Below are 72,089 nucleotides of genomic sequence, written 5' to 3'. Positions count from 1 at the left end.
TATATGAAGTTAACATGATATAGTCTAAATTCATTTGTTTTTGTTAACAATTTTTCTTGTAATGTAAATATATGTTTCTGAACATCTTTTTTTAAAATTATTAAACTTCTCAAGAGTGAAAATATGTGAATATATATGAATCATTTAAAAATTTATCAATTACAAAATAAATTTTATATTCAGTAATATGAAATAAACATTTTCATTTTGTCCCTACACTAAATTAAAATCTAATAACTATATGAAAAAATAGTAACATTAGTTAAAAGTCATATTTATATATGTAAGTATAAAATTTATTAGAAATACATCTATTGCACATTAATCCTTTAGTTATAACATTATAAATTCTCTTAGTTATTACTAATTATTACAAACGTTATTCACACTCTTTAACATTCTTTAGTTATAATATTATGAATTCTCATAGTTATTACATTAATTATTTCTATCTTTCATCTTTTCTTGTATTAACTTTTGACCAATAAATTTTCATATTATTACACCGCCCCTATATATGTGATAACGCGATGTTGTTATTTTTCCCTAGATAAATCGTGCTTGATTGAATAAATTGAAAATCGTTTACAAGTATATGAACTACATCTTTGTTGGGTGTAAGATAAACAGGTGATTATAAACTCATTGATAATAATATCATGCAATAACCTAAACATATCAATATTCTATTACACTTAATTTCCGTATGACTATATTTTTGAACAACAAACCATACGGGCACAAATTAAATATCAGTAATATAGGAGACTATTTGTGCAAACTTTTAAAAAATTACATTTAGAAAATCTAAATAAGAAATTTGGTCAAACTATAACTTAAACACTAAACTCAAATGATAAAATCACAATTCGCAAAACTTTCTTCCTCTCTCAATAAATATCTTTAGTTGAACAACAACGAAAATAAATTTTCTCTCTATGGATTCTCGAAAGCCTTTTACTGATGTTAACACCCCTCAAATTTCATTAAATCATGGAGAAAACTTTGGTATCTATGTCTTCATTGTTTGTTTTAATTTGTGAAAGATTTAGCTTGTATACATTATTTATATAAATTTTTAAAACTTTATTGCAAAAAAAGGAATTTTTTCTCAGTTAACTATGGATAGTCAAATAACTATCTTCGATTTATGTATACAGTCAATCAGAGCCAACAACAAAAACGTCATCTATTATGTTATAACTTATAAAATAAAAATTATTATACAAAGATTAGTTCTAAAAAATAAAATGTAGGTGTTCTGTTCACATGTTCATATGACATCTACACAGTTTAACGTGGAGTACACGTGCAAAGCACATCTGATTAGATGATAAGAAAAATACACGATAAATATCGTCTATAAAGTAATATTACTGAAATACGACTAATTACATGATTGAACTTCATCAAATTGAAATAAATATATGCATTATTGCATTTAACTAATAAAAATTTTCATTGACCATCTTTATAGATTCGCGTGAATAAGAGATATATATGACGATCCACATTGGACATTCATAAAAGAATCTGCAATATTATTTTGTGCAAAGCTTATTATTCAAATCTTTAGTTCAATAAGCAATACTATTTACTATAACATATATTTTTTAAATTGGTAATCACGTGCAATGCACGTGTCGAAAAACTAGTATTACCTTAAAAGCATGAAATCCCTAGCTTGAATGTTAAATTATAATAGTACCCCATTAGTATATTTTTTATATTTTATATTATATTACATTTATTTAAGTATTTATATTTATATTATAAAAATATTAAAAGCATACACCTTTTCACATTGAAGGGTTGAGACTTTTTCAAAGAGTTGTGACTTTTTCGATGAGTTGTGATCTTTTCAAAGGGTTGTGACTAATCCAAAGGGTTGTAACTTTTCTGAAGAGTTGTGCCTTTTCTGAAGAATTTTGTCTTTTCTGATAAGGTACAATAAACACATGTTCATACTACCTTTTCTGATAAGACACAATAAGCACGTGTCTTTTCTGAAGAATTGTTTCTCCTTTGTGACTTTTCTAAAGAGTTGTGACTTCTTGAATGAGTTGTGACATTTCTGAAGAATTGTGACTTTTCTGAAGAGTTGTGCCTTTTCTGAAGAATTGTGTCTTTTCTGATAAGGTACAATAAACACATGTTCATACTACCTTTTCTAATAAGGCACAATAAGCATATGTCTTTTCTGAAGAATTGTTTCTCCTCCTCCTCCTAAAACACCTAATTTAGTACATATTCTATATTTATTTATATTATAATATAAAATATACTAAAAGGACATTGTTTCACCACGAAGGATTGTGACTTTCCAAAGGGTTGTGAACAAATTTTCTAAGTTTTCTATTATTCTTCTTAACACCCAATTTAATACATATTTTATATTTTATACTATATTTTTTTTAAGAAACTTTATGGATCATGATCTAATTTATTGATTATCTCAAAGAAGCTGGATAAGTACTAATACCAAAAGCCTTAGCCCGAATCCTACAAAATATTTCATACTATATATATTTATATTATAAAGTATATTAAAGGCACGCACCTTTTCGCATCGAAGGATTGTGACTTTTTCGATGAATTGTGACTTTTTCAAAGAGTTGTAACTTTTTGGAGGATTGTGACTTTTCCATATCGGCCAAACTTTACAATATTTTAGAGATATGATTAATACAATTATATTTTAACTCCTAAAAAATATATATTAACAGGTACAAGTACCATATCAAGTTGTAGCATAATTTATTCTCTCTTTGTTGTCTCTTCTTCTATTCTGATTCCATCAAGAATGCTTTAAAAGTTTTCATATTAAAAAAACGCAAAAGTAATTCAATATAAATTCATAAAAGATAAAATTTTATAGATCATTGAATAAAACACAAATGTAAGTTGTCGAACAAACTGATGACAGAAGGGAAAATCACACAAAAAATAGGTACGAACCAAAAAATGATCATGGTTGTGATAAGTTGTTTAAGAATTGAGCAGTTGAAATAGCTTTTCTTTTGACATGTTGAATGGAGGAAAAAATTACAAGGAAATTATAGTTTTTTTTTGTGAAGATCCAAAGTAGACTTCCAAAGAATTGACGAGTTCCACAGAAATTAGGGATGAAATTTGTCACGAAGAAAAAGATACAAGAACATGTATGATTTGCCTAGTTTTTATAGTTAGTTCCTTAAGAGACCCAACTAAAAAGATACAACAGTATGAAGGGACACAAGAGTTGAAGAAGCGGGTTTAAAGGTAAAAATAAAATAGGGGTAAAAACCTAAAAGTACGAAGGAAAACATAAAAATAAACTCCTGAATTCTAAGTATATATTTGATCAGATTGAGATAATTTGGAGGCTGGAAAGAAGGAAAAGGTTGTAATTTGACTTTTTGAACTCTAATTAAGGAAAGTGAAGACTTCTTTGACTCTTTATGAAATGTTAATGAAATATTTGAGTGAGTAAAGGGGGTAATGGATTAATGGGGGTCCCCTATAAATGAGATGACGAACATTCATGCGGGTACAAGTGTCATGTTATGGATTATTTGATTATTTAGGGTTTGTGAGCATGATTTGAAGGATATGTGATTTATATTGATTCATATACATGTTACTTTCTGATAATACAAGTGGGGGAGATTCTGAAAGCTCCTTTATGAGAGATGCTAAAATAGGGAAGAACTAGAAAATAACTAAAGCTTCTTGGAATTTCTTGGTATCTTATTTTTTATTCTCTGCAAAGCTTCCTTTATTGGTTTAACAATTTAACCATACCTCAACATAAAACAACAATACACTTGAGTACTAAAAAGGCTATCTCATAGCATGTGACTATGCTCTAACGTCTTGCTTGAAACTAATTGGAATAGATAGGTGCACAACTCGAGATTGATTGTTGGATTTTTGAGTGTCATTATAATAGCTTCCAGCTATAAAACAACCTCTCTTGAGCGAGGATTTTCTTGGGTGTCCAGTTGCGAGTTTGTCTTTTGGGGGCCAAATACCTCTAATCTCTACCCAGGCAGATATTCAAGGCTTCCTATGACATAATGGGAGAGCCCTTTCCGTTCTCCTCAGATCCTGCAAACGTTCCTTTGTTCTTGGGCTTGCTACGTGTCATCATGTGATCTGCTCTTGTTAGTAGATCCGATTTTTTTCCCTACATTAATCAATTACACAAAAAATACATTTCAATCAAAATAGACTAGTTCCAACTTCTAACTAAGTGGAGTAATTTTTTTGTACTAATACTATTTTATATATCTGATTGTATTAAAATAATAATAATAATATATATAAATTGTATATGTAACTATATAATTCAGTATGATGTTAATATTTTATTTTATAAATATCAAATACCAAAATATTTTTAAATGCATACCAAATATCATAATGACGAATTGATGTATAAAAAAATTCAATTTCATATAGCATTTGGTATCTACCATGACATGCCCACCCCTACTCAAGACCATAATCATCTCTTTTGACAAAGTAGATACTTTATTTGCATTCAGTGAATGCTCCAATTCTAATTTAATTGGTGCATAATGCAATCAAATATTTAGCACTTAAGGGTCGTTTGGTTGAATGTATAAGAAGAGTGTTGAATGAGGTATATTAGTTATGTTGGTATTCATTGAGCTCACATTAATTATGCTAAGATAATTTCTCATGTGGTGTCTGATTTAATATATTAAAAATAACATGCATCACTTTTTTTTTTAAAAGTTTTATACAAAAAATATCCTCCACAAAATAGTGGAAAGGATGTGGAAAAGATGTTGAAGAAAATTGTCTTTACCATGCTAATATGCATTAAAAACCCTTACATTGCTAATATCATGATTTCCCATGTATTAATTTATATACATAGCATAATACCAAATAGAATGTGCATTAGTTAAACATAGAGTAAAAATATATCAAACTAGGTATTTATAATATAAAAAGCTAATGCATGAATTATTTTTTGTAATGCATCCTATCAAACAACCCCTTATTGTATATGTAATTGATAGAGGTTAAAAAAGTTGGAGAAATTGATACAACAAGTTCCTACATTGACACAGCAAGTTCAACAATTACACCCAAAAACAAGATATTAATACATTTCCTATGATGATCTGTTAGCAGCATATAAAACAGAACAAAGAGGAAAAACAAAAACCACTCTTGAGATATTCAGTATCATCAAAAGTAACAATATATATATATATATATATATGATGGCTTGATCATTTTTATCAATCGATTGGTGACCTCCAGTCAAGATTTTCCTCAGGATATCCCTTGATTAGTCCTTGAGGAGGAATGAAGGAGTCAATAGAGAGACCGGGGACGTTGAATGCAACATCATCGATGGTATATGTCTCTTCCATTCTGGTGATTGCAGGCCCAGACTTTAAGTTATCCCCAAATCTTGTGATAATCACACTTGAACAACCTGAATGTGCAATCATCACGCCTTCTACAGGCCGATAGTCCTCCACTTTTGTACCCATTGTTGTTTCCCAATACGTTGGAGGGGAACCGGGAGACTGTATTCTGGTCAAGTATGAGTCTTCTACATAAACTAGCAATCCACTTCTTTGGCTGAAGTAACCAAACACGACATGCTTGATCATCTCAGCTGTATTGTCACTCCTTTCAGTTAAGTCAGGATGATTGGCAGATAACTTTAGCACAAAGGAATCAATACCCAATATATTCTTTTCACCAATGTATTCGGCTGCAGAGAAAACTGCTGCTACAGCGAGTGGATCAAGCCCCTACAGACCAATTCTGTGTTAGGAATAAGAGAGGAAAGGAGTTTTTCCTTTAGCAGGACTAAGTTGTTAGTAGGCACAGAAACGTCTCACCTTTAGATCAAACCCAAATCACATTTATTTGGGTCGAAGTTGATAGTATACTAATCTATGTTGCTCGGACTCTTCAAAAGATGTCTACGGGTGCATGTCAGATACTCCAAGAGTAGTGCATTTTGAAGAATCCGACACGGGTGCGGCAACAATTTTGAAGAGTCCGAGCAACATAAATACTAGAACTACCCATCGACATTTTTGGAGAGTCCGAGCAACACAGGTCACCACAAAACAAGCTTTTTGCCTGATTAATACAAAAGGAAATTGGTTCTTTTCTGAAAAAAACATGTACTTTGCCTTTATAGTATTGTCATAAAGTTGTGAAATAAGTGGTCACATGTAACACCATCACCAAATGTGTAGTGAGGTAGGGAGTAACATGGGAAAGGTAATAGAAAAACAAGATCCATATTCCCATTTACCCTTCACCATAAAGCTAAAAACTTGCCTATTAAGTAACAGTTTAAAAAATTGAGTTAGGAATATGGGGTGATGATGTGACTTGCCTGAAGAGCTCGACGTAGAGGGCGTATAGTGCCTTTGGCAGCATGAGAACCTAGCCAAGGTGTGTGTCTCCAAGCAACATTACCATCACTACCAGCTACAACTTTGTGAGCAGCAACAACTAACTCAATTAACCACTTGTTAGGTACCATTTGCCACAAAACAAAGCATCCCTTTTGTGAAATAGTACTAGCAGGTGAACTAGCATCCACTATAGCCATTGATACTTTTCCACTTACATACATATTCTTTACTACCCCTTGTATCTTCCTACACCCACTTGCTGCTGTGAAGTGTTCAATTATGTATTCAGCTGATGACGATACCTATATTCATTTATTAATAACCAAATACGCATTCAATATTGTACAACAAATTTAATATATTTGTCTATACACAATGAATACATACTAAATTAAACATCTCAATCCCCAATCCAAAGGTAATTTTTGAACAATTCAAAGTATTATACTAGTTTCAAATTGATTTTCTTTTTGCATCGAGCCCCACAATGTGGACTTAACTATAAAAAAAAAAGTGCAAATTGTTGATAGTATACTACTGCCAACAAGGGGGTTGTGGTGAAGTAATAAATACTCTTTCACCAGGTCTAGGTCTCGGGCTAATTCAGATTTAGTCGGGTTCAAATGTGTGGATCCCAAAATATGAGCGAAAAAAATGAAAGAAAAAGGAATGTTTACTTACTTGAGAAATGGGTATTTTAGGATTGGAAGAAACAGGGAAGAGAGGGCATCCAAGAACACTTAGTAGAATCCTGAGGTCAGATTTCTTAGTGATGAAGATCAAAGAGAAGTGAGTTTTAAGCCAATTTCTCCATGAGGAAGAAGAAGAAGAAGGATGAGTTTCTTCATCATTTGTTGGTACTTCTGATAATGGTGCTAGACGAATCATTTCTTCTTCTTCTTCTTCAGTTGAACCAACAATACTCTGATATTTTTACATCACCATACATATAAGCACTTTGGATTTGTAGAAAGGATTTGTTGTTTTAAATACAAATACTATTCTACTCTTTCTCTTTCTTCTTGCTTTTCTTCACGTGCACCCAACCTCGCGTCACACTTACTTGCCAATACCTTTTTACTCACATACTTTCACAATATGTCACATAACATAATAAGTGGTTTTAAATTCTTGTACGAGCATGAGGTTTTTAATAAAAAATTGAGAAAAGTATTATAAAAACATTCTTAAACTTGACAAGAATTTAGGGATATATTTCACTCAAGTGGTGTATTTAAGCTTAATTAGTCAAGTAGATGGGTTTTTTAAGATTATCCATAGTTCAAGGACGAAACTAATAAACTGCACTAAGTTTGAGGGTATTTTCAATACTTGTCTTTTTTTCTAAAAGAAAGAATTATTTAGTTGAGACTTGGAGTGTTGATACGGACAAAAATGTTTTTAATTCTATTTTGATTGGCTAAAATGTTTGAAAAATATTTTCTCTAGTTAAATAAGTATTTTTTTAAATGAGAAAAGTAACTTTCCTAACGAACGTATGAAAAAACAAGTTGCATAAGTGGAATTCTCAATTTATTATCTCATCCCCACCAATTCAATCCCCCAACCGGCTCCACACCTTGACCATCACATCCCGTCTTCAATATATATATCTTTATATATATATATATATATATATATATATATAGGCACTTGAAATAATATTTTTCTACTTACCTACTAAACATGAAAAAAATAAGTACGATGCCAACTTGTTTTCGAAGAAAATCATTTTCCATCGTGGGAAACACACCCTTTGAGGAAAGTGAGAAGGTTAGGTAAGAGTTTCTTAAGTTGAAAACCAACATTCTAACCGGTAGGAGAGGAGTTGTTTTAATTAAGAATAGTATACTAATTAAATGTTGTACATTATTTGTCATTGTTTTATGACACAATTAAGACCTTTTAATTCTTAAGCACTTCTAAAATATTGAAACACAACTAACTCTTAAGCTAAATTCACGGTTTGCCAAATATATATATATATATATATATATATATATATATGAATGCCACGCTGTAATTTCCATTAAGTATTAATTGAACTAATGAAGAAAAAAACTCTAGTTCTAATTTTTCGAAATAGTTTAAAGGTGATTTAAATCTATTTTTTCTTTAAATGAGATCATGCACTACTTTGCACCTAAGGGTGTGACCTAGTGATCAATGAAATGGTTGAAAACCTCAAGATTTCTGATTTAAAACTCAGCGAAGATGAAAAACACTAGGTATTCTTCTAATCTGTCCTAACCTTGGTGGACATTTGTTATTGGTGGGAGGTGACAGGTATCCGTGGAATTAATCGGAGTACGCAAAAGCTAGCCCGGACATTAGGACTATCAAAAAAATATCCCGCACTACTTTGTAGCCAAGGATGTAACCTAGTAGTCAATAAAGTGGTTGAGACTCTGAGGTCTTATTTTCAAAACTCAGCGAAGATAGAGTATAAAAAAATAAAAAACACAAAGTGATTCTTCCTATAACCTTGGTGAATAAAGTTGTCTGTTATTTGTTATTGGTGAAAGGTGACAGTACCCGTGGAATTAAATGAAATATGCAAAAGCTAGCTCAGACACCAAGATCATAAAAAAAAAAATCTGCATTACTTTGCACCCAATGGTGTGGCCTAATGGTCTTAGGTTTCAGATTCAAAACTCAACAAAGATAAATAATAATAATAATAATAATAATAATAAAAGAAAACTAAATGTTTCTTCACATCTGTCTTAGCCTTGGGCGGACAGAGTTAGCACGTATTTGATGACAAATATCCCATAAAATTAATCCGAACACTATGGTCATAAATAAAAATCCTGCACTACTTTATTAAAGCGCCTTCACTTGGGGACCCACTACGGTATTGGGCGTCGCATGGAAATGAGAAAGGTACTTATGCCTATTTATTCTACACAAGATTCCATAACACAAAGTCAAGATCTATTCTACCTTAAATTTTTGAAAAATCCTATTTTGCTTAGTATTTTTTTTAAAAAAAAAGCCTTAATACATAATTAGCTTCTTAAATTAGTTAGAATATTTTAATTATATACTCAAATTAAGTCATTTTTCACTTGAGCAATCGAACCCTTGATAAAATGTTTAAATTAGACATTTTCGATTTATAATTTGGAAAAACTTTTATGTGTGTATATATTCATTCATATATTAAATAGGTAAGTTGATCATATAAATATGTCATCTCCTTAATTATACGCATCAATCTCAAGTAGAAAATATATAAAGCTTTACGACTTATTGAAGTATCAACTTGAAGTTAATAGAAATCAGACAATAATGCAAATGCAATATCATTAATTAGATTCGATCGATTACTTTTTTTAAAAAAAAAGTTGTATTATATTAATTTTTCTATTAATCTATTATTAATATGCATAATAGAAAAGTTATCTGTTAGTCTACTAAAATGAGTGTGACATCCCAAAGTAGAGCAAATATGCTTGCAATAATCACAACTTATCTTAATATATAATATTTTGTAGAGTGAGGGTGACACTCTCAAGCAAAAGCTAAGCCACCGTGTGGTTATACTCAATGATGTTTAATTGCATTATATACTTTACGATTTTCATTGTTTAGTTTACTTCAATTTTTAGTTCAAGCTTGAAATATTCATTTTTAGTTTTTTTTATTTAGAAAAAAGGAAGAAAAGAAGTAAAATATTCATTTATTTTTTTTTGACAAATTACCAAGTTGTACCACAGTGCTGGTTAGATGATTTGCAGAGCAAGTGGTGGATATATTAGTAGGTAGTGGAGTTGAAAATAGTCAGGTACATAAATGATGCAAGATTTAGAATTTTTAATTACATACGATTTTTTTTCTTTTAAGTATTGAAAATATCTTAAACTCGACGTAAATTATTAGTTTCATCATTAAATTATTGACAATCTTAAAAACACATTTTGTTTGACTAACTGAATTTAAATACACCTACAATCTTACAATATGAATTAAATACACCCCTAGATTATTGCAAGTTTAAGAGTATTTTCAACATTTTTCTCGATTTTTTATTAAGAGTTCTATGCTCTTACAAGAGTTTGAAACTACTTGTTATGTCATGTGGCAGATTGAGGGTTTATCTACGTTTAGTTTGTTAAGTAGAAAAGTATTTTTAAGGCTATTAATAATTTAAAAACGACACTAATAATTTACCCCAAATTCAAGATGTTTTCAATACTTTTCATTTTTTAAATTTTTTTTATATACGATCATAGCTATTGGCTTTGGGTCAAAAGAATGCCTCCAACAGAAATTTTATAACTGAATCATATAATTCCAAAATGTTTGTACCAAACCACCAGAAATGCCATCATTACCCACACACACACACACACACACATATATATATATATATATATATATATATATATTGAGATTTGAGGGAGTGAAGATAGAGACCCTTTGCCTGCCTTTGCCTCCCTTAAAAGCTCCAATTTTGTATCTCTATTTCATTTACAATAATACTACTCACTCACGACTGTTTCACCTTTAATCAGTTGTCATCGATTCAAGCTTTAAATATATAGAAAATTTTGTTGAGAGTGTCACCTTCAAATGGGCTCTTTAGTGTGTAATCTAAATTTAATCGGACTTCAATACATGCTTCGAACATTTGGAAAATCAAAAATAAATAAAATAATACTCCCTTTGTCCCTAATTATTACTTGTCCACTTTTGAATTGGCACACGTATTAAGATAATAATTGACATAGTGAGTTTACCATTTTACCCTTATTAACTATGAAGTAGATGAATTAAAATCTTAAGATTTTCAAAAAGTTTTATTTTTTTCAAAGTAATTAATTGAGGGTATAATAGGTAAAAAAAATTGTTTTTTCTTGATTTGTCAAAATTGATAAATAATAGGGACAACTAAATAAGAAAAAGTGGACAAGTTATTAGAGACAGATGGAGTAATAGTCATGTACTCTTAGCATGTCTTCGACGCGCCTTTCCTTTCATTTTCATGTGCGCAAACAACTCTAGAGGAAGGGAACAAAGAATAATAAATATAAATATATATATATACACATAATTCTAGTAATAAAGAATGAATTATTATGAATTAATCAGAAAATTGTCATACAAAAATTACTTTCTTATTAAGATTTAATGACATATTTCTATTCACATCACCCCGCCCCTCAAAAATTATATATAGATTTTTTGGTAAATTAATTTAATATGGTCAATCAAACACTACATTACATTATGTAATGAAATCTTTCATGTCATCATAATCAACTACAGTATTATCTCGTACAAAATTTTATATTTGAGATTAATTATTCCAAGTTATCAACCAAACTAGCTCGAAGTGCATTGCAATCTAGCTATCGAGATTCAAGAGTAGCTTGATTCAACTACTTGTTTGAACCTAGCTATATAAACATATTTTATATACTATTATTAATTTTAAGTAAGAAAAAACATAAAAAATTTGGGAATGGATCTCATCATATTACTTAAATATATATACTCTTATCATTTATTAATTTTTCGTATGTGGTTGAGTAATTTGGTAGTCTTGTTCTGCAAACATTTCTAACACATACACATGTGAAGTGTAAAAGGTTGACATAATTGATCATTTTAGAAAATCATTAAACTCTTACTTTCTACCGCACGTTTTTAAAGAGATGGTATTATTTTTTTTCTTGTTAAAGGATTTTAAATTTATGACTAAGAGTATGACTCATGTTGGAGTGATAGAAGTGACACCAATTACATTCGAAGACAGCTCAAACATATTAGTGATCTAAATCCAAAACTGAACAAAGACCTTAAATTTTAGTTTTTTTTACTGAAGTTTATTATAGCAAATTCATTTAATTTTTCTTAAGACATAATGTTTTAGAATTGTCAAACTGCTATAAAAAAATTTCCTCTTACATGAAAAGTCTATATTTTCTCTCAATAATACTCAATATTTGTCACGATGCAAACCGTCGTGATTGGCACCCACACTAATTCTCCGGTGAAAGAACCACTACTACAATCCAAACCAAGCAACTAAACCAAAAACTTAAACATTTGAGTTACGGAAGCAAGTTAAATAGCTAAAGAATGAAGTTCCCATAAACTTCCAAAATATCTAACAACTAACAATGCGGAAAATATACCTAGAACCTGAAAGTCAATGTATCAAAACATCTAAAGTTCAACAAGTCTAACACAAGAAGGGTTACAACCCAAAACTAATGAACTAATTAACTAATTAGAAAGTCTAAGTCTGAAATGTGGACATAGACAGAAAGAGAAATCATGGCAGCCTGGAAGAACTGGCTCACCCTTGAATTCGAACTATCACTGATCTTCTAAATGAGGTCTATCAATAGCCGCCAAAAGATGCCCTGTACTCAACAAAAATAAGAGCAAGTGTAGTATCAGTACACAACCACAGTGTACTGGTAGAATCACACGGCTATCCCACTAAGTGTAACATACATAAATCAATATAATCACATGCATATATCAAACATATACAATATTATCAACATTTACGAACAATGAACAACTTCACATTTCTCAAGATACACAATTATGACAAGTCATTGGTCCTCTCATGGAACCCAAACCCAAACAGTTAGCATACCGGAACGTGGTACCCGATCCAAGGTTTATGCCGAAACGTGGCAACCGATCCAAGTTAGTGTGTCGAAACACAACACTCGATCCATTCAACAAGTCACAATCACAATCACAATTACATTCTCATAATCATACAATCAAGTCATGATTCAATGACATTTGTCAATCATATATCCTTATTTACAACAAGTGTGATCAATAATGAAACATCCACATACATACATCTATCATAATAAAGCAAGACAAACATACATCACACAATCATAGAATCATAACCATCACCTACCTCGAAACAAGCTTGAAACCCTAAGAAACTTGATCCTTCCCTTTCCGAATTCGTTTCACTTGTTCTTGGTCTACAAATAATCAATATAATACGGGAATCAATAAACAATCGCTAATTACCCAGATTACTAACAAATCTAACAACCCTAGATCATACCCATGATCCCAAGTATCCAATTTAAAGTTTTTTCTACCATAGTTTCTAGATCAAAATCCTCCCCTATCGATAATTACCCATTAGATTACGTTCTACAGATCGAAAAACGGATTCGGGGAGTTAAAACCTTATCTTTAAGCTTAAGAATGGTGGAAAACTGTCAAGAATTTCCTGGGTTAATTCCTTAGCTCTAAAACTCGAAAAGTGCAGAATAAAAACGTTTTGGGGTTTATTTACGACTTTAAATCACGTCTGGCCCGCCACAGCGGCACCCACCCCGCTACAACGGCCCCGCTGCCCTGGCGACCAAAATCACTGCCAAAACGGCTTGCACGAAACAGTGAGCTAATTAAAGAATTCCAAAATTCCCATTTCACAACACGCCTTCAACCAACGACACTCAGAAACTACTCGTTCACGCTAAGATCAATTTCGGGAGTTCTACTCACCCGAATTCAGTTCCATAAAGTCGTACGGATTCCTTAATGACTTATCTAACTACTCATGTAATCAAAATCATAAATAGATCACCCAATTGCTACCAGATTTCTCTAGATTTTAATGAATCCGATTTCGTCCAAATCTGGACTAGGTTGGGAAATTTGAAGTTACTACGAAAAAGTTTTCCTATCCAAAAATGTTCCTCGTTGGCTTTTCTATAACGACGGAATCCGGTCGTTACAATATTGAAAATGAGGCACTCAACTTTGGAGGCCTAAGACTAGGGAATGTGTATTGGTCGGTTCGGCTCGGTTTTAAAGTTTATCGATTTGGCTTATTGGTTATCGGTTTGTAGAGATGTTAAATTGTTATAGAACCATTAAGATATTGGCTTATCGGTTATTGGTTTATCGGTTATTGATCGTTTAGGTTATCAGTTTAACTGTTAAGATTTGACACAAAAAAAATATTGAAAATCACTTAGAAACAAGGTGACAAACCAAATGAACCATGCATATGAGTTCACAAATTACATCTTGCTCAAAAGCAAACACATTTATATTGTAGAATATGTTTGAGACAACCAAAAATAAAAGTAGGAAGTAAAACTCTATGTCAAAGACTTTATATACAAAATGATATAAATATAATTATTTAATACCCTATTGGGTTATTAGTTAACCCGTTAAGAAAAAACTTCAAACCGTTAAAAACCGATAACCCGCTAACAAAAAATATCAAAACTGCTATCAAAACCGCTAAACCAATAACCCATTACTGATAAATTAATAACTTTTTGTTTATTCAAATTATCGATTTCGGTTCGGCTCGTAAAGTCTCCCCTGATTACATGTCACGACAGAGGGGAGCACAAAGCCTAAGTTGTGGTGGGACCATAACCCATGGGTGGCCTATAACTAGTTATTGCACTGTAACCAGTGGCCTAGCTTGTTATATGTGCTAGGAGCAAAAGAGGTCAGACATATAACATATTCCAGAGATTGTATTCCTGCATTATGATCAGAAATTTATGGATCATTGTCATGAGATCTGAAAGTGAACTCCAAATCATAAAGTAGTATTTTAGAAAAAGTTTCAGGAAAGCATGAATTGCTTGAAGTGCATTATTTTGAGAAAGAAAAATATAAGCAGCTTTAAAGAAATCATATCTTAATTTCGAGAAAGTACAATCGACTTTTCATAAAAGCATATTCTTTTAAAGCAAGTTCAACACAATTATAAAGGAGCATTTTGAGTATTAATTCGAGATATAAATTATATATCAATTCCCCCCTAAAGTGGAAATTTTTCCCTTAATAGGACATCATATCGTTATTGAGCATTATTTCATTGTTTTGGGAGTAGTATTGAGCACCGAGTTGGGTAAGGATTCACATAATCCAAACTCCATAATTGCGCGGCTAGCATAGGATAAGATTGTGTTGTTTATTCAGGCGACTCCTCAAAAAGACTCTGGTAAGGCTTCAGAGATTGAACCTATTAGTTATGTTCTTCTTATACTTTGACAAGGTATATGAGGACTTTGACACATAGGCAAGATGTTGTATTCTCATGAGCTCACGTGATGGTTGTCTTAGAGAAAACCCCCAAGAAAAGTGAAGTTATATTATTTTCAATATTTTCTATCATTGCATATAATATTAATTGCTGAAGTACACTTGCATGCTTTGCTATTCAGTTACCTTTATATTAGTTTATACTAGAGTTACTCATTCAACTTAGTGTATGGAGTTGCTCATTCAACTATTTTACATACCGTACATTCCATGTACTAATGTCATTTGGCGTTGCATCTTTAAATTATGAAAATTTAGATGTTCGTAATTGTCAGGAAATGCTTCATATGATCTATTTCATTAGCTTTTGTGAGACCTTCTTGCTTCTAGAGTACTCCAGTTTAGCTAGTTTTGTATTTAATTATTTGTCATTGTTAGTAGAATAGTTAGGTAGTCGTGGGTCTTGTCCCGACACGTATCTTCAGTTCATTAAATGTTTCATAGACGAGTTAGATGTAGGGGTATGCATCGGTTGGTTTGGTTCGATTTTATTTATTATCAGTTCGATTTTTAAATATACTAAATCAATAACCAAATCAATAAGACATTTTTATCGATTTTCAATTTATCAATTTTGGTCCTTGATGGTTCAGCTTTCGGTTTAACCAATAAAAAAAATACTTATAAAACATATATATGCCTTCTCCAACAAATTTGATGTGACAAGCCAATAATGTAACTTTATATAACACTCATAAAATGGAAACAATAATAACTAACTTGAAAGAACTATACAAGTGCAAGACAAAGAGAAATTAAGAGGAATATGATTCTTACTTTAGGTTTTGACGTTTTGTATGATGTGAAGTTTTGAATTCAAAGACATTGTAAAGTGTGAATTGAATGTTAAAGGGCAAAGATAGTAACTGGTAAGGTACTGAGTTAAATAGTTAATATTTATGTAGGATGAAGTTACAAATTACTACTGTTTTAATGGATTATCAGTCTGCCCAATAACCCAATATTAAAAATCAAACCGATTACTCGATAATTTTTTTACAAAACTATTAAAAATATGTTAACCCATTAACCCAACAGTAATAATCCAATAACATTTTTTCGATCTAATTTGTCGATTGGTTTGTTTTTCATACCCCTATTACTTTATTTTTAAGATTACACTAGTTATGTTGTTGTAAACACAATTATACAATGTAGGGGTGTACATCGGTTCAGTTCGGTTTAAAGGAGCAAGCAGGCTAGATTTTGTGCTAAGCAAACTATATGACTAGCTTACCTAGTTTGGTAAGTGTAGATATGCAAAAATTTACGGGATTAAGTCCAAATTTTGTATGAACTAAGTTCTAAATTCAAGATATATTGGCCCAAGTCAACATTTTGGGTTAATAAAGCCGGATTAATTATTTAAGTCAAGATAGCATGACTTAAGTCAAATCCAACTACATTGGACTAGGCTGGGCCTCTACAAAATGGTCCACCCGCATATTTCAAGCTCAAGGGTCCATTAGGATTACTTGGAGGCTACCCTAAAATCCTAATTGTGTATTATCGGTTCAGTTTTCAGTTTTTAAATACGTTAAATTAATAATCAATTCAATAGAGTATTTTTTATTGGTTTTCGGTTAATCGATTTTGCTCCTTAACGGTTCGATTTTCGATTCAACCAATAAGAAAATTTTTATAAAAATAAATATATGACTTCTCCAATAATTTCACACGACAAGAACTTTACTAATGCTCATAAAATAGAAATAGCAATAACTAACATAAAAAGAACTATACAAGTGTAATTACACAAAGAGAAATTAAGACGAATATGGTTCTTACTTTAGGTTTTGAAGTTTTGTATAGTGTGAAGTTGTGAACTCAAAGTCACTGTGAAGTGTATATAGAAGGTTAAAGGGCAAAGACAATAACTAGTAAAGTATTGAGATTATTATTTTAATATTTATGTATGGGTAAAGTAGTAAATTACTACGGTCTTAATGAGTTATCGGTTTACCCAATAATCAATATTTAAAAATTAAAACCGAACCAATAACTCGATAATGCTTTTTATAAAACCATTAAAAATCATTAATCCAATAACCACAAACCAAAAACACTTTTTTCAATTTAGTTTATCGATTGGTTCAATTTTTGTACACCCTTAGTTAGACGAGTTTGTCAACTTTTATATTCAAATGTTCTCAAACACTATCATTATTATTATTTAGATTTTTTTTTCAGACTTTAGATAAAGTTGTTGAGATGGTTTTGTTATGTATAAACTATTTTGATGTTCTTATTTTATAAAGCTTCTACATAAATTTGTTCAGTCCTCCGTACTACTAAGCTAGACCAAAGGTCGCTTGTGACCAACAATGGCTCTGAGTGCCGGCCATGCTCAGGGTGTAGGATCGAAACGTGACAATGAGATACAATGTAAGTATATTTTAGGTATTGTAATGTTTTAGTTGTTTATCATTAACAATGATGTTTTATGAGTATTGCGTATTTAGTTATTTGTAATTAACAATAATGATGTTTTATGAGTATTGACTATGTTGTGTTCGAATGTATATTTATATGAGAAAAATATAAAATAATCATTATAATTTTATAACAAGGAAAAATATAAATTTTCATCTAATTATATTTGTTAAAATTTAACATTAAAAAAGGGAAAATTTGGTCATTAAAGTTGTTATTGTCAAGAATAACATACAATTAACGACCAAATTACTAGTTATTTATGATATTTTTAAAGACCAAAATGGTAGTTAGCGAAGGAAAAAATTGGTCTCTGAAGGGGTATAGAGATCAAATTTGTTGTTGTCGCTAAAGGGTCTTTAACAACGAGATCAAAATCATGTCGTGAATCCATTCTACATTGAAGAAAAAATCGAATATTCATTGATCAAATCATTCACTCCATGGTCTGATAGATCTTTTGAAGAACTTTAGCGACCGAACACGATTAGATTTTTTTCGATCGTAATTGAACTGTAACAACAGGATTTGAACATTTAGCGATCAAATTTTCTCTTGCTAAAAGCCTTTTTTCTTGTAGTAAAGGAAGCTAAAACGAATAAAATATTACCTATTGTAGCGCAACAATTTGAAACAATGAGAAGAGTTTCGTTGGGAAAAACCTAAGAATGAACTTAAAGTTTTTGAACTTTTTTCGAGTAAATATCTCTCGTTTTAGATGAAAATAATATGTCTTTTAGATGTAAATTCAATTATTTTTAGATGAGACATTTGCGCTTACTAATGACCCAAAAGAAGGGTACTTCTAGGGAGATTTTTGAATCGATTTTGGGGGGAAAATGGAATCAGAGAAATTTCAAAATCCTTAATGGTTAAGGATTAAGGTGACTGAAACCACACAATCTCGTACGAATTTGAGTGAAAAAATAAAATGAAAACCTGTAAATTTGAAGAAAAATATTGGATATTAGAGTGAATTGAGATCATAATTTGTCTGGGCCAAAATTGTTGAGTATGAAAATTGGTCTCGAAAGAGGCAGAGGATGTGGTCAATTTTGAAATAAAAGAATGACAAAGGGGTTACAATTTTTGTCAAATTGAATGACCAATTGCATTACAAATTTAGCCAATAAAATTTAAAATGTAATCAAATTGAATTAACTTGACTAAAGTTAAAATGAGACAAATTATTATTGTCAATTAATAAAGTAAAACAATTATTAAATATAAACTAATTACTTCAAAAAATAGAGCTACTAGTTAGTGACTCTTTTAATATAAAACACTATTTTTTGATGGATTTTTAAAAAGTAGTAATTATATAAATCTTTATATCATAAACATATAGAAACATATATACTACTTATTTTATTAGAAAAATGACAAAATAATTAACCCAAAAATGACGTGAAAAATATTTTTGGACTTCATAAAGTTTATTATTTAGAATTGTTTGAAATTAAAGAAATTGGAAGTTAGGGCCCGTTTGGTCATGCGATATGAAATCATGATATGAAATTATGATATGAAGTTGAAGTATTGTTTGGACATGCAATTTGGACCTTTTATGTGATATGTTTTCTCATAAATATAAAAACTCATAAGTTGTAAAACTATTTTAATTGTCCAAATTATTTATACAATCTTACCAAATAAACAAAAAATTATAAAATCACATAATACATTATCACAAAAATATTCTAATTAATACAACATTTATTGATCAAACCTTAATCAATAAAAAAATAAAATTGAACATAAGAGTGTTCAAGTTGTTAGTAACTAAGAAATTTATTTTTTCAATTAGTGTCACAGTGGTTAGTCTTATCCACTCAATACAATGATGAAACTTCTATTATTATTAAACATTGATTTGAATGGAGTAGTAATAAATTTGATAAAAAAATAATGAATTTGGTGAATATAAATGGTAAATTAGGAATTGATTTGAAGTAAAAATAAATTTTATATTGACGAGAATAATCGTTATATATGAGATATAAACGATTTAAAAAGTAATGATATGAATTATTGATTTTAGGGATAATTTCAGAGACCTCCCTCTAGGTTTCGCTCTATAACATTCACCTCCCCTGTGGTTTACGATATTACGTCTACCTCCCTTATTTTCATTTTCTTGTAACCATTCTTTAAACCTATTTAAAATAAATATAAATTAATTTAGATTTGACAATGTTACCCTTCTATATATTAATTTCTTCATATTAATAAATATTATATAAAAAAATAACTCATTTAACAAATACTTTAAAAATAAATCAACACAAATAAATTTTCTTAAGAATTAAAAGTCTTCTTCTCTTCAAACTTCCACTTCATCAGTCATATTCTTCTGCAAATCTCATATCATTGCTAATGCAGATTAAGTATTCTTATTTTGTGGATTTTGATGCTACATCATGTATAAAATACTCCTTTTGTCTTCTGGATAATTATGTTTTTCACCCTAAGTATTTAGTTTAGGTCTTATGGCTTGATGTGATCTAAAAATCGAGTATAGTCACATTTTGTAATTACAATACAAAGAGTAAAATCAGAAGTACAAAAATCTATATTTCCTATTTTTGTGAGATCTAAACACTTAGATCTCAAGTTCGTCCACTTTCAAATAGAGTAATTGTGGTTCTAAGTATGGATGTGAATTATGATGAAGATTTGAAGCACGTGTTCAATATTTATGCAAATCACAGAAGTATACATATTATTCTTTACAATGTTGAGATGGTTCCTTCTCCCCAACAAGTACGTGATGACTCAAATGGAGATTTTGACAATTTGACTCCTAATGAATCAATGAACATGAATAACGCTACAAAGCGGGTTATATCAGGTGAAAAAGATTGTAATGATGATTTACTTTTTAAAGTATTTGTTAAATGAGTTTTTTTAAAATAATATTTATTAATATGAAGAAATTAATATATAGAATGGTAAAATTGTCAAATCTAAATTAATTTATATTTATTTTAAATAGGTTTAAAGAAAGGTTACAAGAAAATGAAAATAAGGGAGGTAGACGTAATATCGTAAACCTCAGGGGAGGTGAATGTTATAGAGCAAAACCTGGAGGGAGGTCTCTGAAATTATCCTTTAATTTTATTTACATTTATGAAACAAATGACTAGTAGATATATATAAATTAAATGTGGATTTTTTTTATACAAAATATAAATTTGTGAATCAATTTTTATATTAGAAAAATCTCATATCATGATTTTTGGAAAATTTGAGATTTAATCTGATGATATGAAATCGCATATCCAAACGATAAGAAATCATATGGCCAAACGTCGTAATTGTAACATTGTGTATGGGCTAGAAAATTGTAAAGCCCAATAGTTATGATGAAAGAAAAAAAAACCTAAGTAGGAGCGGAGCGTCTGTCTGTGTTGCAAAAAACCCTTGTAAAACCCTGTGAAGTTTACCGGCCTATACCTGTCGGAAAAAGGAAAAACAATTCCAAGTCTCGCCGGCGTTTTGTCAAGGAAGATGGCACCCAAATTCCAAAGCAAAAAAATTGCACTTAAAACCTCAATGCCTATGCAGCTTGAAGATGAAGTTCCTGACTTTCCTAGAGGTACTTCTTCTTCTATGACAACAAAATTTGTTCTAGTTTATTTGATTTTCGATTTATTGAAGGAAAATATATACTATTTCCCTATTATGGTTTCTTCAATATAGATGGACCTCCAGACGACATTTTTCCACTAATATTGTTTGTTTGTGCTGTTTTTGGGTTTGTAGGTGGGGCAACTTCTTTAAGCAGGAAAGAGTTGGATGAAGTTCGAGCTGAGGTGGATGCAGAGTTTGAGGCTGAAGAAAGACTATTGAAGAAGAGGAAGAAGCAACACAAGGTGCAAAGGAGTAATACAGAAGATGATTTAGGTTCCCTTTTTGGTGGTGGCATCAATGGAAAATTGCCAAGGTTTGCCAACAGGATCACTTTAAAGGTATGTCTATCAAACATTTTTTCTCTTTTAAAATTACATGTTTACAAGTTCATTTTTATTCACCTGCATTTTGAGTGGTTATCCTAACAACTGGCACCAAACATTTAACAACTTTACTTTCTTATGCATTCAGAATATATCTCCTGGAATGAAGCTCTGGGGAGTAGTTTCTGAAGTAAATCAGAAAGATATTGTTGTCAGTCTCCCAGGAGGCTTGCGGGGGTTAGTTCGAGCATCTGAAGCACTTCCTCCCTTTGTGGACGATGGAGCAAAACTGGTATTGGATCTTCTGACAACTTATTTTCTGATATAGGTTCTGTGAATTGTATTTTTAATAATTCCTGAAATCCTTTATTTATGAAGTTTCCGAACAACACTTCAACTTTTTTTGTTACTTGTCTTAAAAAAACACTTCCAGCTTTTTTGTTCAAAGCTTATTTTATGCCAGAGTTTAACCGTTTGGCAAGCTGGAAGGAATTTGAATTATTATGTAGTGTATGGTGTATCAATATCTTCAATTTATCTATTAAATATAAGGGAGGATAAAAGAAGGTGAGATACGGAAACCAACCCAAAGTGATATTCCAGCACTAGTTCAAGCTTATTGACTAAAATGCTGTTAAAGTCAATAATTGTTCTAACTAATGCTCTCTATGTTTACTTAAAAAAATTTCTAAGTAAATAATCTCTCTTTTATAAGCCCCACTGAATAGTGTCTGAACTAAAAGTCCTGAACCTATGTGATAATTATTCATGTGTATAACATTGAATTTCTGAACCCACACTAGAAATACGTTTTTCCCCTCTATTGAGAAAACGAAAGCAACGAAGAAAACAAGTGAAACTCAAATATTTAGGAGTGAATAAACTTCAGGAACTTTGAGAATTTTAGTTCATACTTTATGATTTTTTGATTTGTTCTCATCCCTCAAATTTTTGGGTTGTTATTTTGCAAAGTTTCTTTTTGCACTTTTGTACTTTTTCTTTGATAACCGAGAAGTCTTCGAGAACTAGTGGTTCAGAGTTATTGCAAGTAGCATAATATCGGTCTTTCTAGCAAAAGTTGCTATGAGTTTGTGGTGGCATTTTAGTCAACAAAGCCAAACTAGTGTTGAAACGTCATGCCATGGTTTGTGAATATTCTCTCATTTGAAGAAATGCACTACAACTTAGAAGCACGTAGAGATGATAAGCTGAAAGATCGGCTGAGATGGTTAGGTTATGTCCTATGTCCATCTATAGATGCATTAGTCGATAGGTCTGAATCCATGGTGCAAGTTGTTAAATGGGGAAGGGGTAGGCCTAAAGTCACATTTACAGAATTTGTCTCAGAAAACCTACAATTTTTTGGAATTCATGCAGATTTGCAAAATATAGGGTAAAATGGAAGAAAAGATTTGTATAGGCAATAACAGTAAGTTGTGGTTAACATATAGTTCTTTAGGAGGAGCCTTCAAGTCTTGTTAGAGATTAATATGACAGTAGAATATCTAGAGAATGTCTTTTGGCAGGGAATCTAACTTCTAAACATTGAGTTAGTACTGATCTAAATGAAGCATTATGGTTAATATGATTCATTTTGTGGACTCCAACTTGCGTGGCATTGAGATATTATTGTTTTTGTAGAAGAAATGCATTATAAGTTATACAATCATCAATTGGCTTAAGGTTTTATCCACCCCAGGGTTAAATTAAATGGAAATGTTTTTGAGTCCATGTGTTTATTGTTTCTCAAGGCTTACTAAAATATATGTCGTTATTGCATCTCAAGAAGATTCTATTGTACCACACCTTTTTAGTTCTTAATGAAACCTTGGTCAGTATTTCAATGGATTCATATCCTTTTAGTTCTTAGCCAATTTCACGAGGATTACTATTTCACGAGAACCAACATATAACCCACAACAGAGAGTTCCCAAATATTACTATTGCAAAACCTTCCCATAGAAAGGTATTTCATTTAGGCTCAGATATGGATAAACATTGAGTATAGCATGTTTGAAATATGTTGTAGCATGAGAGCTTTGTTCAGTTTTTTAACGGTTAAGGGTTCATATCCTTTTAGTTCTTTGCCAATATCTTAAGAACCATCATGAGAGATGTGGAGTAGTTACGATCTATATGAAAACCAATTGGTCAAGGTTAAAACGATCTTTTCACTTGAACTCGAGTTCTCGGCTATTACTGTGCAGTGTGCACAACATTTTTAGAATAGAAACATCATCTTGTTTAAGGTTAAAAGTGGTTAAACAATGAGCTGTAGTATATTCAGAGTATGTTACACCCACAAGAGTAATTGTTTGGTACAAAAATTGATATTTTGTGGAGAGAAAGAGCTCAACTTTTTGTTTTTTTACTGTTCATGACCTGGAAAAAGTTGCTAGAAAAATCGTAGAGGCTTATGCCACAAAACAAAAAATGAGGGGAGATCTCCATATGTAACCCCATTACTTGATACATGTAATGTCAACGCTTGAATTGGAAGCTTTTATAGGTTTATACACATACTTGGATTTGTTAGGATTTCCTAAATTGCTGATTTACTGATCTATGCTGGAGGAAAACATTGGTAGTCTTTTCTATTATGAGACGATGATATATCATCCAGAGTATGACATCTCTTTAGCAGTGCATAAATTAAATCGAGTCTCTGTCTCTAGCCTTTATGACTTATTAAAGATATATAATCCTCCAAGTTTTCCTTTCACCATAGAGATCTTATCATTGACATAATTTATCTATTTATTTGTTCAATTTTTGAGGTAATAAACAAATTAGACAAATGAATAATAGCTGAAATATCGCATGCAAACAGAGCGCTTGATTTTGTATACATCTTGTATGAGGAGCTTTCCCTTTCAGTTAATTATAACTATTACTTATCAAATATGTGGATAACGCATGTATCAAATAATTCTAGTAAAGGTAAATTCAAGCCAAGGTTCCTTAAATTTTCAACATAGTTTATCATCTCTCTAATAGAAGTAGTTGTTGAAGATATTGCCTATTCTTAATGATTGTGTAATTTTGTTTTTCTAATAGCTTAATTTACCTTCGCAGTCGGAGATGGACACTAATTTTCTTTCTAGTGTATATCACACCGGGCAGCTGGTTTCTTGCATCGTCTTGCACTTGGATGACGATAAGAAAGAAGTAGGGAAGAGAAAGATTTGGCTTTCCTTGCGTCTCTCTTTATTGCACAAGAACTTGACTCTTGACGTTATTCAAGAAGGAATGGTATGCTAATTATCTTTTAATTATCACCATTTTGAGTTATATTTTACTGTGTTGTAGTCTGAATTAGTAGCTTGTTGCAAGATGAGGTTATATTTACCTTTTGCTAAAAAGGAAAAACTGAAAGCTTCATTGTTTCCCCAAGAGAAATAGTCCAGCCTTTTGCTTTAGGTTGATGAGAAAATTAGGAAGTGCCTATCGAAAAACAAAAAGGAAGGTAGAAATTATACAACAGTCTAATTTGCGTTTCAGATTTTTGAGACATAAGATGATAACAAATACTTGAGAAAAGAGTGAATAAGAAAATTGTTAATTTTCTATTGCGGGTTAAAGCAATAATTGTGTATAACAACCCAGAAATCCACCTTGTGGAAAGGTTAACTCAGAGATCCTAGGTGAACATATGCTATTCAATCTGTCAAGTATGTCTGAATTCGACAAAAAGATTTGGTTATATGAATCCTCTGTAACCATTCTGCAATATCAAGCCAAGATCATTCCTATTTTACTTTGCTCATAAATAATTTCCCTTCTAAGGCAAATTTTGGGCTCTCTAATGTTAGAGCTTCTTTAAATTTCACACTGACTTTTACCAAGTTTTAATTTTCTTATAACTTGTTTAATTACCTGATAAAACTTTTTCCCTTTATTATGACTTTATATGATATGTCAAACAAAAACGATCTTTTAAAAATATTTTGGCAAGGTTTCTGATGGATCAATATGGGCGGTCAAAATAGGTTGAGTTAATAAATAGGTGGGTCATCAACCTGCCCGAACCTGCGCAGATCATGTTTTCATGGGCTAATTTTGTCACCTCTAGTAATCACGTTCTAAAGAATTGTCTTCCTTTAAGGTATTTTCCTATTGCAACAAGCATGTCGCGATGTTTTGTGTTAGCCATCCTATAATGATGCTATTTTCTATATCTTTATTTAGTATGCCATTCTCTAGTAAAGATTGACTGTTCATACGTAATCATGTTCCAGTGTGGTCCTTATTTGACAAGGGGTCTAATTGATCGTCCATATAATGTCTTACTTCTACTTATCCTAAAACCTTTACCTTGTAAAGTGATTCTCCACTGTTCCATATTTTGATGGACATTCTTGTCACTTTCAATAATTAACACAATATCATTTTCAAAAAAGCATGTACCAACTGAAGTCAAAATGGACATTCACATGCTGCTCTAATTGAAAAGTTCTCTTCCTAAAAAATATCTGCAATTGGTCAGGGGGTGTAGAGCAATGATATTAAGAGTGAATTGTTAGGAATGAACAAAATATGATTAAAAGAATGTACAATTGATAGGACCATTTTTAAAAAAAGAATGTACAGTTAAAACAATACAAAACAAAATAAAAGAATGTATTGTTGGTAGTAGTTTTCTTTTTTTGGATAAAGTAAGAAATTTTCATTAGAAAAGGGAAAAAAGCTTGCTCGTATACCATTTTAACAAAAGAATGTACAATTGAAACAATACCAAACAAAATGAAAGAATGTATGGTTGGTGGTAGTTTTTTTTTGATAAAGTAAGAAATTTCATTAGAAAAGGGCAAAAAAGCTTGCTCGTATACAAGAAGTATACTAGAAGTAGAAATCCATACACACGAACATGGTTTTCTACAAATAACATACACTCGTCTATACATGTAGGAATTCTATAGATGCACCAAAAAGAAATAATGGAAAATAGGTTACTCCTCATGTGTACAAAGTCTTTCTCTACTCACTCAAAAGCTCTTCTATTCCTTTCTCACCATATTATCCACATAAGTGCTAGAGGAGCAACATCTCATTCCATGCATCTTATCTTCCTTCATCTAAATGGCCAACTAAACATTGTTTCTTTCATAGTGTTTGACATCACTTTTGCGACTTTCCCTTTAGTCGATCATGATGGGAAGATCCCGCAGCCCCAGGATCTCGGCACCCCTCTCACCGAAAGGTGAGATATTTGCCTAACCAATACCAATGGGATCCCTTTCTTTCCATTCCTCTCCGGTCCGATCCGATCCATTCCACTCGTCTAATATAGCCAAAAAAATATAGCAGTTTCAGGCACCCACTCAAGTCTGAACCATCTTAGAGTTTCCCACCATAAACAAGGAGATATCTGACAATGTAGAAGGTGATTCATATCTTCACTTGATTCTTTGCACATTAAACACCAACTGACACAAGTCGTCTTTTTCTTCCTCAAATTCTTTGCCGCCAGGATAACTCCCTTCGTAGCTAGCCAAGTGAAAAAACATAGCTTTTTTGGTGCCCTAGGGATCCATGCTGATATATATGGCAAATTACTCTCTTCCCTAGTTAGAAACTTCTCATAATATGACTTCACCAAAAAAATACCATGCCCCTTTGCCCTTCTTCTCCATATATCATGGCTATCCATAATAGTTTTTTGTCGGTGATGCAAATCAAGCAAGTCCTAAAAATTTGTCAAACTACCATTCTTGCAAATTTCGCCTAAACCTCAAATCTCAAAGCAATTCTCCCCGTGTGCACTTCATAATCGTTGAATCAACGTTTTTTTTGTCCAGAAATATTTCACACCCCAACCTTGAGAGACACACCTAGCACTTGACGCCACTTTCCTTAGCAGGGCGTATTATCCTTGATCCTTATTTTTAAGGTAGCTAAGGTAAAGGTATTTAGGTGACTGAACTAATCATCTATACACACAGGGAATCTTATGTGTGCTCCAGAAATGTACAAAACAAGCAAGTCTGAGATGGTGTTCTCAGCTCTTGGCATTTCTTTGTAGAACAACTTCCTGAACTTTATATTACTTAACCTTTACTAGAAGAAAGATGTACATTATCTAAATTTTTGGGCATAATCAACTTTTGGAACTGGTGTATTATTTTGTATCTGCTAAATTCGTGTTCTTTAAATGTTAAATTCACATTCCTTTACTCGATATTATACATTTTCCTGAACTTGTGCCTTATCTTTTTTGATGTACAGATTCTTAGTGCATACGTGAAAAGCATGGAAGACCATGGTTATATAATTCATTTCGGGCTGCCTTCCTTCTCAGGATTTATGTCAAAAGAATCAGGTAATCTTCACTTCCACTCAAATACTCCCTTTTGATTCATTCTCTGACTAACAACAGTATTAGCTGCACCTAGAAGCTAGATATGTAAAATTTAGATATACATATCTATATGCAGATCCCTGAACCTCCTTGCTTTCTTAAACTTTATGAGGCTTTAAAGGGCCAAGATTTCTATTTCCGTGGCTCTTATGCTGTGTTCATTGGTGCTTGGATGTCATTTCTTGAAAGTGTGTTCTTGATTAAGGTGCATAAAGCTAAAGAATATGCATTTGTTTGAAGCATTTTTCTTTCATGCATTTGTTTGAAGGAAAAAAAAAATTGCTTGTAGGAAGAATCAAGCTTCCTTCTAATATCCTGCCAAAAAAACTTAATTTGGATGATTGATGTTGCAAACCTATAAATATGTAGAAATGTCTCCCCTTTAAGAGTTAAGTTTTTATTTGAGGTGGTTCACACTATTTGATGTTGTATTAGAGCAAACACAAGTCTTTATATGAAGCTCATTGTCACTAATCAATAAAATACTGTCATGTAGTGGAGTGTGTTGTATACTTGAATAGATAAACAAATAGTAGTATCTCATCTCTAAGAGTGAAAAGTCAACTTTTCGGCACTTTTCTCTTTTAGGTATAATTAAACTGAGATTTGATGTGTTAATATGTGGAGGATATCAAATTTTGAATCAATGTTACTTTTCCTTGTGGGATATGCTTGTATCTCCTCTTTTGCAAGGCCAACTTTGATGGCCATAGTAGTGTACTAAATTTTAACCTTTGAAGGGACAATTTGGAGTTGAAGAAATCATTGAAGCTTCTCAAGGAACATATAATTTTTTTGATTTGACCCAAATCATTCTTTCTTCTTGTTTTTATTGGAGCACTCCAAAAATAATGCCTTGTAGAAATGACAAGGTGAATTTGATGAAAGACATATTCGACAAAGAACTTGTTCTTTTGTGCGTATCTTTTATGTATATATGGTCTCTTGGATTGTCTTTATTGGAGCACACCAAAAATAATGCCTTGTAGAAATGACAAGGTGAATTTGATGAAAGACATATTCGACAAAGAACTTGTTCTTTTGTGCGTATCTTTTATGTATATAAGGTCTCTTGGAAATAAATTTGAAAAAAATGAAGAAATTAGGTCTTGAGTTAGAACCTTGTAATTTTGTCATGTGATGATTTTGGTGGAATTTTTGTCTTTAAAGAGTAGCAAGCATTTTTCTTGCATCTAGTTTGAATCGTATTTAGTAAGATGGAGAAGATTGTACGAGGTCGTTTGGTTCACCTATGTGCTAGTTTTGCAGGAATTACGATGCAGAGTGAATTGATTTTTTTTTCCCGACTAAGGTTAGATAACCTTATGAATGATCAAGTTACTGAAGAGTAGAACACCTACAATAACTATGGTTTTCTATGAATTGTCACCCAACCTTCTATACATATAGGAACCACGTGGGTTCTCCATAAAGAAGTAAGGAATAAGAGATTATTCCTCAAATGTGCGATATCAATTTCCACTCCTTCCCCCTTCGGGGTGTCCGAGTGGTTTGGGCTTGGGACTTCCATGTTGGAGGTCTCAAGTTTGAAACCCCTTGCCAGCGAAAGCAAGGGGTTTGCCTTCTAGGTCGAGCTGGTCGCATCAGGCTTGCCTAGTGCGGGTTACCTCTCCTATGTGGTTTGTAAGCTATTGCATAGGAGCACAGGTTTTACCCTGTGCGCACCAAAAGGGTAGCGTTTGCGGATTTTCCTTGTCATAAAATAAATAAATTCTACTCCTTCAAAAGCTCTCTCATTTCTCTTCATATAACCCACACGGGGAAGAACAATGATGTTCCCGCTTGAGAAATAGCCTTACATGCCGTAACCCTCCAAACAGTAGATAAGAAGTTGAGCTTTGATAAAGAACGTCTAGAATCCTAAGCTTGAATCTTTGGGAAGGATTTCTTCGAAGATCCTATGATCATAGAGAAGAATCGTAGTAGACTAACCTTGGTGTGGGGAAGTATTGATAGGAGAGAATACTCGTGCTAGGACTTGAAAAATCGGAGAATGAGGTAAGAGTTCGGAAAAACTTGGACTAGGTTCTAGTTTTAGACTTGAGACCGAACTGCTTTTGGGCATTAAGGGCTCCATTGTGCGCGATGGGCGTCACGTTTTTCCCTTGCATTTAGTCGCGATGCGACCTCGAACTTGGGCACGATGGACCTTGTGTCCTCCATCTTCATGACGAACACTCATCATTTTCCCCCATTTCCCATCTAATCTTGGTCGCGACGCGACCTCCATCGTGACGAACTTCATCGTGATGGACGTTGCTTTGCACCCTGTATCGTTGCTAACACTTTTTAGGCTAAAAAACATGACTTAGGTAAATCACGCGTAGCATCTTGTACCAAACTTGGATCGACGGAGCGGTTTGATGCTTTGGAATCTAAACACGAGCACGGTGTCGGGTATGACCACACATTCTTATTAAACACTACATGGCCCTTCCAAATAAACCTTAAATTGCCGAGCACAATCATATCTTCAGGTTCGGATCACATTATCCATGTCTTGATGGGTCAACCCTTAGTATGGAAGTACGAGGCGTTAGTGGAACCCTAGACCTGAAAAGAAGCAGAAGTGAGGTGGGTCTGAATGTGTAGCGATTCTTTTCTTTTCCTTCTTTTAATAGTAGACTTTTTTTTTCAAAAAAAAGAAACGTTCGTTTCTTTTGCTTCACACTTCTGTCCCAACAAGCGGTCACTTCTTCCACCGTGCGTCGCCTCAGCCATCTGAAGATTGTTGGAAGGTATAACTTTGGGGAAAATGAAATTAGGTTAGAGTACCCTTGTCCAGCTTCTAGACCTATTATGTATATTCTTTGCTGTCCAGAGCGTGGCACCAGAGGTTGGAGAAATTGATGAGAAATATTTGGTGGGAGGTCACAGAAAGTTCTGCCTAATTAAGCAGGAAACTATGCATCTCTTGTGAAGGTGGGGATATTGGGATCAAAGACTTGAAGGCGTTCAATAGAGCCCTTTATTAGGGAATTTCAGTTGTCAACCATATCCATAAGGTCTATTAAGTCTTCAAAAGACGGAAACATCACACATTATACTAGTTTCTTCTGTGTACTTCTATTATCAATTGTAGGAAATCAGTATTGTATCACTAAGTTGTACTTCTAAATCATGTAGTCCTATGCCATGAACTTTTGCAGAGTTTTCACTAGCTGGATTTTGACAGTTTCATGATTTTAGGCTGAAACTACTCTACCATTATCTGCAATAAACTTTCTGCATTTTCTTGATTTTTATTATCCTCTTTTTCCGATTTCTGCCAGTGCAAATTCGTTTTTCTCTTTCAGATACCAAGTTGGTAGGCATCAGTGTGAGAAATATTTTGTTGGCACGAGTTTCCTACTGAATAAATTGCTGTCTATATAAAGTTACTGATTTCAAAATAAAAATAAAAAATTGCTGTCTAAATGTTAGTTAAACTTTATTTTGCATATTTCTTACCTTTCAACATCATTTGGTCATATTGGAAACACAAAACAGAACATTCTCTGCATGATACAACAAGAACATACCTTGTGTAACCCACAAAGTGTGGTCTGGGGAGGGTAGGATAGAGTGTACACAGACCTAACCCCTACCACAAAACAGAATATTCTCTGCATGATACAACTAATTTATTCATTCTGCACCTTAAAATATTCATTGCTGCCAACTTGTTCTTGAGGCATTATTTTCAATTTATCATGATACGTTATATTGTACCTAACTTCTTATTTGCCTTTTGATATTGAACCTAATTTCTAATCTGGTTATATCCTTTTTGCAGAAAATGTGGAAGTTAAGAATAGAAGCGGGCAGCTGGTACAAGGGGTTGTTAAAAGTATTGATAGAACACATAAAGTTGTTTATTTGAGTTCTGATCCTGATGTTGTCTCAAAATGTGTGGTATGTTTTTGGAATTAATTCTACAGTTTTGGTTGTTGTTAACTTTTGCATATTGTTCCTTTTTGCCTCATAATGTGTTAATGTATAACATACAATAAATTTACCTCTGTACAGACCAAGGATCTTAAGGGTATCTCAATTGATCTTCTCGTTCCAGGCATGATGGTTAATGCCAGTGTGCGTTCAACTCTTGAAAATGGAATTATGTTATCATTCCTCACGTACTTTACCGGAACAGTAAGTTTGCGGTGTTTCAGTCCTGTCACCAGAGTTTAGCATTCTATATGATTCATTGTTTCCATCTACTTATTTTTACTTTCTGCTGCTACAGGCTGACATGTTCAATTTGCAGCAAACTTTCCCCTCTTCGAATTGGAAAGTTGATTATCCACAAAATAAAAAGGTAATAACTCCTCACTTTTGTTTGAGAAGGCTAGCTGGTATTATAAACAAGAGAAGTACACCAATAGTGTGCTCTTGAAGTAATTACATCAAAAGTATAAAGGAACAGCCAGAAAAATCTGTCACCTTTGTCCCTTATAAACTATCTAAAAATAGGGTAATGTCCCCTGGATCTTTAGGTACGGTATGGATACACCAAAAGTAAAAGGTTGCTAAACAGTTCATTTTTAGACTTTGGAAAGGAGTGCTCTTGTTCTCAAAACAAATTTCTCTCCCTCCAAATTGTCCACCAAATGCAGGCAGGGACAATCTTCCATCTCTTCTTGTCCTGACTGATTTCCATCTCTATTCCAACATGCTAGTACTTCTGCAGTATGCCTTGGCATGGACTATCTAATACCCCTCAGGTTAATGAACCATTGCCATAATTTCTCAGTCACTTTACAATGCAAAAAAAGATGATTTATTGTCTCTGTCTCAGCTTCACAAAAACCCCTCACTTGTTTGGATAAAAAAGGCGAAGCTGAAAATGATTTTGGAACAATGCTTCGAATGAGTAGGTCACATAAATTTGTGCAAGTTTTATGAAAAATCAATGTGTATCATGAATGAAAGACTTGCTAGACCAATATTTTCTTTCTTCTTTTTATCAAGAATGAGCTTGTACTTTCCAAATACGTCTTCTGTTTGGAAGACAATGTTCCTTGAAAATCAAGGCATTTACTTGGTGCTTGGCACAGGAAGGTATTAACCTATGATTTTCAACTTTGCTAATGGGAAGATGGCCTTACAAATTCATAAAGCTGTCATTGTTGCATAGTGTGTAGGAAGAGCGATGAAAGTAATTCTCATGTTTGTTTGCATAGCAATGAAAATCAACGTATTTACTTGGTGCTTGAGAGGCTTAACACCAATGGGTTGCTACCACTAAGAAGATCTTTTATCCATAAGTTGTGATTGTAGCATAATGTGGTGAGAGAGCAGTGAAAGTCATTCTCATTTGCTTTGCATTTGTGCTTTCGAATGTTTTTTGTTTTTATTGTTTGTGGGAGCTTTTGTTGCTCCATCATCAAACACCGAGATGTTTTTATAACGAGATTTTTATTGGTACAATATGGAGGACTGAACCTCAAAAAAAAAGTGACAAAGATGAGTTAAATAATTAGGGGTCCCTTGGTTGCTGGTTAGGAGTAGAGTTATTCATGTATTAGAACCCACTTAACTAGTACCATGTTTGGTAGCATTTTAGTTGCTATGTATAGAATTCAACACACCAAGTACGGTGTTTGGTTACCAGTTTACAATTCCGCATAACTAGTACATGTATAGGTTATATGAAGGAATTTATGTATTATGTTATGCAAGATAGAAGATGGAATAACTAATACATGAATAACTAAACTAAACCATGCATCACTAATTTTTGTATTACTAATACATGCATAACTCTAACCAACAACCAATGACCCCTTAATGTTCTAGAAGTTGTGGGGATCAAGTTGCCCAATTGAGTTGTTTTGTATATCAGTTAATTTACCATTAACCATTGCTAGAGGGTAAGAAAAATCACTATCCCAGGGAAAGTCCTGACAGTTCTCTCAAGACAAATACACCATGAGGGCACAACATTTAGCTTGGAAATGTAATGCCCAAATCCGGAGGAGCATGTGACCAATACTCGATGCATTTAATTTTCATAGAATAAACTAACAAAACATGTCTACCCAAAATCATGAACATACATAGCGCCCAAGGGTATGATCTTGTGGTCAATGAAGTGGGTTGAGCACCATGAAGTCTCAGGTTCAAATCCCAGTAGAGGCAGTAAACACTGGGTGATTTCTTTCCATTTGTTCTAGCCTTTGTGGACAGAGCTACCTGGTACATATTGACGGTGGGAGGTGACATGCATGTATCTCGTGGAACTAGTCGAGATGCGCAAGCTGGCCCGGGCATGACGGTTATCAAAAAAATAAAATCATGAACATGTATACAAAATTTTGTAAGAAAGTTCATATCTTTAATAAGAGAAACATATGGATCAATAGCCTAAAATCATAAGTACAGCCCATTGCCTCAAAATATGGTGCAAAAATCATACATAAATGTAAAATAACATAAGTCTCATGTACATAACTAGACCTTCATAATGTATCGCAGAACCCTTATGGATGGTACATAAGGAGTACGGCTTGCACCAGATATGACTCGTCTATGCAAAAGAATATTAGACATGACTAGCACCTACTGATAATAGTAGTGAGGCTCACCCAAATAAGTCGAAGAGGAAGAAATTGTTTAGGTCGTCTCACCAGTTTGTGTGCACCCGTATCTGCATGGAAAACATAACCAAATGACTTCCAAATGCATCCCAATACAACAATTGATATATATTTAATTTCCATCAATTCTACTCCAAACAATTTCAACATAATCAAATAGGACTCATGCATTGGCTAAACCATTTAAATCCAAACCCCTTTATCTATAACATTAAACAGACCCATTAATTCATTAAATGGTAGTTCTCAAAATTATTGGAGTCATTGGAGTAATTACCCAACTCATCTTCTAACTCCAAGTTTACTATTCATCATCTTCTCAAGACCCAAATATTTTAAAGAAAATTCTTTAGTCAAATGAAGTCTAAGTTGTGGGTTTACCTCTTTGAAGGAAAATCTTAACTTCTCGAGAATGTAGTGTTACTGATTCTTAGAATTTCATTTTCAATCCATGAGAAAGTTGATATTTGTGTTAAATTTTGGAAATCACCAAAAACCATCATACATTTCTTATCTTGAAGTGTATTTATGACTATGGCCTTGTCTCCCTCTCTCCAAAGCTTTCAAGCTTCATAAATGAGGCTAACTTTCTATCTCCCCGACCTCATTTCTATTTATAGAACTATGGTCTGCCAGCTCTTCTCCTATCGCGCACCTCTTAGACTTGCCAGTTTTCCCACCATGAGGAATGGCTGGTTTTCCAGGTCCTTGTTTCATTGGGCTTGCGGATCTCCAATTTGCTGTAACGAAGCATGGTTCGCTAATGTCTTTTCGTGGCGCTCGCCTGTGTCTGTAGGTTACTGAACTGCTAAGGCCATCAGTACACTGCCACTGTCTCATGCCTTGGCCATTTCCTTAGGTCCTACATCCTCTTTTGCGACACAGGAAGTTCCTGGGAGTTCAACTTAACTCCAACTTCTTTGGGTGACGTTACCACTTCAAACCACCTCCAATTCTTGACATACATATCAGTGTTATCAAAGGCGCACTCAAGCCCTGAAGCGAGGTTCAAAATGTGTTGGGCGTTTTGCCTTTCCCTCGCTTAATGTGCCTTCAATGAAGTCATCAAGGTTCCAAGGCATGCTTTTCCTTGCCAATTAGCCTCTTCGGAAGAGGAGACCCTAAACAATTGATATTTCATTTTATCATAAACTTTTTTCAATTTCTTTGTTCATATTTTTGTCATTCATGCTTATAATTATTTGTCTTAGTCTAAACATATATATATATATATATATATTTGTATTTTTTTCTTCTCTTTGTGCCTTTTTCCATTAAAGCCCTAACCGACCTTAGAGTTTTTTTGTGCTTTTTGTTTTTGATAACACTGATACATATGTTAATCATATTTCAATGACTTCACCACCCTCGTGCACCTCAGGCTACTTTAATCATGTCATTAGGGTTGTAATTAGCCCAAATCAATATTAAATTGTATGGGGCTTTACAAGGAAAGATTGTAAATTGATGCTAGAGCAAGAAAATCTCATAAGTTATTTGGAAGCTTCTTCCATAAGTTGTAGGCAAATTTTCAGTGTAGGAAAAGATGATTATGCCTTTACATTAGGCAATATCAGGAGTGCTTCAACTCTCAGTCTGTGCATCTGTAACAAGTCACCTGTGTTCAGTCTATTTAGAACAAAGGGATCATGCATATGCCTTTATTTTGGAGGATGAGATTTTCAGTTGAGTGTCGGAAGGAAAAGGAGATAGAGTCTGGAATTGCACCAAGTAATGGTTTGCAAATTCTGTTTTGTCCACCTCCCACACCCTTGCTGATCAAGGAAGGTTGAAATCAGTTTAGGGTTTATATTGAGTTTTCTTGCTATGCTTTACTTTTTCCAATTAAATTGTCCTCTCTTTAATTTCAATGAGCACTTTATTTTCTTGGTGTAGGTTAATGCTCGGATACTATTTATTGATCCCTCAACTAGAGCTGTTGGTTTGACATTGAATCCTCACCTGGTTCACAACAAGGCTCCTCCTGCAGTAAGTTCTTAAGATCCTAAGTATATCGACTCTAAAATATTGCATGCTGCAGATTGGTTGTTTGCATACGGAGAATTATTTAATGAAGCTGTTCATTTAATTATACTTGGCTTGCACTTGTTTGATTCATAGAAGTACCTTTACTTAGTTGAAACATGGAATGAGGGAAAAAAATTGAATTATAGGAGGACAAATATGGCCCTAAAAGCTGATGGAGAGTAAAGATTGTTTTAGTCAATTTTAAGTTAGACACAGACCTCTGGACCTTTTGCATTTATCGGGATATGGTTGCAGGAGAAATCATTGCTTATTCTATGTATGAATCTTGCTAAGGTGCTTGAGTGTCTATGGTGGATATTATAGGTCCTGATTCAAGTGTATTTGTAAGATCTTACGAGGTGCTTTTTGATGGGTAGAACATTGCAGTGAGGTCTGTTCCAGGTCTTTTAGAGATGTCAGACTTGCCTATAATTCATGGGCCCCATTTCTCTTTGTTTGCTTTTAGCGCATTTCGGTCTGATCCAGATCATACATATTGCATTCTTTGTCTGTGTGCTTCAAAATGATTGTCGAGATGATGAGAAACTGTTCATCCATCGTAAGGGCATGAGACCTCTCAAACAAAGAGGAAGCTTATCTTCTCGTCTTATGTTGTTAGCACTAAGCTGTGACTTCTCAAGTTTCTTCCGAGATGTGCCAAGTACAGTTTAACTTTTAGTGTTTAAGATGGAAGCTAAGAGGTTGCTACCAGCATTCAGTGAAAGTAAAGTTCAAAACCAGCAACTAGTATACTAATGTCCGCAAATTAGGGGAATTCACAACAAAGCAAGTTTTCTGTTGTTTAAGTTATGAGCCTATCAATTACTTTGTCAAAAAAAGAAGTTATGAGCCTATCATTTACTTTATCAAAAAAAAGAAGAAGTTATGAGCCTATGATATGCAAGTTGTATGGTAGTATACTTTTATCTATTTAGTTAGTCCTATTGAAAAACTAAATTTCAGCTGCAGTGCTTCTATTATATTGCGAAGTAAGCATGGTTGCATTCATTGCTTTGTATCAACTCGATGTTTATATATTAATCATTTTGTATTATTAAATTAAACTGAGCTTTTCGGTTTTACAGCTTATCAAGGTTGGAGATATTTTTGATCAATCAAAAGTGATCAGGATTGATAGGGGTTTGGGTCTTTTGCTGGAAATCCCCTCTTCCCCAGTTCCAACTCCAGCATATGTTAATGTAAGAATATTCCTGGATTCCGTAGTCTTTGGGCCTTATTATTTATGCCTTTGAACTCAACTTTATTAACTCAGCAAGTTTTGCAGGTATCTGATGTTGCTGATAAGGAAGTGAAAAAGCTGGAAAAAAGTTTCAAGGAAGGGAAACTTGTTCGCGTCAGGGTTCATGGATTTAGGCGTCTAGAAGGACTTGCTACTGGGGTTTTGAAGGTACACTTATTTATAGTTGGAAATTATTCTTTTGATTCAAGTGAACTTTTGATGTTGAACTGGTGTTTGTCCAGGGGCAAGATGTGACACACTCTAGTCCGATATACTTGTATGTGGATACCTTAGTTGAAGAACTCTGTCAAGAAGTTACTATTTTGGTTCTTGTACTTGGAACTGGGGGAACAATACAAATTGCCAACGTTACCTTCCTTTTGATTTGTGTCTTTGCCTCTGTTTTCTGCTTGGTCTTGAGAAGCTTTATGCATTTCTGTGTTAAACCTGATTAAAAAACACCTTTTCTTTATTTACATATCGAATTTTGGTAGAGCTGAAGAGCCCTGTGGCAAGATAAGATGTGTTCCTTGCTTTTCTTTTTCCTTTATTATAAAAGAGGGGAGCGGGGGAGGTCTGAGTAGGGTATTTGAATGTTGCTTCATTTTGTTTCTTGTTATTGAAATCTCAACACATATCTAATGATACGTTCTCCTTAATTTTATCTGCAATACTAACACTTTTCATATCTTTTCTTTAATTATGAACAGACCAGTGCATTTGAAGGGTCAGTTTTCACTCATTCAGATGTCAAGCCTGGGATGGTTGTAAAAGCTAAAGTCATTGCAGTAGACAGCTTCGGTGCCATAGTACAATTTTCTAGTGGTGTGAAAGCACTTTGTCCTCTTCGTCATATGTCTGAATTTGAAATTGTAAAACCCAGGAAAAAATTCCAGGTATTCCAGAATAATATAGCAGGTGTTTTCTTTATCTCTTTGGTTTGAACTGTAGAGAGTTAATGATATCTTTTGCAGGTTGGAGCAGAATTAGTCTTTCGTGTTCTTGGTTGCAAGTCAAAGAGAATCACTATTACACACAAGAAGACACTAGTATGGCTCTTTTAATTAACTTGATTCGTAGAGTGTACTTGAACTTATTTTTCTTCTGTTTAGCTGTTTTTTTTCTTTTATCTTGTTTAATCTATTGATGAGTTTCTTAGCTCAAGCCTCTCTTATGTATATTGCGACATTTTTCTGTTTATCTTTGTTTTTTTTTTGTCTTTTGATATTTTAATTAACTTGAGCCTCTTATTAACATTGTGTTAGTATTGCGATATTACTGATATATAGGGAAAAATGTTTACTTAGTTATCCTAAATGGAAACAAAGTTTTGGCATAACCACTTTCAGTTCTTTTCCTAATTGTGGTTTATCCTATCCTATCCTCTCTAAGACTCTAACCTGGTATCTTAAAAAAGGATTATCTGCAAGATGATAAAATTTCAAGAATTTTTGTATATTTATAACAATCAAATTAAAAAAAATGTCTAGAAGCAAGGAGGCCGGAATCCTACAAGAAGGCCGTTTGAGTTTCCAGCCTTAGAGCTTGGGGGAAAATGCTTGAAGAGGGAGATGGGCAGTGAACCAAGGTTCTCAGTTTTAGAGGAACATACACAGGTGAGGAAGATTTTTTTTGAGATCATGCTTGATTGGATCTTTTTCTAAGTGGGTGGGTTCACCTGAAGCTGTTGAAATTGGGTTGTGGAGGTAGAGGATGTAGAAGATGGTTTGGAAATTTCTCAGCTGGGTGATACTCGTTTCTTGTTTCAGTTTGCGAATGAGAAAGCAACCTAAGTTCTCGAAAGAGAAAGAAGATGGTTGGGTGGAAACTTTCTGAGATTAGAAATCTGGGATGAAAAGGTGGGCTGTGTGGTTCTTTGACCTCTTCAAGAAGATTGGGGATTGATGTTGGGGATTTATTGATGCAGTAAGTAGCTTGCACAACCTAACGAGTGCTAGACTTAGTGAAGAGGGTGGGTGGGTAAGCTTCTAGTCTCTTAGGTGGTTGAAGATGGCGAAAAGACTTACAATTTGGGTCTACCCGGAGTTCAAGCCAGAACTATTGGGTGTGCATGATAGGGAGGAGGGGAGAAGTTTAAAGGGGAAGAGAAGGGTAGGCAAGAGGGGAAGGATAATGCAAGAGAGAAGTGGGTGTGGTTACAGCTTGTCGAGATCTATGGGGGAACTACTGGTAACGGCTAACACAAAAAGATTCGATGACAATTTTGAATGGGAAAGAGGGAATTAGGCTAGTAGAGGGCAGAAGGAAAGATATGCCCATGAGATAGAGAACCAGGCCGAAGGAGAAATCATAGCTGGTTCACTAATTATTATGGGTCAGACCGCGAGTTTGTAAAAAACACAAATCACAACTTTTTGAACCGACTAGTTCGAACCGACATGGCTGGGTTTTAGAAAACAAATGTCATTTACTCCATGGATGCAAAGAATAATGCTCTTCACAAGCCGAAAAACATTTAATCGATTGTTAATGGAAGAATTGAAGGTCAAGAGACTGGATGTCACGATTTATCATGGAGAAGGGTTAGGGTTTGGTCGAAAAATAGTGGGGATGGTGGAATGGAGAAAGTGTCGGGATAGGATCCAAAATTCAGAGAAGTCTGACAACCGGAGACATTGTTCTGGCGAGGTTTCATATGTAATTACACTGACAATAGGGATTTACTAGAAGAAGGCGTTGCTGCCTACAAAGTTTTCGGCTGACACAAATATGAGTGTATCAAGGGATGAGGTTGATCTGGTCTGTGTCTTGCCTGTGCTGGAAAAGAACATTGTTATTGTTGGAAAATTGCAACTGGTGCCTTTTGCTCAAGATTTGTGCAAGAATGGAATGGGTAAGATCCAAGGGACTTCTAACAATCCCAAACATACCTTTTTTTTTCGAAATAGGTAACTTAATCCCAAACATTGTTTTTTTATAAGGGAAGTGTTGATTTTTGACAATCAGACTTTCTTAGAAAGGGTGTAGCAACTGGCAACAGTAGTACAGATGTTCGTGGAGCTGATGTGGTGCTGCTAGCCAGCCTTGAAGCTGATGGAATTTTTCCAAGGTGGGGGGAGTAAAACCAATATTTTTAAGAAATAAAACATGTGTGCTCATGTGGTTCTAATATCTATAAGAGGATAAGACAAGAAATTAGATTGGGGAAAACATAAACTAGAAGAAAGTCCAACAAGTAGGCGAACATTTAATTATTAGAATTTATCCAAGGGAGAAGAAATTGAACTCATACATGGAATCCATTTTAGGATGAACCTAAGAGTAGTACATTTACTGCGACACAAGTGAATACCGCGATGCTTACACAAGGAGTACAATCCTTTATTCATCCATAAACTAAATTTAAAATGAAGACCAAATGAACTATTTATACGCTAGGTCAATTAGGTAATATGACTAAATGATATAACCCTAGGCCCTAAAATTAGTTTAATTGCCTTGGGCCTTGTTGTCTTCTTTGTAGATAGCCATTTTAGAACTTTTGAATTTTAAAGTCTTTTTTCCATGCACCTCCACGATACTTTTAAGTTCTTGATGGATGAAAAGTTGGCTCCAAATCCATCATTGCCACTTTGGGTGTTGTCATATACTCCCTCCGTTCCTTTTTATATATCACCTTTTTAGATTGCACTTGCATTAAGAAATTAAGTAACTTTACCCTTCTACCCTTATTTAATGTTTTCTTAAGTCAACTTTTCAATAAATGATAAATATGCTAGATTTCAAAAATTAAAATGCATTTGGATGACTATTTAAATTTTTGAGTTTATTTTCAAAATCAGATTTTATAGAATAGTGAATGGAGAGAGTAATTAATCTATGTATGAAGTACTCCAATGAATATTAATTACTTATTAGTTTTCCTAGGTTGGTCAAAGTATATATTTTAAAGACTAATTAACTACTCTATCAAGGGTATAATAGGAAGAATATGGTAATTTATGCGTTGATTTCATGAAATGACAAGTATTATGGTTCAACTAGTTATAGTGACATATATAAAAGAACGGAGGGAGTACATAACAGTTTCACAGTACGTGGAAATGAAAAACTAGTTCATTTATAGTGCTGCCTATAACAATCAAAGAATAATGGGCTTAGCAAAAGATAAATGAGTCCCATCTCTTTTTTGGATAAGGTAAAGGTTGAAGTGAGTCCTATTTCAATTATTCATTGCCTCATGAGTGCACTAAGACCCACTTCATTGTTTCTTATACCAAGAAACTAACAAGTAATGCCACGTTAGCATTCTTATTCTTACGTTACTTTGACAACTGTTGTATTTTACAATCTCATTGTACAAAAGGATTTTTATATGATTTTAGCTTTTTGAAAGACGATGTTAGTTAATATTGGTATTGGGTGTATTGGTGTAAGATATGTTGAAGTGGGTTAATGGTGCATCCTATCCCATTTTTAGGCTTAACTCATTGTTGGCTTGTAAAATTTTCATTATGTTTCAGTTAGTAAAAATATTGCATTAGGTTGTGTTGGAACCTTCTGTGAAAGCCTGTTTTGAGTCTGCACTTATCCTGTGTAAACCCATCCATTTATCTCTTGTACTGCAACATCCAATTAACTATGTATCCATTCTATCACTTGCTACTTATCCATTGTATTGTTGCAGCCTCATAACGAATTGGCATTTAAGAAAATTACTCGTAATTATTTGTCATTCTCTCGTACCTTCTCAAAAAACTATTAGTTGTCATTCTCTCATCATTTGGACGTCTCCGACAAATTTTTCTTGGGGTCGTTTGTAGGTTAAATCAAAACTTGAAATTCTTGGTTCTTATGCTGATGCTACTGAAGGACTAACAACACATGGATGGATAACGAAGATTGAAAACCACGGTTGCTTTGTCCGCTTTTACAATGGAGTACAAGGGTTTGCCCCTAGGTAGTCCCTTGCAATTCACCCTTCAAACTATATGCCAATACCTACCACTGTATCTATATTTGGTTATTTTATAATGTGTGGTAATACAATGATTTTAGGCTTTTCTTTTCTCTTTTAATCTGATTATGTTTATTTAAATGATAGTACTTTAACTCTGTTCTATTCACTTTCGTCCGTTAATCATGATTTACTTCTCTGAGATGCTTAAGTTTGTATTACCTATATGTTCCAAACAACTTTGTTCTCTTCTGAGTTATGAGTTTATTTTACCAAAGCTGTTGGTGTGGACCAATAAAATGGCAATTGAATATAATCGTGTAGGTTAGCTATGAGGATCTTTTTCAGAATTGGAATCTGTTATTATCAGTATGAAATTACATAATTTCTTTTATAAGGGGATATTGAATATATTGGTGTAGACTATAATATACTCCAGATTCGAACTCTGTTATTATCTGTATGAGATTACAGAGTTGCTTTTATCCCCAGAACACAGTCGAGTATCAGGACGAGTGTGCAATAGAAGTTCTCTTGATAGGTTGGAAATTGCCTTTGTGTCAGCGTTGCTTGCATATTGATAAATTCTTCAAATATGTGCCCTTAGTATATCTTATTGCAGATGTTAACTTTCTAATTTAAAGAAAACTTTGATTAATTCTTCTTCTTTGCGTTCTGACAAAGTGAAATAAGACTAGATATAAATAAAATGAATTGGATGATCAACTTTTTTTATGATCAGGGTAAAGGCTACATGTGATTTGAGATTTGTCAGTATATTTCACTCTATGTATTATATAAACACAAAAATATCATGGTTATGGTACTTTCTCTACCCTATTATATGTCTATTGATATTTGTGTGATATTTGTGACGTCTTATTGGCACTAACACATCCATTTGTGTATCCAGATCTGAACTTGGACTAGATCCGGGGTGTGAAATAAGTTCCATGTATCACGTTGAACAAGTAGTGAAATGTAGAGTTACCAGTTCTAATCCTACTTCACGTCGTATTAACCTCAGTTTCACAACATCCTCAAGGTTTGTTTCTTTTTGGTCTTGGATGCTAGAGCAGTTGTTTTAACAGTGATGTTCCTATCGTTATTGGTACCATATGTAAATTTTGTGGATCATGAATAGATAGATATCTTGGAATTATTATATTTGGCAGCTCTTTTGCTTTCTTTATGGTAGTTCTGTAGAGTTGGTGTCTGTTGAATCATTGAAATCTTTAGACTGGAATGTTTACTGCAACTTTCAAGCTTTTCTTCAAGAAGAGCCGCTTTATTGCCATGTTGATCTGTAATATGTACCCTTGCCCTTCACCCCTGTGGCTTGTTTATGAGATTGCGCTTCTGGATTGCAGTTTTTGATTAAATAATGATTCCTCCATTTATTTGAATGTTAATGCCAGAGTATTCAGCAATGAACTCGTTAAACCAGGAAATGTTGTTTCTGGAGTGGTTGAACGAGTGACTCCGGATGCAATCATCCTAGATGTTACTGCTCAGGGTCATTTTAAGGGCACAATCTCACCTCAACATTTGGCTGATCACAGTGGTGAAGATCATCCATTGAATCCTTCGTTTCTCTGCAATTGCTTTTACTGTTTTATGATTTCCCTGCATTTTTCCTTATGTACTTTCTGTATCAATTAGGCAGTTAATATTGTTGTTTTTACCGCTTGAAGGCCATGCTGAGTTGATGAAGTCCGCCTTGAGGCCTGGTTATGAGTTTGATCAGCTTTTGGTTCTTGGTACTTTCTCATTCCTACATCCAGCTGTATTCAGTGATATCTTTAGTTAATATCTGCTCATTTCCAACCATTCTTTTCCATAGCTCACTTTTCAGTTGTCCTGTAATTTTGTAGTATTTTATTTGTTGGATAGACATAACTAATAGTTTTACTGAGAAGAGGCCAAAGTGGTAGTATGCCAATACAATAATACCAAAAAGATGGTGTCGTTAATCTAGATAAGGTGTGTCATTGAGAGCAGAACTTATCATGTCCAGTATGAAAACTGAAAAGTAGAATAGGGGAAACAGAATTCTAGGTTTTCTTGTCGCATTCTGCAAAGTCAAGTACCAAATACTGATTTAATCATTATTGCTGTAGATGTTGGAGTTGGAGATGCCCATTATAATACGTTATATTAATGCTGCTGTCAACTTTATATCCTCTTGTTATTTATTCTTGTTATTATGTGATTCTTCTGTAATTTGACAGACTACTGTTGATAGTCTAACCTGTGGTATTTCTATGTTCTTCTAGTTTTTGGGGCTGCATTAGAGTGTGTGTGTTTAAACACGGTACTTTGCACTGACTAGATATTTGTTTGGGTCTTTGATGTTTGTAGATGTTGAGGGAAGCAATTTAATACTCTCTGCAAAACATTCTCTTGTGACCTCAGCTCAGCAACTTCCGCTGGATGTCAATCAAGTCCATCTTAACTCTGTGCTGCATGTAAGAACATACTTATTAGTTTTTGAGTTTCTTTGATCCCTCCTTTCTAGATAAGTTAGGCAACTGTTAATAATCCAATGGCAAGGAACTGAGGCACAATTGGTCTTTGTTTTTCTCCCTTTCTTGTGGGTGGGCATAGTTCTTACAAAACTGTGATTGTTCATGACCATAGAGATCACAACAAATAAAGCTTTTCTTTTGAAATGCTTAAAGCATTAGTAGTTGACGTTGGTTTATTGACCATGATATTACTTTCTGGTGATTCCACTTCTCCGCTAACTACAGCATAAATTTTTTTCATCCAGGGGTATATTTGTAATATAATTGAAAGTGGTATCTTCATTCGCTACCTTGGGCGCTTGACTGGGTTTTCTCCAAGAAACAAGGTATATACTTCTTGCAGTAAATATATTACCTTCACGATTGTCTCTTTTATTTGGACACTGCACAATATGATCAATAAAAACTGCTGAGTTATCACCATTTTGTTTTTCATGAAGGCTACTGATGACAGAAGATCCAGTCTTTCTGAAGTTTACCATATTGGACAGTCTGTTCGCACTAACATTATTGATGTAGGTCAACAGTTTGGTAAAGTGAAGCTTTAGTATGTTATGCTTTTGGGATTCCCTGTGAAATTTTGCTTCTTCCCTTCCCTCTCTTATCCAGGTCAGCAGGGAAACAAGTCGAATTACAGTTTCTTTGAAGCAGTCTATTTGCTGTTCAACAGATGCATCCTTTATTCAAGAATACTTCCTTGTGGAGGAGAAGGTAATTACTGACTGTGAATCCTATGTTGCAGAACAGCTCTGCTGATCTTTTGACTGGCAATATATTCCTGTTTGCTTTTCATACACAATAATTTTATTGTCTCTTGCATATTTCATATTACTTCATGGAATGTGCATCTGAAATTGGTTGGAAAAAAACTATTAGAACAGAGAACAGAATCTTGTAGGGGATATAGTAGATTTAGTTGATTTTATAGGAAACTTGTAAAGTATACCCATGGGTGGGATGTAAGTTTCCAATTCATCATTTTTTGGATGAAGAATTTTTTTGGTGTGAATACAAAGTTACCTTGTCTCAAAAAAAAAAACAGGGAACAAACATTTTGGAAATCTGTTAAAATTACTGTATGGGCATTGTGTAGGCAGATTTTCTGCCGTTATAAGGGAGGGACTTCCTATCTGATAGTGCATTTGAAACTTCCTAATTCGCTGTAAATCCTTTTCAATTGGGTTAAATGAAATTCACTTCAAATCTTTTGCCCATAGGCTGAGTTATGCTATATATTATTCAACTTTGCCCTAAATTTAGTTCAGACTTTTTCCATTTGATTTATCTTCACCTACTTCTTGTTCTTGGTTGTGTTCATCTGGACTGGAAAGTAAAATGTCATATGATTTTATGAATTGCCTGTTTTGACTACGAACTTTTGGAAGTACCATAGATCTCCATATTGTAGCCTTTGACTTGAATGATCAAAGACTGTTACGGTCTCTGCTCATCTGTTTTATCATTAAATTAACCTTTTCAACTTTCAAGAGTGTGAATACCTGCCTTGGGTCCACAATATGTGGGCTTGTGTGTTCGTATTGTCTCCTGCTTACAGAGGAGAATGTGGGTAACCTGAAGCAAGATTCAAAATTATCCTGTGTGCTAAGGTCATGCATTGGAGTCACTAGTGTCATCATTGTTCCATGTCAGTAGAAATGCTTTTTCATTACTAGAGTATCCCATAAACACACTTAAACTCATAATAATAAGTAATCAATGCCCATTTGCAAGTTTTAAGAAATCAATGCTTAAAGAATCAGGTGATATTTTCTTTTGCTACTACAAATATGACATATGTTTACAGGATCTCTGTCCGCAATCAGATCTTGTTATATAAAAGGTGATGTAGGGAATGCTCTTTTCTCTTAGAATCTAGATCAGTTTGAATGGATCTTTGTTCATCTTTCTATGCTATCAGATTGCCAAGCTGCAGTCGGTGGACTCTGGAAGTTCTGACTTAAGATGGGTGGAACAATTTAATGTTGGTAGCACTGTGAAGGGAAAAGTTCATGAAATAAAGGAATTTGGTGTTGTAGTAAACTTTCAGAAATATGATGACGTTTTTGGTTTTATTTCCCACTATCAGTGTAAGTCCCTTTGAAACATTAATTAACCAGTTATATTTTGTTGCCTTGAGATCTAATATTAAGTAAATGATATTCTTTTCAGTAAGTGGACTCCCTGTGGAGACTGGCTCAAGTATTCGCACAGCAGTACTTGATGTTTCCAGGATAGAACGCCTGGTGGATCTGTCTTTGAAGCCAGCTTTTGTGAATAAATCAAAGAAAGAGACCACTAATAGTCAAGCCCAGAAGGTTATTTTTGAATTTGCTATTTCATCGTTATGCTGTACCATTCATTCTCTTGGTTTTATTCGCTTCATTAAAGAGCTTTTTTGAAGAAAAAGTAATACCTTCTTGCTTTCATACTCTACTTATTTTATAACCGAGAGATTCCCGAGGGCCAGTGTGCACAGTTAGAAATTTGGTGGAAATGGCCTGTACCTCTATCCTTTTCTACTTACTACTAAGATACCAGGCTTTGGTTTGCGGCAGGGTTCCAGCCTGTGATGGGAAGCTAACCCACACATCACAAGCTGGGCTGTTTTCGTACTAATTCTTCCGAGGAAAACTATTAGTTTTTCCTATAAACATTGTATTTTATTTTCTTGTTTTATCTTGCATCTATATTGGTTGCACAATGCTACTTTTTCTTTTTCATATATTTGATTCTTTTACCTTTTTAAACAGAAACGCAAAAGGGAAACACTAGGAGAATTGGAAGTAAATCAAACTGTAAATGCGGTTGTGGAGATTGTTAAAGAAAATTACATGGCAAGTCTTTCAGCTTTTTTTTTTGGCTGTATTCTGTCTAACTTCGATCCATATTGTTAGGTGTGCTTAACATTTTCACTTTACCAGGTTGTTTCACTGCCATCATACAATAACACTCTTGGATATGCATCACGAGCTGATTACAATACTCAAAATCTCCTTCCCAAATCATTTACCAATGGAGAAAGGTAATAAGATCTGATAATTTCTGGGTTATTGAAAAAATAAAACCTGATAATTCCTATTCTATTTGTCTTTATTGGACCTAACTCAATGCCAAAAGCTAGCTCAAGTGGTGAGGATTGCCCAAGCCATATAAAGAGCACCTATTCTATAAGAGCCAGATGTGGAACTCTTTAACACCTCCCCCAACACCACGAATGGACATCGGTAGCGAGGACAATTTTTAACATGGGGCCCAACATCGGGAAACAAGAATTTGGATGGGTCCTGCTACAAAATCATGTAAAGAAATGAATTTTGGGTCTAACTCAACCCAAAAGGGTGAGAATTACGTAAGCCATATAAAGAGACCGTCCATCCCATAAGATAGATGGGGACTCTTCAACAAAAGTGATGTTCAGAAATTTCGCCGATAAAGCAAATGAGACGTGGATCTTAGATCATGGGGGTAAATGCTGTGACTTAAGCACCCAAGATGTGACCTAGTGGTCAATGAAGTGAGTTGAAAATTATGAGGTCTCATGTTCAAATTCCAGCGGAGGCAAAAACATTAGGTGATTTCTTCCTATCTATCCAAACCTTGGTGGATAGAGTTACTAGATGTTGATGTTGGTGGGAGGTAGCAAATACCCTGTGGAATTAATTGAAAATGTTGCAACTTTACATCACTGTGAGCTAGGACCTCACATGTATCAGTTGACTTGGGAAGGAAGTAAAGTGAATCAGAAATTTCAGAGTAAAACTTGCTTCAACATGGTTGCAATTTATGCTATGACACGCAAATGGCTGGATGAGGTAGCTATGATATAGATGAGTTGATATGATCGAAAGGAAAAAAGCATATTGAAGAATCTTGTTGTATGGTTTCACGTGAAATATGGAATAATCTATATATCTAGCAATGCCAATTTTTCCCTGTAATAATCCTTAAGGAGTGGGAACTTGGTGAACATTCAATGTGCTTTTATCATGGGTAGAAATGTAGGAGAAACCATCTTTGTATGATGTGCGCGCTTATGCCAGTCAGAAGATATAGCTAACCGATACTTGAATGGAAGAATATAGAAGAGAAGGCTAACACGGAATTTGAATCACTTTGGGAGTGGGACGTCAGGAGTGTACACATCTTTCTATCTAGTATGTAATATAAGGGGATTTCAAGGCTCAAGAAGTATTAGTATAATTATGGGACATACCAAAATTAGAATCTTATTTTTGGAACTAGTTGCGTAAGGGGGGGGGGGGATTGTTGTCTACCGCTACAAGTTGCTTAGAATTTCCTTTCCATATTGCTGTAGAAGAATGTACTCATTCTTACTTCATTGATGTACTATCCAATTCCAGCTTCATGCTACTGTGCTTTCTATTTTATGGATAGCTAAAGTAGGTCATTTTTATTTGATGCTTGCTATTGTGATTTCTATTTTCTAATTCATTTTTCGTTAATGTAGTGTCATTGCCACTGTTATGGCCCTTCCTTCTCCTTCAACAAGTGGGAGACTGCTGCTGCTGCTTAAGTCTATCAGTGAAGCTATTGAAACGTCAAATTCCAAGAGGGCTAAAAGGAAATCTGGTTATAATGTCGGATCGCTAGTTCAGGCAGAGGTATGGGTATCTTTCTTGGCAATAGTTACTCTTCTGCACGAAGGATTCAAATCACAAATTAGCCGGGGACTATATTTTTTCTTTTCAATTAACTGCAGATTACTGAAATAAGGCCACTTGAACTGAGACTAAAATTTGGGTCCAGTTTCCATGGGAGAGTGCACATAACAGAGGTAAGCAATTACTTGATGACTTCTTCTCAAATGAATCTGTAATGATACAATGAGTTCCCCTCTCCACGCTCGAGTTCCTCCCATTCGCAATAGAAAAGGAAAGAAAGTGTACCTGATAATAGTAATCCTTGCCTTCTTTAAAGAAATAAGAGAAGTAAAAAATAAATGTAACTTAATTTTGTGTTCCTTAACTTGTCTCTTTCAATTCTTGATGAATAGGCATCAGATGACAATTATGCTGAAGCTCCATTTAGTAACTTCAAATTTGGGCAGACTCTTACTGCAAGGATCATTTCAAAGCTCAATATGTCAGAAAGTGTTAAGAGAGGCTATCAGTGGGAGCTATCCATTAAACCATCCACACTTACAGGTGAAATGATAACATGGCTAAGTATGACATGAGACCTTTTTGGTTTTTGCCGTCTAGTACCTCGTATGGATTCCCATCACTTGAGTGGCTTCTATCTCGTCCATTCTGAACATATTTTTCTGTTGTAAGATCAAATGACCCCCCCCCCCCAGTGTTATCAAAGGTGCGCTTTAAGCGAGGCTCAAAACGTGTTGAGCGCTTTGCCTCACTTTATGTGCGCTTCAGTGTTGTCATCAAGGTTCTAAGACAACTTTTCCTTGACAATGAGCCTCTTATGAAGAATTGACACTAAACAATTGATATTTCACTTTATAATAAAAAAATTCAATTTCATTGGTCATATATTTGTCTTTCATGTTTATAATTATTAGTCTTGGACTAAACATATATATTTATATTTTTTTTCTCCCTTTGCGCCTTTTTTCATTAAAGCCCACGCTTTATTTGTGCTTTGCATTTAATGCCCCCACGGACCTTAGAGCTTTTTTGCGCTTTTCGCCTTTGATAACACACTTGCCCCCCCCCACGTGCGCATAAAGTCCCGTAGATTGTCTGAGTTTACTTTTTCACTTGAGAGAGTGCAATAAACTGAAATTTGTATTGTGTGATATATAACTAGAAGGTTTACTTGCCTTAGTTTTTGTCTCTTTGCAAGCCCCACAAGCCTGACATATGTAATAGGCCAATATTTTACCCAATCCTTATGTCTTTGCATGCTTATTTTATGTTTACCAACACCAAAAAGTCTCGTGATTCTGTCCTTTTCTATATACTGGATATGTTGGGGTATTCTCTGATTGGTCTATTTTTTCCCCAGACTTATATATTTGTGGTTGACATATATATATTAATGATGCTGAAAACTGTTAAATTTTAATCAACAAATGTTCACTTTCTAAGCTTGAAAAATCTTGTCTTTCTTTTATGAGTTCCACTGGATATGGGCAGAATGGATGCAGAAAAGGTTTATCCCGTTCAAAGAAACAAAAAACAAAATAAATCTTATGCACTAGGGTGGTTACGATATTCAGATTTACATTTGTTAAATTGACACGATTCATTCATGTTCAAGTGATGCAAGTCTGCTTTTATTTTTGAAGGTATCCCTTTTGACTATGGTTGTTCTACTTTTGTATCCAGGATCTGATGAAATTGAACCCGTTAAGAAATTCAGTTATTCAACTGGCCAGCTCGTTTCTGGCTTTGTGTACAAAGTTGACAAAGAATGGGCTTGGCTAACGATATCCCGAGATGTTAAGGCCCAGCTCTACATCTTAAATAGCTCAAGTGAGCCTAGTGAGCTAGATGAATTTCAGGAAAGGTTCTCTGTCGGCAGGGCCTTCTCTGGTTATGTTTTACGGTTTAATAAGGAGAAAAAGTTAGTGCGCTTAATTTCACAGCCACTGTTGGTTGACCCAGAAACTGCCTGTCAAGGAGATGGTCCCACGGATCATTCAAGTGAAAGTGTGGCATTTCATATTCATGAAGGCAGTGTTTTGGGTGGCAGGATTTCCAAAATCCTTCCAGGCGTTGGTGGATTGCTTGTTCAGATTGATCCTCACCTATATGGTAAAGTTCATTTCACTGAACTGACAGATCCAGGGGTAGCCGATCCTCTGTCTGGATATCATGAAGGACAATTCGTAAAGTGCAAAGTGCTGGAGATTGCTCAGTCAGGCAAGGGAACTGTTCATATTGATCTCTCGCTGCGGTCTATTTCACACAGAACCCAGAAGGAGAAACTCTCTGCACTCAATGACACAGTGTAAGTTCCAGATCCCTTGCACTTGATTTTCTAAGGAAACATCCTAAGACGCCTACACGTTATGCTCTTGTCCTCTTGCATTATTTCTTCAAGGTCAACATACATGAACTTCATGAGACTGGATAAATTTATAATCTTCATCGGTAATAGATTTCTTATCATGCTGCAAAAATAGAACATGCTACGATTGTTATATTTTTTTTAATATGATGGTACGTTTAGCCGATAAAAGTAGTTGTTGCCTGATTTAGGAGGTTTCTGGAGAGTTCTCTTCAATGAATTCTAAGGTCAATGTATTGTATGCTATGCAGTATGCACTTGATCCCAGTGATGACTTCTGTTATCTAAAGTGCATTGGACCTTTTTATGTTTTCACTATCCTCCTCCTTGCAGACCCGAGGGAGTCAAATTAGCTGACTAGGCGGGACAATAGAGGTTCTGTTCAATGAATCTAAAGGTTGATGTGTGCTATGCACTTGATCCCAGTTATGACTTCTGTTATCCAAAGTGCATTGGACCTTCTTATGTATTCACGATCCTCCTCGCTGCAGCCCCAAGGGACTTAATATAGATGATTCGGCCATAATGTCCCATTATAGTTGTCTCATAATATATTAAGTAAATTGGTTATAGAATTGGTAAAGTTGTCGCATTACTTTGGAATCTTACTCAGGCGGACGGGCTATTTCCCTTGTTTAGCTTAGGAAATGAAAGATGAAGGAAAGTAAAGTGAAGCCCTTCCACATAAGTGTTTCCGTCCCTCTAAACCAAAATAAACAATTTAGATGTCTTTCCAACTGCACCAAACAATTGACTGAGAAGGTTGTTACTTGTACAAAAAGAAGTATTCAGTGACTCATTGAGGCTATCTAACAATTATTTTAATGTGGATATATAAGGTGTTGGCACCCATATCATTTGTGTACTTTTTGTTTCTTGATTGATTTTTTTTCTGTTTTCTTTGTTAATTTTTATTCAGGAATTTTCCTGTATTGGTGGAGAAAATTGAGGATCTTCATCCAAAAATGATGGTGCAGGTACAACATGATTTAGATGTTCCTTTTTCTCTTGCAAGCTGCATAGCAATGTTTATCCGCATCAATTTACAATTACAAAATGCATCATTACTTGAGCAAATAATAAGTTTTTTTCTACGAAGCAATTTAACTATGAAAGGAGCCATTATAAGATGTGCACTAATTTTGCATTTGAAATAAACAAATTTGAAGTCTTATAAATTTCGTAGATCATGAATTCTAATGCAATAATATTTTCATAAGTAAAATTTTACTATATGCGAAAAAATACACATTATTTTGGTAGTTCTACTTTGGTCCTCATTCTGATTGACCTTGAGATGGTTAAGTAGAAAAATAAAAATTCTTGGACGCTACCATACCTTAAACATTGCTCAAGCCTATAAAAGGGATACCTATTCCCTTGAAGAGGGCATCTCAAATATCTCATAAATTGGTCGTGAGATATTCATAAAGGGATCAAGATATCAAATACAGTCTTTCTCAAAGTTTGCCCTGTGATCAAATTATCTCAAGGAGGATCAAATCAACCTACATTTAATAAATATGCTATTAGTGGTCCTCAAATGACGGAGAAAAATCAGAGAAAATAATTATAATTTTGTATTACAAGAATAGTAGTACCTCAAATTCCGCTTTACTTCGAACTCACTCAACGAATGCAAAAATCACACTTGGGATTTTAAGAAGAAATATAGAAAACTTTGAAAATTCGTAGTTTAAAAATGAGAGAAACCCCTCTATATATATAGGCAACAAAAGGTAGTATGAATATGTGTATTGTGCCTTATCAGAAAAGTCACAACCCTTTAGAAAAGTCACAAGCCTTCGGAAAAGTCACAACTCTTCGGAAAAGTCACAACACTTCAGAAAAGTCACAATCCTTCAATGTGAAAAGGTGTCTGCTTTTCATATAATATAAATATAAAATATAGAAGATATACTAAATTGGATAGTAATTGTTGTATTAATCAGTATAGACATATCATAGGGAATTCTAATGAAATCTTTCATCATCCTTCATTCTTATATATGCATTAAAAACTCTTTTTTATTCATCCATAATTCCTTTTCCATTAAAATCGTTTCTACATAGAAAACAAAAAAAAAAAACATGATATAGACTGATTGTATACTCAAACTCATTGGTAAAATCATTTTAGTAGTTTAGTCTTTCTATGTTACTGCATCTGCAATTATGATTGATTTCCTTTTGCCAATCAAGTGTAACGTGGAGGTTCCTTTTCCATTTTTTACTTTTAGGCATATGTGAAAAATGTAACACCGAAAGGATGTTTCGTAACACTTTCGCGCAAAGTTGATGCAAAAGTTCTCCTGTCAAACTTGTCTGATGGCTATGTGGAAAATCTAGAGAAAGAATTCCCTGTTGGTAAACTTGTCATTGGAAGGTAAGCTTTCTCACTATGGATAAATTATTTAACTGTCTCAATCCTCATGTTCTCGTATACTAATTTCCTGTACTACAGGGTGGTCTCCGTGGAGCCATTGTCTAAGCGAGTTGAAATCACTCTAAGGACATCAAGTGCCGTTGGTGCTCCCAAGTCTGATAAAGATGCTCTAAGTAATTTGACTGTTGGTGATGTCATATCTGGCAGAGTCAAGCGAGTTGAACCATATGGGTTGTTTATCACAGTTGATCACACAAACTTGGTATGTAACATGTCACTTCCAGTAGTTTTCACTTGAAAATAAGTTATGACCTAAGGGACCACATTATTACTTTTGAAACATGGATCCAACTCAGTTTATTATTAATAAATCAGTCTACATCTTTTTACGTTATTGTAATTTCATCAGCTGTAATGAATTTCTTGACTCTTTACTGATAAGTGTATCTTTTTTCTGCTTTGTATTTTCTTCAGCTATAAGAAATTTCTCTATTCTTTAAGAATGCTCTGATACTAATCATTAATGTATTTTTCTCATCAATTTGCAATATTGATGAGCTATAGTTCCTAGCAGAAAGCTTGAGTTTTACATGTATGCTGATGATTCCAGCTTCATTTTCTAGGTTGGGTTGTGCCATGTTTCAGAAATCTCTGACGATCGTGTTGACAATATTGACTCTAGACACAAAGCTGGGGATAGAGTGACGGCAAAGATTTTGAAGGTAAATGCTTGTTCTGTATGACACTCCAATTTGGTAGTGTAGACAAATATTTAGAAATACGTGAAATTTTATCATGCCAAAAGGAAAAGGGAGATTGATGTAAAGAAATTTATTTATATGCTTTGTTTGCTCTTCTTTCTCCTGGTTTTGGACAATAATAACAATGTTAGACCATGTTATATACGTGAATTCTAGAAGTCGATACTTGATTTTGCATGTCAAATTATTTTATCACTCTTCCTCCTTAATCATTACAAGTGCTAATCTAGCTCTTCCAGAATTGCATGAGTGATGACTACGGGCTGTATAGCTTGTGTGTCATTTCTGCCATCAGGGTCTGTTCCATTCAAACTCATTTTCTTCAACCTTTTGCCAGGTGGATAAGGAAAGACATCGAATTTCACTAGGGATGAAGAATTCATATATTAATGATGCTACAAGTGGTGAAACATATACAAGGCCGAGTTCTGGTTATGTAGTGAATGGAGATGCTCTTTCCATAGGTCTTGAATCAACTTCTTCACCCGAGAGTAGCTCTCAAGGCCGGGAGGATCTTGATGGTGAATCTGTTGATGGGAAGGACCTGTTCCTTGCTGAAGTTGAATCTCGTGCATCCATACCACCACTGGAGGTCCCACTTGATGATACAGAAAATTTGGATATGGGAGATGTATTTAATCAAAACTCAGGTGATGCTACCAATTTCGGTACTTCAGACGACAAGAACCAGAAACATGTAGCAAAAAAGGCTAAAAGATTGAGGTACTGTTTATTTTTCTTTCTTACCTGTTCTTCTGGTTTACTAATTCACAGAGAGCAATGTTGTCCATATCATAACTGTCTTCATGTGATACAATCTTTTTAAGCAGGGAACAAGAAATTAGAGCTGCTGAGGAAAGATTACTGGAAAAAGATATTCCCAGGGATGAAGATGAGTTTGAGAAATTAGTTAGAAGTTCCCCAAATAGCAGCTTTGTCTGGATAAAATACATGGCATTTGTGCTGTCTTTGGCTGATGTTGAGAAGGCACGATCGATTGCAGAACGGTAAATCTTTTTGAAGTTATATATTCTACCGTGAATTCTATTTCTGGCAAATGAAGAGTTTAAACAAGCAAATATCTTTGGTAGTATAAGGATGTAGTTGGAATTTTATCCTTAGAATAAACCTTTTAGGTGATAAATTGGTTAAACTTTACCTATCTTGGTTTGGTTTAGCTAAGTTGATATTTGGTCATATTGGTATTTAAGCTCTTGGATGTGAGCTGTTACTTTTATTGTTGCTCTCAGCTCTTCTAAACTATGTATGCTCCTTGTGAAAGGAAAAAAAAGGTCTGCTTCTTGTGATTCAAACTTCTATGTGATAGAATAGTCAATATATTAACTGGACTGTAAGATTATAATTGCCTGTTTACCTTGTCAAATTGCCAAGCATGAAATGCTTTTTTTATTACAGAAAAATCTAGCACTAAGTTGGTTCTAGTACATTTACAGTCAGAACTCTCCACAAAAAAAAAAGTGTTCCTTCTGTTAGGGTTGCCCCTCTCACTGTCAATCTAATGATCACATTTTGGGAAAAACTATCTTGGGCAGGTGTGCCATCACATTTAAGTGCCTCAGAAGATATTTGTGATCTATATGGATTTTAAGTATAACACTTTTGCCCCTAGGGGTTCCTTACATGGAACAATTAAAAGAATCACATGAGGTGCAAAGTCAAGTGCACAACTCATACTTGGCCATGTGGAAGTGCCGATTTTTTTGTTCTTTGTTGTGCAGTTGTGTTCTTAGGTACTATGAGTTGTATAATGTGATGGATAATTATGTATAACCTGTTAATTGTGTCTTGATTCTTTTCTCTAGGGCTTTGAGGACAATAAACGTGCGAGAAGAGTTGGAAAAGCTGAATGTTTGGGTTGCCTACTTCAATTTAGAAAACGAGTATGGAAATCCCCCAGAGGTACAGCAAAACAATGATATAGAGCCGTTTTTATATTTGTTATATCACTTTACAGTTAAAAGTATTTGCTTCTGAATCCCACATTATTGATTACGATCCAGGAAGCTGTTGCAAAAGTATTCCAAAGAGCATTGCAGTATTGTGATCCCAAAAAAGTGCACTTTGCCTTGTTAGGAATGTATGAGAGGACTGAGCAACACAAACTCACAGATGAACTTCTTAACAAGATGGTTAAGAAGTTCAAGCATTTGTGCAAGGTACTGACACCTAAGAGTGGTTTTGGAAATACTTTGGCTGATCCCTATTTAACTATTGCCAACTCTTTTTATTCTTTGCTTTTAGGTTTGGCTTAGGCGGATTCAGTGGCTGTTGAAACAAAACCAAGATGGAGTCCAGTCAGTGGTGAATCGTGCTTTGCTAAGTCTTCCTGCGCACAAACATATTAACTTTATCACACAGACAGCTATTCTAGAGTTCAAGTGTGGAGTTCCTGACAGGGGTCGCTCCTTGTTTGAGAAGATGCTTCGTGAATATCCGAAGAGAACTGATCTGTGGAGCGTATATCTTGATCAGGTACTGTAGTAAACTGCACTCTATGTGTGTGTGAAGAAAATCTTTTTTATTGTACATGACTCAAAACTAAACCAAATGAACAGGAGATTCGTCTGGGAGATGCAGATGTGATCCGTGCCTTATTTGAAAGGGCAATTACTCTCAGCCTTCCACCCAAAAAGATGAAGGTGATTATTATATTTTCAGGACCCTGGAATACTTGCTAAGATGTTTCTTTCAATTGATTTTCTTCTTGTTTTAAGATGGTGGTGCCCTATACCTTTCTAATGGTTTGTGATGTCTGGAGTGCAGTTCCTCTTTAAGAAGTATCTTGAGTACGAAAAGACGCTTGGTGATGATGAACGAATGGAGGCTGTGAAAAGGAAAGCAATGGAATATGTTGAGAGCAGTCTTGCTTGAATTAAATCCAGCAGTCATGGAGCTACTCTTGACATGGTTCCAGAGTCCTTCATAGTGCTGGAGAACAGATCATTATTGCATGTTATTGTGTCCAATTCAGAGATTGTCTTGAGGTTGAAACTGTCTGCTGTTGGGACGTACAAACACGACAACTGTGGCTACAATCTATTGAAAGTAACGCCCTCCAGCACTACAACCACCGTCTCTTGTTGGACGACAGTTAAGTGATTGAAACAGAGCAGTTAGGAGATTGAAATACAAGTTTTAAAACATGCTAGAGAGCAGAGAAGCATGGGATTTCCGAAAAGTCACTTCAATTTTGTAACTTAGGTAAAAGAGTAATTTTTGGAGAAACTGCGGTGTAAAGAGAATCTCAGTTTTATGCAAGAGAGACATGATATTGTGGAGGAGTTTGTGTGTATGAATACGAGTTTTAGTAAATGATAATGAAGTCATTATTTACGCTATAAATTTTCTTGCCTAGGTAGGTCATCTCCATGCTATTTACTGTTTCTACAAGTGAAAGCTGATACGACTCTTTTGGTTTACAGCAAGAGGAGTAGGAGTTTTCTATTTGTGTATATGATTATCTATATGAAGTCTTGAAATGGCTATTAACTATTGAATGCGCTTTTGATTGATGTATTAAGGTAAAAAAGAAGTTTGTGGGAGTACATACCTTAAGGAGAAGCCTTATTTGTTATTTCCTGTGTTGGTAAAAGCAAAGAGTACAATAAAACATCCCTAATGTTTTGATAACTTGTATCTGAACAAACTAGATGTCTCTTTCCTCTTCAAATTAGGACTTGAAACAGTTTTAATCTTTCTCCATACACGATTGAAAAAATGGAAAAGGTTAAAAAAATGTCCTTAACCTATTAGAAATGGTTCAAAAATATCCTTATTTCATCTATTAGGTCAACTATGCCTTTAACGTATTAGAATTGGTTTAGAAATATCTTTATTTCATCTATTAGGTCAACTATGCCCTTAGCATATTAGAACAAGTTCAAAAATGTCATCCTTCTACCTATTGAATAAAAAGGGAAAACTTTCCATAATAACAAACGTTAGGCCTTAAATATGACTCCTTAGTTGTAGTTTCACTCCGGAATGGACCTATGTATACGGGTGGGGGTGCCACGGCAACCAGTGACCTCGATTAAAACATCTATCTATCTATCTATCTATCTATCTAGGTTGTGACTTTTTTGATGAGTTGTGACTTTTTGATCAGTTGTGATTTTTCAATGAGTTATGACTTTTCCAAAGAGTTGTGACTTTTTTGATCAGCAGTGACTTTTTGATCAGTTGTGATTTTTCGATGAGTTATGACTTTTCCAAAGAGTCGTGACTTCTCGAAAGGGTCATGACTTTTCAAATAAGACACAAAAAACATTTGTTCATACTACCCTTTGTTGACTATAAATAGAGCGGCTTCCTCTCATTTTTCAACCACAATTTTTTCAATCTTCTACTCTTCTTCTTGCATTTTTTTTGTGTGATTTATTGTCGTTGAGTGAGTTCGAAGTTTAGAGGAATATGAGGTACCACTATTCTGATGAAGTAAGTCGTTTTATCCTAAGAGGGTATATTCCATAACCAATATACCCTCGAGTACTTGAGGAAAATAATTTTGATGATATAATAATTATTTTTTGCTTAATATATACATTAGTATGTAATGTCCCAATATATGAAGTTAACATAATGTAGTCCAAATTCATTTGTTTTTGTCAACAACTTCTCTTGAGATGTAGATATATGCTTATGAATATTTTTACCAAAATATAGAGAATTGTCACGATTTATTTTTGTTGCTCAAGAAAAAAGAATGACTTTATTTATCAATGTTATTTATGTGATTTAAACTCTCATGAAGTTTGCTTCAAAATAGTTATTAAAATATAAACATTGCCCTTTTGTTTTACTTATTTACTATTTCTTAATATTTCAGTATTTTAGACAAAGAAAATTTTATATGACTTGTAATAACGTCAGTTGAAGTTTGTATTAGTTTAATTTTTATTATTTATTTAAGGGGAAACTACATAAATGGGCCATAAAATTCAAAATAATTACACGTTCATACCCAAATTCAAGTAATTCCTAAAATATCCATTCTTTCATAAATAATTATAGTCCATACCCCCATTCATTAAGGGTAAATTCGCTTAACTGATATTAAATCGGTATCATATACTGTATTTGTATCATTAAGGTTGATAATTTCGCTTAACTGATACTAAATCAGTATATATATACTGTATTGGTATCATTAAAGTTTCTTGTTAAGAAATTACTTATTAACCAATGATACTATAAGAGTATATATGTATATTTTGTGGTATCATTAAAGTTTCTTATTCAGAAATTATTCATTAGTCAATGATACTATAAAGGTATATATTTTATGGTATCATTAAGGTTTCTCGTTCAAAAATTATTCATTAGTCATTGATACTATAAGAGTATATATATACTCTTATAATATCATTGACTAATGAGTAATTTCTTAACAAGAAACCTTAATGATACCAATACAGTATATATATATATATATATATATATATATATATATATATATATATATATATATATATTGATTTAGTATCAATTCAACGAAATTATCAGTCTTAATGATACCAATACAATATATATATATATACTGATTTAGTATCAATTCAACGAAATTATCAGCCTTAGTGATACCAATACAATATATGATATTGATTTAGTATCAGTTAAACAAAATTAGTAAAGGGGTATATAGTGTAGTAATTAGTGGGGTATGAATAGTGTAATTATTTAGATGAATGTTTGTAATTATTTTGCTTTTATGGGGTATTTGCTTATTTTCCCCTTTATTTAATAGTTAATTTTATGAGATAAATATTTTCATTAATGCAAATATATATTTATATTTGGGTAGGTATTTGTACTTAAATTAAAGTATTATACATGTCACAAATGTATTATCAAGTTAACAAGATCTTCTAACTTCAAAATATATTATTTTAAAATGTTCCAAGTTTTTTTTTTTTAAAAAAAAAACTCACAACAAATGTGAAAATATGTGGATAGATAAAATGTAGTTGTTCTCTTCATATGTTCATATGACATCTAAACAATTTAACGTGGAATACACATGCAAAACACATCTGGTTAGATGACAAGAAAAATACAAATCGAATATTGTTTATAAAGTAATATTAGCGAGACAAGACTAATTACATAATTGAACCTCATCTAATTGATATAAATATATACATTATTGCATTTAACTAATAAAATTTTTCATTAACCATCTTCATAGGTTTGCGTAAATAAGAGATATATATGACGATCCACGTTGAACATTCACAAAAGAATCTGCAATATTATTTTTTGCTAAGCTTATTATTCAAATATTCGCTTAAATAAGCAAATACTATTTACTATAACATATATTTTTGGAATTGGTAATCACATGCAACACATGTGTCAAAAAACTAGTTACCTTAAAAACATGAACTCCTAGCTTGAATGTTAAATTACTATAATATCCCTAACTTAGGTTGTGACTTTTTCGATGAGTTGTGACTTTTCCGATAAGTTGTGACTTTTTTCAAAAGGTTGTGATTTTTCAATGAGTTGTGACTTTTCCAAAGAGTTGTGACTTTTTCAATAAGTTGAGACTTTTCCAAAGGGTCATGACTTCTCAGAAAGGTCACTTTTTCGATGAGTTATGACTTTTCCGATAAGTTGTGACTTTTCGGTGAGTTGTAACTTTTTTAATATGTTGTGACTTTTCCAAAGGGTTGTGACTTTTCGGAAAGGTCAATATTTTAGATAAGACACAAAAAATATTTGTTCATACTTCCCTTTGTTGACTATAAATAGAGGGGCTTCCTCTCATTTTTCAACCACAATTTTTTTTAATCTCCTACTCTTCTTCTTGCATTTAAATTTTTTGTGTGATTTATTGTCGTTGAGTGAGTTCGAAGTTTAGCGGAATATGAGGTACCACTATTCTGATGAAGTAAATCGTTCTATCCTAAGAGGGTACATTCCATAACCTCGAGTACTTGAGGAAAATAATTTTGATGATATAATAATTATTTTTTTGCTTAATATATACATTAGTATGTAATGTTCCATTATATGAAGTTAACATAAAGTAGTCTAAATTCATTTGTTTTTGTTAACAATTTTTCTTGTGATGTAAATATATGCTTCTGGACATTTTTTTTTCAAAATTATTAAACTTCTCAAGAGTGAAAATATGTGAATATATATGAATCATTTAAAAATTTATCAATTACAAAATAAATTTTATATTCAGTAATATGGAATAAACATTTTCATTTTGTCCCTACACTAAATTATAATGTAATAACTATATGAAAAAATAGTAACATTAATTAAAAGTCATATTTATTTATGTAAGTATAAAATTTATTAGCAATGCATCTATTGCACATTAATCCTTTAGTTATAACATTATAAATTCTCTTAGTTATTACTAATTATTACAAACGTTATTCACACTCTTTAACATTCTTTAGTTATAATATTATGAATTCTCATAGTTATTACATTAATTATTTCTATCTTTCATCTTTTCTTGTATTAACTTTTGACCAATCATTTTTCATATTTTTACACCGCCCCTATATATGTGATAACACGGTGTTGTTATTTTTTCCTGGATGAATCGTGCTTGATTGAATAAATTGAAAATCGTTTACAAGTATATGAACTACATCTTTGTTGGGTGTAAGATAAACAAGTGATTATAAACTCATTGATAATAAACTCATGCAATAACCTAAACATATCAATATTCTATTACACTTAATTTCCGTATGACTGTATTTTTGAAGCACAAACCGTAGGGGCACAAATTAAATATCAGTCAAATAGGAGATTATTTGTGCAAACTTTAAAAAATTTACATTTAGAAAATCTAAATAAGAAATTTTGTAACTTAAACACTAAACTCAAATGATAAAATCCTACAATTCACAAAACTTTCTTCCTCTCTCAACAAATATCTTTAGTTGAACAACAACGAAAATAAATTTTCTATCTATGGATTCTCAAAAGTCTTTTACTAATGTTAACACCCCTCAAATTTCATTAAATCATGGAGAAAACTTTGGTATCTATGTCTTCATTGTTTGTTTTAATTTGTGAAAGATTTAGCTTGTATACATTATTCATATAATTTTTTATAACTTTATTGCAAAAAAAGGAAATTTTTCTCAGTTAACTATGGACAGTCAAATAACTATCTTTGATTTATGTATACAGTAAATCGAGAAGTAAAACATGAGAGCCAACAACAAGAACGTCATCTATTATGTTATAACTTATAAAATAAAAATTATTATACAAAGATTAGTTCTAAAGAATAAAATGTAGTTGTTCTCTTCACATGTTCATATGACATCTAAACAACTTAACGTGGAAAACACGTGCAAAGCACATCTGGTTAGATGATAAGAAAAATACACAACAAATATCGTCTATAAGGTAATATTACTGAGATACGACTAATTACATGATTGAACCTCATCAAATTGAATAAATATATGCATTATTGCATTTAACTAATAAAATTTTTCATTGACCATCTTCATAGGTTCGCGTGAATAAGAGATATGTATGACGATCCACATTGAACATTTACAAAAAAATTTGCAATATTATTTTGTGCTAAACTTATTATCCAAATCTTCAGTTAAATAGGCAATACTATTTACTATAACATATATTTTTTGAATTGATAATCACGTGCAACACACGTGTCGAAAAACTAGTCTATATATATGTGTGTATGTATGACAAATCCATTATATATTACCTTTGCCCCTCATTGAACAAAATGGCTAATTGTGCAACTAGCAAAAGACTTAGGGTCTGTTTGGAAAGCCACTTGGTAATTGGAATTGGTGTAATTACTAGGGTAGTAATTACCAGCCTAGTAATTACACTGTCTAGTAATTATACTAACCTGTTTGGTTGCCACAATGTAATTATATAGTAATTACACATGTCCTATTTGGATGCCACAATGTAATTACACATGTTCTGTTTGGATTCACAATTGCAATCATAAAATTATAATAAATTTTAAAAATAAAAATTAATAAAATTTAAACTAGACAAATAAGAAACTTTATAAATGACATTAAATTAAATATATAAGATATATATTCTTTTTTGAAAATATATTAATTAATAAACAAATTTTCTGTAACTAATATTATGAAAAAATAATTGATTTATATTTTTTCAAATTAATATATTTCAATTGAATTGATCGTAACAACTAAAAGTATGAGGTTTCTACGAACATTGTGAAATGCATGTTTGATAAAAAGAATAATATATAAACAAAATGTCATAAATTATTAAATGTTTGACAAATATATAAATTATCAAGTCTAATTAAAAAATGACGTGCAATGTAAATTCAATATTACTAAAACAAATGAAACTGAAAATATAACATAGGTTATAAATTCAAAACAAAAAATTTAACATAATACTCTTATAACAAATTTCAACATAGCAATAAATATGATTTATTTTTAATTTTTTCTTAATAAAGAAAACGTAAGTCTATAACCTTACTTAACAATAAATTCTATTTTAATTTAAAAATTAGAATACTAATAAAATTATGCTAATGAGAAAATAAGCATGGCATAAAGAAATAGATAATACGAGAAAATTACATAGAATCACGTAAAGTAAGGTTGAGAACAAGAAGAAAATGAAATATAATAATATAAAATAAAAAATAAACTTTTAAATTTTTTCAGAATAATAAAAAAAAAAAAAGAACTTAAAATAACAGAATTAAAAAAAATTTAAACAAAAAAATAAAAATAGAAATAAAAAAAAGAAATTAAAAAGTAATCATGTGGTAATTACACCATGTAATTACCAACAATTCACAACCTCTGTCTGTGAATTGTAGAGTGTAATTACCCCCTGCCAATTACATCAATTACCTGCTGACCAAGTAATTACATGTCCTTCCAAACAGGACAAGACAGTGTAATTACACCAAATCCAATTACCAGGGTGTCCTTCTAAACAGGCCCTTAACGTTTAACTTGAGGCGCCAAGGGTTTGAAACCCCTTGGCAACACTAAAATTTTTATGCTTTGTTTGTGAGATCTCAACTCTTTTGTTTTTCTTTTTTCCTTTTTTTTTTTTTGTCTTTTTCATTAATGTGTGGAAGGGCATTAGCTCCCCCCCCCCCCCCCCCACCCCCTCCCCGCCCCCTCTGGTAGTTCTTCTTTATTTGTTATTACTTATTTATCTAATTAATTATTTTTTGCTTGACTTAGTTCTTGATTTTTTTATTTACTCCCTCTTTCATTGAGTATTAATCTCTAACTAGTGAAATTGTTTGCGCTTTGCGCGATGAGAAAAAATTTAATTAAATATTTAAGATAAATCTTTTCCTATATTCTAATATAAAAAAATATATTTTAAAGATCCTTTCTAGTTTTCAAATTCAAATAGATTAAATTTCAAAGTTTTAGTTATTATTAAATTGCAGTTTGAGCAATGTAATAATAACGGTTAAAAAATTAAATGTAGTGTGCATTTTTTGTTATTGACATGATATTTCATTTTAGTTGAATCGTAATATAAAATAACACAATATTTTCTTTTAGTTGAATAATAATATTTTGGGTGAATTAGTGATGTACTTGAATAAAAAAAAATACAATATTAAATATATTATAGTAAGTGAAAGAATTAAATTGTCGAAAATTCATCTATATATATATGTGTGTGTGAGAGAATGTTAGACATGCTGATGTCTAACATTCCTCTAAGGGCTAGAAACCTATTTATCTTTTTTTTGTAGTATTTTTGACCATTTTAAAAAAATTTAAATACAAAAAATTTCACCTAAATATTAAAGATAATCACATTTAATTATTGGTTTCTGCTATAATATAATGAATTATCAATAAAAGGTCAATTAAATGTAGAAATCAAACACAATAAAGCCTATTGAAACTAAATCAGCCCACGTAGCTGCATTCTCTTAAAGCTAATTAAGTCTTTTTATAATAAAACTCAATTAAAGAAAACACTTAAGACTCCTTCAATTATAATTACTCAATTCTCTCTTTTCATATTTATATGTTACTAATTCTTTTGCTAACTACAAATACTAAAGCAAATATTCTACACTGCACAACATTCTGCCTTTTTCATCCATAACTTTCTTTTCAAACTTTTTGTTTTGCTTCTTTTCATTGGAAACTCTTTTTCAAGAAGTTTCTTTCTTCTTCTTCTCTCTTTTTTTAATTTTTTTAAATTTTTTTTATTATTGGTGTTGTATCCACAATTATTAACTTTGTATGTAATTTTCATGCCTGGTTTTTATTTGTTAGGAAATGGAAGAGAGCGACATATATATGACATATTTACGAAAGGAAATCGTAAGAATCAAGCTTGAAAAATATGCAATCATTAGCGACATATCAAAATTTATCTACATATATTTTTCTGTTGCAAGCTTGTATATAGTTAGTTATGGTGTGAATTCAAATGTAACACATATTATTTTTCTAGAGTAAATGCCATATTTTAAATTTATGAAATAATTATATTAATTTTATATGGAATTATTATTATTATTATGATTATTATTATTCACAAACAAAACCTCTCTTTATACGATTCCTAAATGCTCGCAAAACAAGTAACAAATTTTTAAAAATATAATTATTTCTTTCATCTCAAAATAAATGATTATGACTAAAAATAAAATCTTAAAGAATATTCTTCAAGCTCCTCACACTTCCAATAAAAAAAAAAATAGTTTTGAAAGAGTTCTCTTCTCTTTGACAAGAGAGGTTTCTTTAATATAAGAACTCTTTGTTTAGTATAAATCAGCCGATTTTCTCATCTTTTTTATTGAATTTATAGAAAACCTAATAGGCTTATCGTAATAACAGGAAAAAATTGATTTCTAAAACATGATTTTGATTATTTTGAATAAATTAATCAGAAAGAAAAGAAGAGTTGAATTAATTACTCAAAAAAAGATATAATTAGTAAGACAAAAAAGGATATAAAAAGAATTCAATTTAAATTTTAAAAAAATCATTTATTACTTATTAGACCTTATCATAAGAGGAATTTCATACTATTTTTAATTAATATTTTTCTTAAAATGAAATTAAAGTTTAATTTAAAGTAAAAATAGGGAGATCACATAAGCTTAATTTAAAGTAAAATAATGAAACCACATAAAAATAGTTGATAGGATTCGATGATATTTTATATTATTAGCTTAATTTAAAGTAAAAATAAGGAAATCACAGAAAAATAGTTGATGGGATTCGATGGTATTTTATATTATTTTTTTTAAAAAAACGAAATTAAAGTTTAATTTAAAGTGAAAAATGAGAAAATCACATAAAAGTAGCTGCATGTTTTATTAAAGGCGGAATGACCTGGGAGACCTCGTACTTGGCTCCGTTTGTAAGTTGGACCATTGTACTTCTGACTATACCAACTGAATCCTTAAAATTCAAACACAATATTTTAAACCTCTTTCTCATCAGATGTGTGTGCATGCGTGTATTACACTCGTTTTACACATAAAATTCCACATCATTTTTTAATGATACATCAATATTATCATTATTTTTCAATGACACATCATAAATTAAATATTTTAAAAAAAAAAAATATTTTTTTAAAAAGGTGCAATTTTTGTCTCTCTCACTACTCATTTTCCATATTCCCTCTTCATCTTCTTCCTCCCCACCCTCTGCCCTTCACCCCAAAAATAAAAATTATCATTTTTGTCTTCCTCACACTCAAATTTTTTCTCAATGACAAAATGTGATAGATTATAATTAGCTCTTACACATGCTTTTGGGTTCTATTTATTTAGATTTGGTAAAAAGATATATCAAGAAAATTTCAATTTGACAAAAAAAAAATGTTTATAAGTAAATTCAAGCAATAGATCTTGAAAAATCAAGTTTTTAAAAAAGTGAATGAGATATTTTTTAACAAAAGCTTTTTATTATGATTATGTTAATGAAGTGTATGTTAAAGAAGAAGAAAAGAAAAGGGGTAGGGGCGAGGCGTGGGTGGGTGGGTGGGTGGGGTCTGGGGCTGAAAAGAAGAGGAAAAAGGTGGGGCTGGGGCTGGGCTAAAGAAGAATAAGAAGAGAGAAGGGGTGGGGGTGGTCGAAGAAGGAGTTCTTGATTTTTTTTTGTAAATTTATTATTATTGTTGTCTTATAATTTTAAGATTTTTAAAATAATTTTTTTTTATTCACTTGCTTCAAAATACGTGTGATAATGCGTTTGTCCAACTCAACCATTTTAATGTTACATAAACTCGGTCAATGGTCAGAGAAGTTTAAAAAATAGAGTTTCATCATATTTAAGGGTTCATTTGGCAATGTAACGAGTATAAGAGTTCAACTGACAAACAGTTACAAGTATAGGGATCTCTCAAGTCATTCCGTCTTTTATTAAATTATTAGTGTCAAGCAGGCCACAATAATTTTTTTTTAAAAAACGCGCATTCCCAAAGTCGAACCCGGGCACCGCATGGATTTGTGAGAGCTTTAGTCACCACACTACAAATTTTTTAATTTTAAAGATGTTCAAAATACTATCGTCTATATATATATATATATATAGGAGAGGTGAAAAACACCACATGTCAGCACCATAAAAAAATAGATTTTAAAAATAATTAAAATTAATTATATTTAATAAGATTAAATAATAAATTATTATTTTATTTTTAAAATAATTTTAAATATTATGATGTAACGTGTGTGTGATTCCTTTTTTTTTTTGGAAAATATTTTAAAGTAATTAAACTTTATTATTTAATATTAACATCTAATTAGATATCTTCAAATTATAAACCCTCATTTGAATACAACAACAACATATTATGATGTAACGTGTGTGTGAGAGAGATTCCCTTTTTTTGGGGAAAATATTTTAAAGTAATTAAACTTTATTATTTAATATTAACATTATTAGATATCTTCAAATTGTAAACCCACATTTGGAAGTTTCTTTCAAAATTCATCATTTAAATATAATATTTAATATTTTAAGTTTTATATAAATAGAAATAATTTATTTACATCTTAAAATAAATATTTTTTTAGAAAATTAGAAAATAGAACCTATAATAATACTAATACTAATACTAATAATAATAATAATTTGAAAAAACCATCGACATAAATAGGGCATTCCAATCTATATTTTTAAAAATAAAGTAACTATCCAACTAAATAGGGAGTTTTAAAACTTCCCATTACACTCCTACTTCTAAGAAAATTAAAAAAAATTTAAATTTAAATTATTAAAATTATTCTTTTAAGAAACACACCAACTAAACAATTACTTGAATTGAATTTCTTATTTGTTTTTATTTTCTTAAAATTTTATTCAGAAAATTAAAAAAAATTAATTACCCTTTAAATTAAATATTTTTTTAGCAAATTAGACAATATAACCTATAATAATAATAATAATAAATAATAATAATAATAATAATAATAATAATAATAATAATAACAATAATATAGTAAAACCTCTATAAATTAATATAGGTGGGACCATGAAATTTTATTATTTATAGAGATATTATTCAATCGACAAATTAATATTTATTAATTTAAAGAATGGTTTGAGATTTAATGAAGGTTAATTTTGATTATATCAAAATCATTGTATCTTACTAATTTATGTATCATATTTATTGATTTCGCATAAAAAAATAATATTGAATTGTGACTATCGTGCAAATAAAAGAGCATGGACGACAAGTGTGCTTTTTGATGAATATACTCGTTGGTTTCACCACAAAATGCATGGTAGACGAGTTTTGATTGTGGTAGATAATTGTCCATCCCATAATAGAAATATAGAAGGACTACAAAATGTTGAATTGTTTTTCTTGCCACCCAACATGACATTCAAAATTCAACCTTGTGATGCTGGGATAATAAAAGCTTTCAAGATGTATTATCGTAATAGATTTTATCGTAGGATATTAGAAGGCTATGAAGTGGGACAAACTGATCCAACAAAGATTAATGTTTTGTATGATATCAATTTTGCTATCCTTGCTTGGACAACAAATGTTCAGCAAGAAACAATAGCAAATTATTTTCGACACTGTAAAGTTTGTTTGGGGGATGCAATCTCAGAGAATTTGAGTGAACCCACTTGTGAAAACATCATTCATGAACTTGAGGTCATGACTAATGATCTCGGTTACCACTATAAAATGGATGTCAATAACCTGTTAGATTATTTGGGTGAAAGTGATACATGTTCAGAGGTCCAGAGCTTAGAAGAAATTATGGATACCATTGGAAAAAGCAATGTTGATGATGAAGTTGAAGATGATATTATACCTTTGGAACCAGTTACGCGCAAGAAAACACTTAACTCATCTAGAACTCTTCACAATTTTACGGTGCATATCGAAAAGACAACACCAGAGCTCTTGGATGCAATAAGAAAAGTTAGAGATGAGCTTCAACTGTATTTAAATTTTAAGAAAAAACTGAACACAATAGAATCATATTTCACTAAATTGTCTTAGATATATTTGTACTTTTAAAAAATTATTAATTTATGATATTAATGGGATCATATATTTATATAGAGGTCTTCTGGAAATATATTATCTTATTATCTTATCGAAATTGATGATTTTTTCCATTGGCCCAAGTCTGGACTGGAGAAAAATATTACTTTAGAGAGATTACTAATTTATTGAGTATTAATTTATAGAGGTTTTACTGTAACTTTAATAAAACATCGACCTAAATAGGGCATTATAATCGTTATTTTTAAAAATAAAGTAATTATCCAAGTAAATAAGGAGTTTTAAAACTTCCCATTACACTCCTATTTCTATATAAATTGAAAAACTTTTAAATTAAAATTATCTCTTTAGAAAAACACACTAACTAAACAATCTGTTTAGTTTACGTGAATTAAATTTCTTATTTGTTTTTATTTTCTTAAAATTTATATTTTATTTTCACAATTAAAATTTAAATTTTTTGAATTTGAATGCCAAATAAATTAAATAAGAAATATAAAAAGTATTAAAAAAATAATATAGATAGCTTAGTCATTATTTTAAAAATTTAAAATTTGATTGCCAAAAAAATAAATAAGAAATATCATATATATATGTATAAGAGAACCCTAGACCCGCCTACATGGCGCCACGATAAATTAGGATTCCCTTTTAATTTATTTTATTTCCAAAACTAGCCTTCCCTTTCATGAAAAGTTGTGACTTTTATGAAGAGTTGCGACTTTTATGAAAAGTCGTGACCTTTATGATAAGACACAATAACCATTTGTTGTCAATAAATAGAGGAATTTCCTCGCATTTTAAAATAATGAAAATTTTAAACTACTTCTTCTTCTGGACAATTAAATAATTGTATGCTTTGCTCCTGTTGCATGACTCACTGACACCATT

At 32.6% G+C, this 72,089-nt stretch overlaps 2 protein-coding genes across 2 annotated transcripts; one reads left to right on the top strand and one right to left on the bottom strand.

Annotated features, from left to right (window-relative positions):
- Positions 1 to 5,054: 5,054 nt before the first annotated feature.
- LOC125830081 (uncharacterized) lies at positions 5,055 to 7,359 on the bottom strand. The gene is made up of 3 exons (XM_049509302.1): positions 7,086 to 7,359; positions 6,383 to 6,706; positions 5,055 to 5,783 (listed from the first exon to the last, which is right to left on the bottom strand). Exons 1-3 carry the CDS (start codon positions 7,290 to 7,292, stop codon positions 5,259 to 5,261), a joined length of 1,056 nt encoding a protein of 351 aa, XP_049365259.1. The 5' UTR covers positions 7,293 to 7,359; the 3' UTR covers positions 5,055 to 5,258.
- A 14,063-nt stretch (positions 7,360 to 21,422) lies between these two features.
- LOC125830036 (rRNA biogenesis protein RRP5) lies at positions 21,423 to 59,068 on the top strand. The gene is made up of 40 exons (XM_049509252.1): positions 21,423 to 21,510; positions 21,678 to 21,883; positions 22,017 to 22,160; positions 24,944 to 25,120; positions 28,094 to 28,187; positions 32,023 to 32,141; positions 32,256 to 32,378; positions 32,473 to 32,544; positions 36,722 to 36,814; positions 37,939 to 38,052; positions 38,139 to 38,261; positions 38,804 to 38,989; positions 39,068 to 39,142; positions 42,878 to 43,014; positions 43,925 to 44,056; positions 44,430 to 44,575; positions 44,706 to 44,771; positions 45,373 to 45,479; positions 45,785 to 45,865; positions 45,980 to 46,054; positions 46,149 to 46,250; positions 47,458 to 47,626; positions 47,709 to 47,854; positions 48,290 to 48,373; positions 48,461 to 48,561; positions 50,008 to 50,161; positions 50,260 to 50,334; positions 50,554 to 50,704; positions 51,845 to 52,469; positions 53,449 to 53,506; positions 54,770 to 54,915; positions 54,994 to 55,177; positions 55,539 to 55,637; positions 56,014 to 56,399; positions 56,507 to 56,683; positions 57,500 to 57,596; positions 57,698 to 57,853; positions 57,939 to 58,169; positions 58,253 to 58,336; positions 58,461 to 59,068. Exons 1-40 carry the CDS (start codon positions 21,423 to 21,425, stop codon positions 58,566 to 58,568), a joined length of 5,691 nt encoding a protein of 1,896 aa, XP_049365209.1. The 3' UTR covers positions 58,569 to 59,068.
- Positions 59,069 to 72,089: the final 13,021 nt, after the last annotated feature.

Source organism: Solanum verrucosum, unplaced genomic scaffold (genome assembly GCF_900185275.1).
Source record: "Solanum verrucosum unplaced genomic scaffold, falcon-dt-bn FXZP01000151.1, whole genome shotgun sequence".
NCBI classification, from domain to species: domain Eukaryota; kingdom Viridiplantae; phylum Streptophyta; class Magnoliopsida; order Solanales; family Solanaceae; genus Solanum; species Solanum verrucosum.
This window is presented reverse-complemented; position numbering and strand designations above follow the sequence as displayed.

Excerpts from the sequence above, each read along its gene's own strand:
- LOC125830081 (XM_049509302.1), bottom strand. The coding sequence starts at position 7,292 with ATGATTCGTCTAGCACCATTATCAGAAGTACCAACAAATGATGAAGAA. Across the intron at positions 6,707-7,085 it reads CTAAAATACCCATTTCTCAA|GTATCGTCATCAGCTGAATA; the intron begins GTAAGTAAACAT and ends AAATGAATATAG. Across the intron at positions 5,784-6,382 it reads CTCTACGTCGAGCTCTTCAG|GGGCTTGATCCACTCGCTGT; the intron begins GCAAGTCACATC and ends ATTGGTCTGTAG.
- LOC125830036 (XM_049509252.1), top strand. The coding sequence starts at position 21,423 with ATGGCACCCAAATTCCAAAGCAAAAAAATTGCACTTAAAACCTCAATG. Across the intron at positions 36,815-37,938 it reads ACAACAAGGCTCCTCCTGCA|CTTATCAAGGTTGGAGATAT; the intron begins GTAAGTTCTTAA and ends TCGGTTTTACAG. Across the intron at positions 44,057-44,429 it reads AGTTTCACAACATCCTCAAG|AGTATTCAGCAATGAACTCG; the intron begins GTTTGTTTCTTT and ends TGTTAATGCCAG.